This window comes from Micropterus salmoides, unplaced genomic scaffold (genome assembly GCF_014851395.1).
Source record: "Micropterus salmoides isolate LMB-PRFRI ecotype aquatic unplaced genomic scaffold, ASM1485139v1 Ms_hic_scaffold_10, whole genome shotgun sequence".
NCBI classification, from domain to species: Eukaryota; Metazoa; Chordata; class Actinopteri; order Centrarchiformes; family Centrarchidae; genus Micropterus; species Micropterus salmoides.
In genome coordinates this window covers 8080153-8150699 of record NW_024040041.1, presented here as the reverse complement: position 1 = coordinate 8150699, position 70547 = coordinate 8080153, and the positions used below count along the sequence as shown (strand labels likewise).

The 70547-nt window shown below is 42.2% G+C and overlaps 4 protein-coding genes across 7 annotated transcripts; 2 read left to right on the top strand and 2 right to left on the bottom strand.

Moving 5' to 3' along the window:
- The first annotated feature begins 33889 nt into the window (after positions 1-33889).
- hook2 (hook microtubule-tethering protein 2) lies at positions 33890-48788 on the top strand. 2 transcript variants are annotated; one of them, XM_038693915.1, is made up of 23 exons: positions 33891-34083; positions 34993-35075; positions 35664-35736; positions 35889-35939; positions 36042-36174; positions 36522-36589; positions 36916-36981; positions 37148-37228; positions 38960-39126; positions 39216-39356; positions 40657-40858; positions 41021-41131; positions 43184-43271; positions 43526-43592; positions 43963-44100; positions 44800-44887; positions 45406-45411; positions 45584-45618; positions 45711-45793; positions 45890-45993; positions 46355-46462; positions 46553-46624; positions 46880-48788. In XM_038693915.1, exons 1-23 carry the CDS (start codon positions 34039-34041, stop codon positions 47006-47008), a joined length of 2139 nt encoding a protein of 712 aa, XP_038549843.1. In that variant the 5' UTR covers positions 33891-34038; the 3' UTR covers positions 47009-48788. The 2 variants fall into 2 exon arrangements, with proteins under 2 accessions (XP_038549850.1, XP_038549843.1); XM_038693922.1 differs by lacking the exon at positions 45406-45411 and having other exon boundaries at positions 33890-34083.
- Positions 48789-49655: 867 nt separating this feature from the next.
- trir (telomerase RNA component interacting RNase) lies at positions 49656-51546 on the top strand. 2 transcript variants are annotated; one of them, XM_038693958.1, is made up of 3 exons: positions 49656-50539; positions 50903-50974; positions 51062-51546. In XM_038693958.1, the coding sequence occupies exons 1-3, from the start codon at positions 50222-50224 to the stop codon at positions 51167-51169; spliced, it is 498 nt and encodes a 165-aa protein (XP_038549886.1). In that variant the 5' UTR covers positions 49656-50221; the 3' UTR covers positions 51170-51546. The 2 variants fall into 2 exon arrangements, with proteins under 2 accessions (XP_038549886.1, XP_038549895.1); XM_038693967.1 differs by having other exon boundaries at positions 49658-50521.
- Positions 51547-51677: 131 nt separating this feature from the next.
- On the bottom strand, positions 51678-62223 carry ubn2b (ubinuclein 2b). Of its 2 annotated transcripts, XM_038693896.1 has the most exons (17): positions 61550-62223; positions 60411-60539; positions 60175-60276; positions 59450-59581; positions 59239-59345; positions 58427-58922; positions 57894-57964; positions 57676-57805; positions 57144-57250; positions 56922-57032; positions 56637-56780; positions 56425-56475; positions 56299-56341; positions 54777-56048; positions 53231-53435; positions 52586-52654; positions 51678-52333 (listed from the first exon to the last, which is right to left on the bottom strand). In XM_038693896.1, exons 1-17 carry the CDS (start codon positions 61871-61873, stop codon positions 52287-52289), a joined length of 3540 nt encoding a protein of 1179 aa, XP_038549824.1. In that variant the 5' UTR covers positions 61874-62223; the 3' UTR covers positions 51678-52286. The 2 variants fall into 2 exon arrangements, with proteins under 2 accessions (XP_038549824.1, XP_038549833.1); XM_038693905.1 differs by lacking the exon at positions 52586-52654 and having other exon boundaries at positions 51681-52333.
- Positions 62224-66809: 4586 nt separating this feature from the next.
- Positions 66810-69436, bottom strand: rpsa (ribosomal protein SA). The gene is made up of 8 exons (XM_038693937.1): positions 69286-69436; positions 68586-68757; positions 68379-68497; positions 67835-68080; positions 67427-67555; positions 67174-67333; positions 67053-67091; positions 66810-66948 (listed from the first exon to the last, which is right to left on the bottom strand). The coding sequence occupies exons 2-8, from the start codon at positions 68716-68718 to the stop codon at positions 66854-66856; spliced, it is 921 nt and encodes a 306-aa protein (XP_038549865.1). The 5' UTR covers positions 68719-68757; positions 69286-69436; the 3' UTR covers positions 66810-66853.
- Positions 69437-70547: the final 1111 nt, after the last annotated feature.

Below are 70547 nucleotides of genomic sequence, written 5' to 3'. Positions count from 1 at the left end.
GAGGCCCCTCTAAAAGGCAGAGCAGGTGGAAGTGTAGGTGGTCTCCCCCCAGCGCTCTCCTCACACTGCATTTGCACACACAGCTGCCCCACAACTTGCACAACACATACACACACACACACACACATGCAGGCACACTGTTGGTGTATGTGCTGCTGTAGATGCTTTTCCCTTCACTCCCTCAATCTTTAACACTCACTCATGCATAAACAATTTCGCATGTTCATTTGATACCCTCACAAGTTTTAGCTACTACCCCTACACACACTAAGTGGCTAAAATTACAGTTGCACAGGGGGGAAAAATCTTCATACTTTATTCTATTTCTGCGTCTCTCGATGGCGTTGAGAGTATATTAGAATACCAATAATCCCATCTTGAGAGGCTGAAGTTCCTCTGATTTTATTTCACACTTCACTTCACACAAGCGTGCAGTATTCTTGCATCTCAGTCTGAAGATTCCACCGTAAAACAGAGCAGCTGTAGGGAGCCGTCAACTTTCTCTTGTGCTCTGAGTAATAACGAGAGTTGTACTCTCATCCCATTGACATTCTGAGAGGACGATGCGGTGCAAGTGACTGTTTGAGAGTATGTCCGTTCATGTATTTGAAACGCTGCAACGCCCCATGACACAGAAGAGGAAATGAGTTTCGGTGACAGATGTAAAACAGACTTTAAGTGCAGACTTAGCTGGCATCTGCGCAATCAGTTGGCTTCTATACTTTATCCTACCGCAAGCACTCGAAAACTGACTTCTCAGCTCATCTTTTGCAGTTACTCACATAGAGGTCTGTTCCAACTGTGTGTGTCTAAATTTCATTTGATGTTATCTGGCTGTAACCTCTGCCAAGACCATGAACAGTCAAAATATGTGACTCACAAACACTCCTGACATCTGATCCTGAATATATGGGCATGTATTCCGATTCAGCATTCAAACGGTAAAGTCATTTTGGCGTTTAAGTGTGGTGTTGGATATGTAGACGGGGTTTCTATGCTTACTGACAGATAAGAGCTGATGATGTGAGATGATTACATGCAGGTGGAGCCGCACACAGATGTTTCTCGCTGCTGAGTGGCTCAAAAACCACACATGCACGCACAGTGGTTGAAAACCCCCCTCTGCTTCTCCCCCCTTCACATACACACCTCTACACTCACATATGCCATGTGCTATAGAAATATTAAGCTTTGGAATTGCTTTGAAAGAAATGCTCATAAGACAAAAGACAGCATCTCAGTGCAGTTCGGAAAAGTACTAACAATGCGTTAAGTTAGATGGCCTGCGCAAAGAGCATTTGCGCACATGCCTCTTTGATTAGGTTGCGGGTTGCCAAGTTGCTGTGACATCCAAGTTGAAATTGAATTTAGTGTGTGGACTATGTGTAAATTGCATTTTATAGACAATCTGGCAACTTTGGTGACATCAGAAAAACATCCAAAACTGATATCCGTACGTGATGATTATTCATAATAAAGTTTCACGGCTCGAGGGCCGATAAGACGGGAGTGTTGGCAGGTTTGCTGTCAAGGTTAATATTTTACCCTACAGTCACACCTGACTGGCACTTTAGTTAACCAGACGGACTCTTGTATCCCTAAAACAATTGTTTGACATTTTGGGAAAAAGGCTTGTACCCCTTCTTGCCAAGAGTTACATGAGAAGATTGACTCTCATCTGTACAATAAATATAGCAGTCGAGGTAATATAGCAGTAGCGGTTAGCTTAGCTCAGCGTAAAGACTGGAAACAGGGGCAAACACTGTTAATATTGTATTTTTATAATAACAAAGGACCACATGGCCACTTGTATGTGAAAGTGGTTGTTTGTAGTGAACCCACAGAGAATTATTACCTCTTATGTGTTACCTCTGATGTTGCTTTGTGTCTGCTGGATGTATAAACAGGCAGTTCGCTAACAGGTTTAACAACTTAAAAGGTGATAAATAAAGGTGATAATACGCTGCCTTAAATATTACATAAACAGATATAAACACTATGTCTTTCACTAACTGTAACCACACCGTAGTTGACTTACACAGATTTTGTAGAAAATGCTAATTTTCAAAACATTAGCATTGGCGTCTAGCTACGCACCTCTCCTGTTGTTTGATGTACTTGTTTTTTCCCCTTCCCCTGCTTCTCCGTGTGTCTCCTTCTTTCTCTCTTTTCTATCCCCATTTCACCGTTAACTATCCTTCTTTACAACATGCACCTGTGCTTCAACTCCCTCAAAATAAAAAAAAACGAGCACGCCATCTCTCGTCCGCCCCCCGGATAACACAAACCATCTTGCCAATAGCCTTGATCAGAGGCACCATGTGCTTGCAATCACATTTGCTCACAGCAGGGGCAGCGCTTCAGACTGATCCGTGCGTGAGTGCAGCCACTTAAACTGAGCCATTCAAAGCCATGTGGACCCAGCAGGTGCCTCTTCTACCCTATTTTAAAAACCCCTCTTTTCACTCTACTTCTTCATCTTCCTCCCTCTCCCTTTGCTAGCTAGCCTTAGACATCCCTCCGTGTATCAATTAAGAAGGATCAGAGAGCAGAACAATGTCCTGAGGCAAATCATCTGCAGCACCAAACCTAATCACATTAGTACTGACTCCTTCACACAGGTTGGTACACTCTATCAGCTGCCTGAGTGTCTCATGTGGTAATGAATAGATGTTATCTAATGCTTTTCAACCTCCAGCTTGCGTATGGCAGCGAGGAGGAAGTTGTATTGAACTTTAACTCTATTAGTATTGATTGCAATGTTTGCGTAATTTTTTTATTCAGCTCACAGTCGCGTACTCATGTCACGTCCCAACTAACCCCAGTGTCCTTCCTTACAGACGCGACTTCCTGTGCTGCTGCGGTAGTAAGGTTTTCACACAGGATGTTGAGGGGGCAGAGAGGATGTTCGAATTCTGATCGCATCCTGTGGTCGTTTGTGTTTGTGTGTATTCCTGTCTGCGTCTGTTATTTAATTCAGTGGAAGACGCAAATGATAAATGACAAATGTAAACTTTAATGCGTGAACTGATATTGCCTTTGATAGGCTTCCAGCCTTCGCTACTGCCATCAAAGGACACATCACTGTACAGATTATTAACGTCTCATTTTCCACAGGTCAGCCTTTCCAACTCCTACCAGTTTATCACAACGGAGTTGTTTTGTGGGTGTTTTGATGTGATATATTTCTGATCCTATGATTTAGCAAGCATTTGCCAAATGAGAATGTTATCTACGGCTGGGACATAACATTTTCTCAGAAAATAAGCAGAATAGCTTCAGAAGGCTTGTTTTGCAGCTGTGTGACTGTGTGGTGTATGTAAATTTCCTAAAGCTTGGGGATGAACCTGAAGACTAGCTGAAACCTACAAAGATTGGACAAACCACACATAAAGATTGTTTCCACAGCCTGGCACAGATTGTTTAGTCTCTGAGAGTCAGGAAGGAGCATAAACCTCACAACTGAGTGAATACCCTAGACAGACTGAACCACTGGAGCACTGGAGTTAGACGGCGCTGTGGCGAATATCTTTATAGGAACGACTGGCAGCGACTGGATCTGAAGATGTCAGATTAGACACACGGTATGATTTCATCAACCTACTGTCAACGCAAGCTGACCTAGACTGGAACAGACATGGCCCAACATGGTCCGATCAGTCGTCACGCCCTAATCATATTCATAATTACCTCGTGATGTGGTGTCACCGCCTTAGATTGTAAGGGCAAGACAAAAAGGGCTCACCTGTTCTGAGCTCAGAATTAGAGTTAGGATTATGTGACTGTACTGATACTGATTTATCCTGATAGTAGTATACTGTCTATCAAAAGTAACAGCCATTACCTCAGCTGGGATTACTCAAGCATGCTTTTAAAATGAAGTTGTTATTGTTAATATGTCATATGTGTGTCAAGACCACAGCTTCTATACACCGTTATGCTTCCTGCAGTAAAGAGCCCCTCACCTGCCCAACTCCAAATTCATGGCATCATTTTAAACTTTAAGGTTCAGAGCAGACAACATGTCTTCATAAAATTTAAGTTAAAAAGAGTGAGTTATGTAATAGAATTACGTATTAGTTTATGTTGTTTTGTTTTGTAAAGAAAATATATAATCTGACCTGATGCAGTAGCACCAGCCGTGACATTGCTGGTTAATTTTCTGCCATGAAATTTTCAAAGGTTAAATGTAAATTGTGAGGGCACACACATATGTACACACTGTGTGCAGTTTGATTAGTTGACCAGTTTTTAAACTGGTGTTTTCTGAGTCAGATACTTAGGTTTATATTTAAGTTTCCCAACATGTTATAAGAAAGTGCTTCATTTCGAAAACATTACGATTTAAGGATGACAATGTTGGTCGTTTGGTCCACCACTTTGGTCCAGACTGAAATATCTTAACAACCATAAGAGACATTCACTGTTCCCAGAGGATAAATCCCAACGACTTTGTCGATACTTGTCAACTCTTCCTCTAGCGGCACCATGAGGTGGACGTTTTTGTTTTTTAGTTAAATGCCTCGACAACTATTGGAAGTATTACCATGAAATTTGTTAGAGACATTCGTATCCCCATCTGGATGAAGTGTTATCTATGTACAGCCTCACAGAGCCACTAGCATGGCTGTAGTTAGTCTTGTTAAAAATCTAAATACACCTTTAGCCCTATTCACACATACCAAGTGAGCCCACAGCTGTGGAATCACATAGACAGGATAAAATAGGCAGAGACACCACCATTCAGTCATCATTGACAGAGAGCAGGAAGAAACAAACACAAAGCAAGACAGACAGAAATAGGCAAAGACAGGGAGGCAGAGACCCAGCAAGAGCAGGCAGACAGGAAGAATTCCGGCCTACAATGGCTCGCCTGCTAGAGTGCCAGAATAACGGAGAAATAGGAAGAACGCCATGAAAAGAAAGGAAGAACAGAAGCCACGGGGTCAGACAGTACACAAACCTCAGACTGGAATACTTTGCACACAGTTTCCATTTAAGTAACCTTTATTTTTCCACTGCCATTGTTACTGAGTGAGCCTTGAAACGGCAGGTCTGAAAATCCACAGCCAGGAGAAAGGTCACGTTTCTGACAAAATGGCCATTGAGTCGGAGGTGATTGTGTAGCGTTGCCTGCAGATGATACCACAGGGTTTTACAGGAATGTCGAGAATGTCTGTTTTAATGCATCGCTGTTTGTTTGTGCATTTCTGTGTGTGTGTTCGTGCTTGTGTGTGTCATGGGGGAAAACGTGTGTGGGTGTACTCTAAGCCCTAGGAATAGCATTTGCGTCGTAAATGCTCTGTTTAAAACAATCAATATCCACTCTGGTTTATACACAATAAAAGAGCATGAAGTGTGTGGTTTGATGTGTGTATGTGTGTGTGTGTGTGTGTGTGTGTGTGTGTGGCTGTGCACTTACATGATGGGAGCCCTGATGCGGCAGGGTGAGCATGCGTGAGCGTGTGTGTGGGCTGCGGGGCCACCCTCTGATCGTCTCCTTGGCAGCCGCTGTGCTGGAGTGCTCTCTGGGTGCTGAAGAGGCCTCCCAGAACGAGAAGAAACGCACACACACTCCAACTCTTGATCAGAGCTGACAGCCTCTTTTTCTTCTCTACACTTGGGTTGGAGCGGCATAGCCTAGATGTATCTCTGCAACTTTGTGCCATGTTGTGATGCACGCACACACACACACACACTCACGCATCCATGTACATGCGCACACATGAAGCCAACCCAGCTCCCTCCCTCCCTCCCCCATTCGCCTCCCCTTGTGTTTGATGTGGTCTTTGGAGAACCATGTTTAAAGAAATTCTTTTCCAGCTTTGAAGTCGCTCTGTTTCCCACTCTCGTTCTGCTATGTTTCCTCTTTTATCTTCTGACAGTTTGCGAGTTGGGAGGGAAACAGGCCGGTATGGAACAAGATACTCACCCCACATACGCTGTTTACCATGTGAACTTGAGAAGTTTCTTGAGTAGAAGCTATTGTTACCTTGTAAGATATGGGTATACCCCCTACCCCTTGCCAAAACACTGTGGTCGCTTTCTTTGCGGCGCTCGTCTTTAAACAAATGCCTCGGGAGTGAAGTTTTGATGTCATTCCAGGCATTCATCAAACAACATTTGTGAGGGAAGCGGTACTCAGCTATGTCTGGTATGCTTCGACAAATATGCCAGGTGTCATTATGGCTTCTGGCTCTACAAAGACACAATTACTTCAAAGCATTCATCAGCCGCTAAAGACTCTTAGCTCCACTCACTCGCACATAGAAAAGTCATTCACAGTGTGGAAAACTCCCATACAAACATGTAAGAACAAACTATTCACTAATGCTGACGCAGCCTTTTTCAGGGATGAAAATTACTAATTAAGTGCTTTGGTAGGTTAATGAAGAAACCAAATACATCATGTGATGCAGATGTTGCAACACTATGATCACTGCTTCCATTGAATTAGGTTGTTGTGCAAAGCCCCAGCTGGCTAAAGACAACACAGCTGAAGCAACTGTATAAACTGTTCAACTCGCCGGCTGACTTCAGGTTGAGAAACCTGCCTTCAATTATTCTTTCTCAGTGAATCGTAAACGTTTGCTTAAAAAACAAATACTCATGGAGGAGATTAAGCAATATGCAGTTCTCATAGATCATGCTTCATTGTGCAAGTCTGTATCATTTAATCCTGTACTTGGGTCTAAAACACAGTCGTGTAGTAATTACAGAAATGGCCTGTGCCCTTACAGGGACAAATTTGCTCCAGATGACTTGCACTGACCATCCTCACCACAATGAGCCAGTTCATCTCACAGGTCAACGGTGCCCACATCATCGAGCACAGATGCGGAAAATTATTAATTATGCTTGTGATGTCCATAGGCTACATGAAACAGGACAATGTTTGTACAACTCATTACTTGTGGAATAATAGGCTATATACGGCACACGCAGTGGGCTGGAAAACAGGCTGCTTTATCAAAACTGCCCTGCAGAGTTTCTGTTTTTAATGAAAGGGGAAATCTCAAACCACCTTCCTGTAATTAGTCATCAGTTTACAGAACAGCATTTTACAACCTTGGATTTAGGTGGGGTCCTTTAATTTTTTAATCTGGTGAATATATATATATTTAAAAAACATAACAAGGGATAACAACAGCATCCTTTTAGTGGACTGTAGGAACAGGCCCCTGGTTTGTGAAAACAGAATGTAGTATGTCATACTTAAATTTACATGACAATTGACCAATCGCTAAACCTCACAGCAGGATTTTTCAACATGTTGAAGGTGTGCATGGGACTTTAGTAAGAGAGTAAAGTGAAAGAGTTTTATTTGATTTTATTTATTTGATGGACTGTATGAATTGAATTCATACAGTTTAATTCATACAGTCCAATAAACACATTTATACATGTTTATTTTTTTGCTTGTGTTTTTGTTTTGTTTTTTGTTTACATGGCAGTTAAAGGGTTTGACAGCTGGTGCATTCATTTAATCACCTTTCCAAAACCAAAAAAGCTAAGTGTAAGCAGTGTGTTTGTCCACTCTAACAATAGATTGATAAAAGAAGTGGACGTAGTCACCGAGACGTTACCCATTGGTTTGTTGGCAGTCATACCACCCCCATGTTGATTTTTTGCAACCAGCAGCACCGGAAGACTTCAAATTAGGGATTGAGACCATAAACTCATTAGGAAAGTGTTTACTGAGGTACTAATTCAGGTGAGAAGTAGGGTCATTTTACCATTATTTCTAATGGAATTAGACTTCTTTTTGCAACCAGAGGACTTGCACCTGCTGGCCGTTAGAAAGAATGCAGGTTTAAGTTACTTCCACATTGGCTTCAGTCATGAGAGATGGAGGTTGCCACTTGGCTCTAACGCAACCTGCAAATATTAGCATGCCAGATGGGGTGCTGCCACCAGCCCCACCATTATTTATGGTTTATTTTAGTAGGGACCAATGCACCCTGCATAGACAAAGACAGCAATCCAATGTGTGTATCATAGTGTTTTTAGCAATTGCTAATTCACAACACCCATCCCTAGAAGGGCTTTTAAAGAAATAAAATTAAAACAGTGAGGAAAAAAGAAAATAATACAGCACAAGATAAAAGGGTAGTATAATTTAGATATCAACATACAATAAAACATATTGAACAGGAACTACAGAAGACTAGTGTGTTGTTGAACCAACCAGGACATGACATCTCTCTTAAAGGGGGTGAAGTTTGTAGCAATTTTCAAGTGTTTAAGTAGCAAGTTCAAAGACTTTGCTCCTTTCACAGAAAAGGCCTTCTGAACAAAAGAAGTATTACAAAATGGATCTTTACAGTTTCCACTTGAAGCTGCTCTGGTGGATCTGCTGCTGTTCTGTAGTCTCTTGATGTATTTACATGAAGGTTGAGGAGCACCAGAGGCACTCTGTAGATTTAATTACAGACTGGCTTGCCTGAGACCAGGTAGTTAAACCATAGGACAGATGAGAAAATATCATCAAATTTAAGAACATCAAGACACAATGAAATGTCATCACCCCTACCCTTCTTCCATGGCAACACAGGCAGACAAACAGGAAGCTGCTGTTGCCAGGGAAACAGCCAGAAGGTCGGCGGTGCTACAGTGAGGCAGCGAGTGTGAGCGAGGTAAGAAGCGAGAGAAAAATGTGGAAGGGAAAGGATTGCTGTGGTGCTGGAATCTAATTAGACTGTGACTGAGGATAAAAAGGGATATTTCCAGCATCCAGCTTGCGTTGATGGAGTGAGAAAATGTGTAGATTGTGTGTGTGTGTGTGTGTGTGTGTGTGTGTATATATACCCTCATTTGCGCAAATACTGTACCTGCGTCTGAGCCTGGGAATAGGCCGACTGACGCACAGAATGACAGACAAGCTTTGGAGTCCTGGCAACCCTGCTATTTCTCTCTCCCATCACCCTCCTCTCCCTCTCTATCTTCCTCCTTCTCCTTGCACACCCCCACACCTCCTTCTCATCTCTAATCCCTCTGTCTCCTCTCTGCCATCTCTCCTCCACGTTTGTCTTTTCCCTTGGCATAAAGTGATTGCATATGGATCGTCACATAATCCGATTCTGTCTCTGAGAATAGCTTTGTCTCTTTGGATCACTTATCCATTTAAATTAACAGATTGGACCCAGAATCATTACCTTAGTATCACCGTGCTACTGCAAAAGGCTCACTGCGGGGAATTAGTTTTATGCAGGCTGACACGGTTCTCACCTGTGAAATGGCGTTACAAAGTTGATAGTCTGGTTTTTGGATCAACATGAAAGAACTGGCTCGCTCCTCATAGTCTTTACTCAGCGGTGACATACAAACCCCTACAAGCTAATTTTAAGGCCACCTGACTTTGATCTTGTGCCGAGAAAACAAACAGGAATCACGAGCTACCCCCTTTAAAGCTTTTTGTGGTCGAGCATGCACACACACACACACGTGCACACACTTTCAAGGAGAGCAAACAATAGATGTGTGCAATCAGATGGCACAGAATGGAATGTCAAACACAATGTTTTTCATCTGATCTTCATATCACCATGTCATATATCAACTTCAGTCATTTAACTGTATAAAGTATTGTTTCACAAAAGACAAATAGTTGTACTTATACCCCAGAGAGGTCAACGCAATACAGTGTTTCCAACGAAACAGGGACGGAGCTCCTGGATTTCCCCCTTGTTTTGGCAGATACGCTTTTCCTTTCTCTGTATTTTTCCATCTTTCCCTCAAACAGCAGCAGTCCATACTCTTTTCACTTTCACTTTCCTTGTCCTGGTCAGCGTTCCAAGGCTTTCACAAAGGATTTATAAGAAAGGCCCTGAAAGCAGCAGCACTTGCGGGAGGGTGTCGATTCCAGCACACTTTCACTGCACCTTCAGTGAAGTTAGTTGCAGTACAGTCAGAGACACAAGCAGTTGATTTAAATGATGTGTGGGGTTTGGCCAAAATATAAATACAAATAAAACACCTGACATAGTAATGCAATACCAGCACAAGATATGGCAACAAAACAAAAGGTGCCGCTATACACGAGTGCTTATCAGACAGTCAAACAGCTTCAGAAATCCCCCCACCCACACCTTTTTAATGTTGCATTGGGGAGGCTGTGTCCGACAATTTCTGTAACTTTCCAAAGAAGACTGTGATATTGACACCCACTTCACGGCCTGACTGTCCAGCTATGCAGAGGAGAGGAAGTAAGATGGGTTGGAACTAGTTTTCTTTTTTTTATTTGGTACACAACTATTTCTGTCACCATTCATATGAACAACCAAGTGCCACACTATGAATGCCTTCCAGGGGAGACTGTCTGAAAATGTGTGCCGTTATCTCCATATTTGCGATGAGTGGCTTTGTACTCTGCCTTCAAGTGTGACCCTAAACATTTACCATCCCTTGTTATTGGACAACACGTCATAAGAACTACTTTTTTGTACCAGGCTGTAAACATGTTTATGTCTGCTGTAAAGTTGCGCATTTTAACTGGGGGTCCATGGGGACTGACTCACTTTTGGAGCCAGCCTCAAGTGGCTATTGACCTGCAGTTTTTGACACTTCTGCCATGGCTTTATTTTTCAGTCCCAGAGTTTCCCGCTTGGGTTATACTTGGGAAACGCGGTGCTTTGAGCAATGCTAGCATGACAACATGCTCACAATAACAATGCTAACATGCTGATGTTTAGCAGATATAATATTTACTACTTAGCTTAGCATTTTACCATGCTAACATTAGCTAATTAGCACCAATCAGTAGAACAGCTGGGGCTGATGGGGATGTCATTAGTTTTACATTTATTTTATTTATTCAAATAAAAAATTCAAATGTCAACCTGCTGGTGGCGGTAGGGCAAAACTCAGGGGATCACCAGAGCCATGAGGATTCATCCTCTGGGCAGCATGAATGTCTACACAAGATTTCATTGCAATCTATCCAATAGTTACAGCGATATTTCAGTCTGAGCCAAAGTGTCTCTGCGACTGTCTCAACACAAAGTTTACAAAAACAAAGGCAGTAGTTATTGCAGATCATTATACTGCGAGCAAATTCATAATATTTTGTCCACCTCCCATTAATTTAGTTTCCTGTGTATTTAGCACTATGTGGTGTTCAGCTGAAGATTACCTCAAGTAACTTTCCCCTCAGGCATCTGCGGAGTTGACACGTATGCCAGGAGTTTTCAGAAGTCGACTCATCAGATTTGAATTATGTACGTCAATGAACGATGTTGCTCAATCATCTCACAAAACCACAAATCAAAGGAAGCTGTGACCTCACCAGCACTCAACTTAGTGCAAATTGGTATGGGAGACATGTATAACAGACAGGGTACAAATAGAAGTACCCTGTCTGTACAAGAGAAGAATAACAGTAAGAATGGCCTCTTTATGTGAGTCATGCCACTAGTGTCTTTGGAATAACGGATCAGACATTTACATAAATTATTGCAGTTTATTTACTATTAATACAGAATGTGGACGTGCACGCATATTTCCTGTGTGGTTATTCATTTTTAATCAAGCTGGATGAAGAAAAAACACAGTGACAACATAAGATGATGATAAACCTCTCTATTATCTTAGCATCACCTCTTTTCAACACATACTGCCCATCACTCCTCCGCAACAGAGGAAGATCATGGGTGGATCTGACCATAACAAAGTTATTTCAGGCAAAATTCCATGACTGAGTTGGCTAAAAATAATGCAGAAAGGAAGTGATATCTTGCTGTTTTAAGTTCCACTTAAGTCAATACCAAGACAAGTTCAACTGTTACACAAGACAGATGTCACGCACTGCCCCACCAACTTCATTTTAAGAATCATTATTCATCACACGGTTAGCCTGAATCTTCCTGAAGTAAAGAAACAATGATTTGGTAACAAATCTTTTCAATCTTCTTCGTGTTCCTGCCTGACAGAAGTGGAACTTCTGAACATCAGTTCTAAGCATTTATTTACATACCAAGATTTTACTATACCAACTTTAAGTTTGAACAATACAAATGGCATCCAAACGTCAAACTTCCCCACACTAACTGATAGTTTTGAGTTTGTTTTCATTCGACATTCAGCGGAATTTATTTTCAAGGTTTTATCGTCAGGTCTGTTGTTCAGTGCAGGATAAAGCTTGGCTGATGTTGCACAAGTGTTATTTTTACCTCATAACCTGATCCTGAAGTGTGACTTGACAGTAGACGAGCTGAATTTAGGGGCCGTGTTGAAAGTGCATGCAAAAATGCCAAAGGAGCTAATCAGATTTTTGTCAATTGCTTTCTCATTTTTATATAATTGACACTTTAGACCAACTTTATTTTCTTCTGCTTCATAAACAACCATAAGAACCATAGACAGTCTCATGAATGTGTGCGCACCCAGTGAACAGTAGAAGTGGCTAGGAGTTTTGTGGTTAGCAAGTTTCTGTCAGCATCGTTGTTGTTGATTGTTGATCAGTTTTTAATCGTTTTTTTTTAATCAGTTTTGTATCGTCACCAGATTTAGAGGGCTTTGGGGGAACTGCTGTGTAACAAACTTTCTTTTTAGGACAAATAAAGTGATTGACTGATCGATTCACGTCTCAAACTGGAAATTTTTTTATGTTGCCTACACATGTCAATTTCCTACTTTTGAGAGAGATTTTTACACTGTACTGTGGCATGAGTTGAAATCAAGAAGTATTTGTATCTATACTACCATTATGACTCTTTTAATTATCTTTTGTTTTGAATCTGTCTCTTACAACCAGGACTATTCTTCTTAGCCATCAAAGTGACTCATACCAGGTGAAAACCCCTCTCTCTTTCTCTTTCTGTGTGTGTGTTCTCTGACCCGGATAATGTCTGCGTTCTCCATGTTGACCTGGAGGACCACACGGGTGTCAGACCACCGCGGTGCTGATGTCAGACCACCAGAGATGTTAAAGGAAGGAGGAGGATAACAGCAGAAAAAAGAGGTGAGGAGAAGGGCAGAGAGGTGAGGAGAGAAGCTCTTTCTGAGACAGGTGAGTATAACTGGAAATCGGCCAAGCAGGAAGTGTTAAATTTTGGAGTGAGCATATGGGGACAGACCCAACTTTTCATGTTGTACATTAATGAACAATGCTGCTCACCAGCCTCCTTAACCACAACGTAGAGAAGACTAATTCAGGTTCTTTATTCCCCCATGACAGCAGAAAATGAATTATAAAGAGTGTCCATTATTTATATTCACTTCACATACAGTGCTTATGGTTCACCATAAAGTTGAAGTGGTTAACCAAGCTGACATAACACAGTACCTAAATATAAGTTATAAACGTTCGCTGTGTTTGAATGTGGGTTTTGTGTATCTGGCTTGTGTGTTTGGGAATGTGTGGATTTATTTGGGAAATTTCCCAAAGAAGCCTTATAGGGGAAGTTATATTTTTCGTTCACATGGGTGTCAATCACTGGACGTCACTGCCCTGGACTAAAAACACCGGCATCACTACAAGCAAAACGGTGACTATTTACATCTATATTTTGTGTCTGTTTCTGTTGCTCTGTTTGCATACCTATGATATGCATCAGTACAGTACACACATTATTTGCATAAGTCTGTGTGTTTGAGTCGTGTGGTGCGTGTCCTTGTGATTCGCATGGATGAGTCACGGGTGAAAACCCAGAGTCCCACTGTGGTCCTCGTCTCATATGAGGGGCCTCTCCATGGACTTTTTGAACAGGATATGGGAGAGTTGGAATCACGGGTGGAATCTTTCTATTTATGGCAAACCTTTCTCACTTCCTCTGCCTGACCCTAACCTGAAACTTGACTCACACCAGTAGATAGAGCTGCTACTGTACCCACAGACCTATATGTAGAATACAGGTGATTATAACCAGAAGTTGTCATTGAGAGTGTTGCTAGCATATCTAGCTAGTTTGCATGGTTTGCTAAAACTCCATGATTTGGATTTTGTTTCCCGCCAATTCATTTTTAAATGAAATCAGTAAAAGTGTCTAAAATATGAACTTGAAAGCTACATACTTAAAGTTACAAATTATGATTGGACAATCTCTGTTTGAGGAAAAGGTTTAGCTGAAGGTCAGTTTTACCTATATTATGGCCTGGTTGAATTTCTCAATTTCTTCCTTTAAGACTATTCTATTCAGGGTACGGAGATGGTGGTTGACTTGACTGAGAGAGAACGCGCACACGCGCGTGTGTGTGTGTGTGTGTGTGTGTGTGTGTGTGTGTGTGGTATCTGTATACTTACCAAGAGTGGAAGGAAGCATGAAAGAAATAGATAACAGATTAGAAAGGATAGATAAGCAGCCAGATAAGACTTTATTACTCTCTAGGGGAAATGCAGGCAGAGCAGTAGGAGTTGTAAAGAGGAGTGACTTATAGAAAATCATTTTTTCCATTCTTCATCTTCCCTGCTGTTAAATCACAAGGCTCTGCATTAATGACCTACACAGGCACAGATATTAAATTCATTATGGCAATCATGTGCTGTATCCTCCCTCTCTCTTTCTTCCTCTCTCTTCTTCTCTGAATCAGCCACTCCATGCCACAGCTGCCAGCTTCTAATGGCTTCCAGATCTCCATCTCTTCCTCCCTCTATTCCCCTTCCCCGTCTTGCTGTTTTTCAGCAGCATTTCAGATGAACGGGCCAAAGTGGAAGTGGAAATCCGCTGTACTTCAGCCAGTGACTCAGCTAGCAAAGCACCCGTTTGAAGGAAAAACCACAAGCAGGGGTTTGGAGAAGTAATGGATTTTGTTTTTCATAAATCACGGTAGAGGTTGTTGGGGTTTTTTTTTTATAATTCAAACGGAAGGTCTTTGATGAGTGCATTAGTTAAATATGTGTGTTTATGCACAAGGGAACACTTTCAGAGAAATGCTGTTGAAGTTATTTACCTTTACTGGAAACTGAAAGAAGCTTGTGTATAATTGCCGTGGGGCAGGATTCGTGCTTTTAACTTAATACAGGCTTATTAATGTGTACATGCAAGTGTGTGTGTGTGTGTGTTATTTTGAGCATTCCACTGAAATAAAGTTCATTTTTCACTTTCATGATGAGAGAAGTGATGTGTTTTAGATAAGATTTGTGTGTTAAGGGGATTTTTATGGCTGTTTGTTGTAAAATCAGTGAAGCACATACACATGGAAGGAGAAGGGGGAGGTAAAGCAGGGGCACTATTCAAGCTGTTGTTATGAATACAATGTGTGTTTGTGACTGATGATGGACAAACGCCTCCCGACAACAACTGGCACGTCTACAAATGGAGCCTGACAGGTGACACAAAGCCAATAAGGCCTACATGTCACATCCAAACTAACCAACATAGCCATCACACATATACACACACACACACACACACACACATATTTCAAGCCACATATTTCGACTGTGTGCATGTATTGCTTTTAACTAACTGTACACAGACACAACACAAACAGGCTGACCGTCTACCACAGCTGAAAAAGGCAAGGGATGCATGTCCACAAGAGCAAACTCTGCCTTATATCAAGTGCTCAATGACATTTTAATGGTAACAACCATCTTTGTGAAGCGGGCCGGTTTCTGCAACTGTTTTGATTACTCACTCTTAGTCATCAGCAGCAGGAGCAGGAGCAGCAGCATTGAGGTCTCATTTGCTACATACCACAACGGCAGCACTGGTACAAAGGGCCCAGTAAGACTGAGGCCTATCAATCAAGTGAGGTCACTGTGGCCGAACTGAGAGGAGAGTGGGATGGCCGCCCTTTTGTTGTACGTTGTTGTGTTGCGGCCGGTGACATCATCCTTTGTGGAGTCTGTCATTAAAGAGTGATAAATATCCTGTGTGTGTGTGTGCAGCAGTGGACAGTGGAGAGGCTCTGCCCCCTGGAGCTAAATGCCCCCTAATAGAAGGTTTGAGGGTGTTATTGTGTGGTGTGCAGGGGACCCACTGTGGAGAGTCCCTGACCACAAAATGATGTTGATGATCAGTTAGTGGAACTGGGGTGCTTTAAGGGCACACAAAAGAGCTGACATAAAAATAGGACAAGAAAGTAGAGCAATAAAATCTGTGGTTTTCGTTATGAGAATTTAAGCACTTTCCATTATGGGGTGCTTCAAAAACTGCTGTAAAAGCTCCTATTTTTGAGCTCTGTCATCATTTTACAAGCATTCGTCAGCTCGTTATTGTCACACAAGATGAAGTTAGCAAGTAATAAATTCTCAACATGGTAGCAGATATCCACTGACTCATCTCACCCACTGTATTTGACCTGATCACAGAAACTGTTTAACACACTCACAAGAACAAACCTGAGTGACAAACCGAGTGTTTGAGCCGGCAGCGGTTCAAGTCATTGCATGCTTCTTATTTTTTCATTTATGCTGTAAGTCTTAACTTGTTATCTCCTTGGGTTTCAAAGTGTGCGCCAACAAAGAGAGCTTATGATGGTGACAGCCGTGCAGACAGCTGTGACTCTGGCAGTAACGTTCAATGTGAGCTGCTTGTCAAGATGCAAGAGGGCCTATTGAAAGCATGACGGGGCAATCTGCCGTGGAGGTATTCAAGCTCCGCTTTGCCAAAGGGGGTAGCGCCGGTAGAAAAGAAAAAGTGATGACTCACCAAACTTCCCAAAATCCCCCTCCCTCCCCTTTCGGGTTTACGGGAAAAGGAATGTTGTTTTTTTTCTCTCCAGTCTCAGACGTTCATCTTCTTGACAAGTTGCAGGGTCAGGACCTGGGTTAATGTTTGTCTGTGGGATTGTTTCATCCCTCTTCTGGGGGCCAATCCGGCGAATGGGTTTAATTATGTGAGGCGGACATTTGAAAGTTTGTTAGCAGTGCGGGGGAAGACATGAATAGATGGAGTACTCGCTTGTGAAACAGATAAGCCTTTGTTCTGCATCATTACCAGGCCTTTATACCAGTGATTTACAGTGGTGAGGGTGGGATTAACCAACTACCAAATTAATTCACTGTTAATCTAAAAGGGATTAGAGGGTCAATTTAAATGAGCTGCTTAGTTTTATGTTTCCTAAAGAGATTTTAATAGCCCACATTGTTTGAAGCCACAATTTCATAAGCTGCTTTGTTTGTGGGTGTGCTATTTAAAGACATTCCCGTAGCCCTTGGGGCTCAAACAAGCCATTTACAAAGTAGTTTAATGGTGATTTCATGGCATTTAACCTACATCCAACCAGTATGTATGTTGTGTGCATGAGTGGGACACAATAAAAGAAACACCTCAGCAAAAAAAGGCCTGTGTACAACTTGTAATGTTCATACCTATGTGAGAAAACTATTTCAGGTGTCATGATGTAGCCTAAATGTGGAACGTCTTGACCTAACTCTGGCCATCCACTGGCTCCTGATGACCTTTTACCCCTTACTGTTTCACTGATGTTTTGTTTCCCACAGCTGTTTTATATGTCATGACATCATAATGATGCCATCCAGTCTGCCTCTCAGGGCACGTCCTGTCTTTAGGGTGATACCAGCAGAGATTAAGGTGTTCAGTGGTTTGTGGTATGTCTGTTTTTATTTACAGCATTTTCTCCAGGACACTTTTATTTCATGTCACTTTTCATCACAGTGCCCCCCACCTTTCAATCCAGTCACATGTCCTCCTCCTCCTTTCTCAAGAAAGCAAGTTCAACAACTGCTACAAGATTTAACCGCTTAGCTCCTGTTAGCTAGAGCAACAACAAAGTCAAAGCAAATCTGAATCAACTAACTGCTGCTGTAAATAAACACTGCAAATACACATACAATAGCCTCTTCTTTCATTTACATGGCTTAACAAGGCCGTGTATGCTAATGTTACCTAGCTGGCTGACTACACTGTAAAAACAATCTTTTTATTTCACAGATTTTTTCCTGTATTTTTGAAATACATGAAAATATAAAAAAATTGCAAAAATAAACTGTGAATTTACATGTCTAATGTAAAATAACATGAAAAACCTGTAGCTGTGAATAACCATAACATTTCTGTTATTTTAAAGAAAATATTGTTTGTTTTTTTACATAGCAAAACTGTTCCAATACATTCAGGAATTTATCATATTAACACTGTTAAATTTAAATTTAATACTTTAATATAAAATATTTCTTAAACTTGGTACAATTGGTAACAGTTAACGGTAACAAAAAACATGTGTTCTGTAATTTGACATAGATTTGCTTGTTAATTGACACATATCTCTTTAATTATGCATATTTGGAAAATAAAAACATTGAATAAATGTTATTTTAATCAGTTTATAATGTCTACAAGCATTGTTGAACTGTCAAAACACAATTTTGATCATTGAAAACAGCCATAATTACTGTAATTTCACAGATGTTGACTTTTATCATAATGCTTAGAAGTAAGATTAAAATATTAATAATTGCCCAAAAGTGGTCAAATTACAGAAAGGTAATATTTAATTTATTGTTAAATGACAGGTGTCCACACCTTTTAATGGGCTTAAAAAAGAAACGTAAACTTCCTGTAAAATTATGGGTTCGTGATTAAAAATGAATTTTAATGCCATTTTACAGATACTTCGATTGAAGATTCTTAGCTATTAGGTATTATCAAAACCTCAAACCAACATATTTAAATCAGTTTTTTTCACATTTTACATTAGAGTAATATATATCCATTTATCTTAGACTAGAAACCCCTTTTGAGTTTGTACTTGTGACAGTTTCAGATTTCCTTAAATTAAATAAGGAAACTCAGACCTTTTAAAGTAACACCACAATACAAATACCCATTTACCCATTTACCACCATTTATTCAGTTCCATTTTTACAACAAATAAGCCACACAAGTCAAACATTTCAGTGTAAAGAATTGTTCTCCTGAAACTAAAGTAGTTTAGTTTTTATAACATAAAGAACATAAACAACATTTTGGACACTGTCAGACACAGAGAGTGAACTTCACGCACAATCCAAAGACTTCATCATTTTCTGGATTCAATATGACATTTTACAACTTTCTAAAGCCAGTTTTTGTATCAGGTAAATGTTGTTATGGCTGTATGTGTTTCCCTGTGAAGTGCATACACGTTCTTTTTCTGTCCTCTAGTTCTACCCCAGGAGTGCTACAGCTGATTGCTGAATTAGGTCCACCTGGCCTTGGAAGGCAGTGCACAACTGTGTGCACCTGAGTTAGGGTCCACAATTTCTAAATTAAGTTGGTATACAAAATAGATGAAAATATTTGGAAGTAGAAAGACAAGTGGGAATGTGATACAAACACAAATCAAGTAGAGAATTTACCTAAAATTCAATGTGAATTCAAACTCATCTTCTTAAAATGGTTTAATTAATACCTACTGTAACAAAAAACACCGGGTGGCCATAGCTCACTCACTGTAGAATGTATGCAAGTGTTTCTTGGCAGTCCTAATGAATCCACTTGTTTGCAAGTTTTTGGTATACAAGCCAAAAGATTTCCAAAATTTTCAGATTTGGCTGACAACACCTCAGGATGACCTTAAGAAACCATTTTGCTTCTCAAGGTAGCTAAATTGGAAAACATATACAACGGTAAACATAATAAACAGCATATCTATCCAAGGTCTGCAAGACATTAAGTAAGTAAGTTTCCCTTAATAATGGTATGGTGACCAAATTATGGAGATGTGTTAGTCCATATCCCTCTCCACAGGATTGGGGACAAATTCAAGTCAGGTGGCTACCTGGCTGCTAAAATGACAGAGCAGATAATCACTCCACCAGCTCTTCCATCAAGTGTGAGCAATAAGCAAAAGGCAGATGATCTTCACTTGCTTGCTGTTCCTTACTTCCAAAAAGCTTGAGAGTGTTTGATTTACAATATAACTACCATTAATAAAAAGGGCTGTGTGATATAACAATATACACTGCAAGTATTGGGACACCCCTCTGAATCACTGAATTCAGGTGTTCCAATCACTTCCCTGACCACAGCTGGATAAAATCGAGCACCTAGCCATGCAGACTGCTTCTACAAACAATTGCGGCTTCTGCGCAAAGTGCACAGAAGTAGCCAACTTTCTGCAGAGTCAATAGCTACAGTCCTCCAAACATCATGTGGCCTTCGGATTAGCTCAAGAACAGTGCGTAGAGAGCTTCATGGAATGGGTTTCCATGGCCGAGCAGCTGCATCCAAGCCTTACATCACCATCAGATTGCCAAAACATCTGGCAATCTGATGGACGACTCTGGGTTTGGCCGTTGCCAGGAGAACGGTACTTGCCTGACTGCATTGTACCAAGAGTAAAGAATGGTGGAGGGGGTATAATGGCGTGGGGTTGTTTTTCAGGGGTTTGTTCCAGTGAAAGGAACTGTTAGACATTTTGGACAGTTTCCTGCTCCCAACTTTGTGGAAACAGTTTGGGGATGGCCCCTTCCTGTTGCAACATGACTGCGCACTAGTGCTCAAAGCAAGGTCCATAAAGACATGGATGAACGAGTTTGGTTGAACACTTTTGGCGCGGAGACTGCAAGACAGGGATTCTCGTACAGCATCTGTGCCTCAGCTCACAAATGCGCTTCTACAAGAATGGTCAAAAATTCCAATGGACACAATCCTAAAAGCTGATTACCAGTTTAAGAACATTATTTTGATGTTTTTTAAATGGAAAATCTAGTGTTTGCGGGTGTTGTATCATTTTTTTAAATTAAAAATTGATTACATTTACATTTTTAAGTCTGATTATTTGTATTATAGCAGTGTTCATCTATATTTCTAGGTATTGTTTTTATAGGTGTGTATGTTCTTCAATAAACATTAAAAGCCCCAAAATTACACAATATTTTTTGGAAAAACAAAGTTACAAACTGTATTGTCATCATGGAATATTACCATACTTTTACAAGTTAGTTATTTACTGTTATTTAACGGTATCTTTCTGGCGCCCCAGCCACTGGAATATTTCCGATTTTCACTTTTTTTTTAACAGTGTAGCTAAGCATGGCAGTGAGCTTCAATTATTACTGTTACATTATTACAGGGAAGAGACAGTGTTACCAGCAGAAGCTAACTAGTCGTTAATTCAGAGTTTCTGCAGCAGCGTTTTGAACCTAAATATGTTCCTCAGAAAAAAGAACAAAACGACAGATGGTCTTTCTCTATGGACACTCTTGCCAACGGGAGCAACCTAACGCTAGACCTTCACTTTGATGCTGACGAATAATCTAACCATGTTAGATCCAGAAAATGAGTCCCAGACTAGGAAAATTCTAGGGCTGTCCCCGACTCAGGATTTACATAGTCAAGTCCTGCCTATAGTCGACTGATAATCAAATCATGTGTGTTTTTGTGCGCAGCAATTGCAGGGAGCGGGGATGGGGTAAACACACGGTAGCTCCGCTTTAATCTTGAGAAGCTGGAGAGCTGCAGTATCTATTCATTCAACTTACACTGTAAATTTCCAGCTAAACTGAGGCTTTTTGAAGACCCTTTTCTCTCTCTCTGCCGACAACTGCATGCATGTCGCAGTTCCTCGCAGCTCTATTTCAAGTTTGCCATATAATATTCTTTGTGTGGTTCATCAACGGTGATAAATTATCCGAAAGTCCCGTGAGGTGCGGACAACTCTGCACAACACCAGTGAAGCTGGGGCTCGGTCTCTTCAGCAAGTGTTCCTCTTCTGCCACTACATACTTTTTTATATACAGTCAATGACTGTGTCCAAAATCACCCACTACTCACTATATAGTGGACAATAGTGAGCTCGCCATTTTGTAGTGCTGTCCGAATGTATAGTGATAATTATTGTAATTATCAGCGCCAAAATAATGATCAGAGTAGTGTCCAAAAGTGTTGCTTTAATAATGCGAGTGAGCTCACTATATAGTGCTCTACATTCAACTCCCTACATAGGGGGTAGGGAGAAGTGAATGAGTGAGGATTTCAGACACAGCCTATGCTACATACACGCTACGCACTGACGACCCAGGGTTAGGGTTACAATTTTGGATTTATTGAAAGATTTATTCTTTTCACATGTTTATTTACAGCATTAAATGTTGAAATGTTTATTGTAATAGGCTGTATATAAAACTAGTAGTTCTATGTAAAATCAGAGGTTGAGCACCCCTATATCAACAAAATGGTATGATCCTTGTTTTGCTGCAAAGCTTCAACTGAAAGATTGACAGTCAAATCAGGCTCCGCCCATCAAAGCATCAAATCTTTGACTATTCGGGGTCAGCCCTAGAAAATTCACTTGAATGACAACAACTCTGAAAGTCTGCAAAACCTTTGGTGCACAACTTGCTGAGTTCATGGCAGACGATAGAAATGCTTTTTTATTAATTCACATATTGCATATCCATTTTTTGCTCACGGGTAATTTTTTGTAATATTAGGTGATAAGTGTTAGTTGGATTAGTAATTATTAGCATTAGCATTACGCTGCTAACAAGTCAGGTAAAGCAATATATATTCATTTTAGGCAATGTAGCTTCCTGGTGCAGCAAGCAACCAATCTGGGACAAAATCACTAAGCTTCAAATTGTTTAAGCCTACTTGGTTAGCAACATCACATACATAGCACCTAGACCTTATACAAAACCATCCATTTTGTTTCCACATTACAACTTGAAGCTCATGAACACACCGAAGTTGGAAAAAACACTTCCCAACTTGGGAAATGGGACCATCCCAAGAGCACATAATGCAGCATAAAAACACAACCCTGCCTTGTTAGTTAGTTAGCTGGCTAGACAGTTAGCATGTGTAACCTTGTTTTTAATAAAATGTGTCATTATGAAAAGTGAAAAGGGAGAAAAAATTTAAATTTACTTATGTCTACAACTAAATAAAAATTCAAATAGCCTAAAATTCTGTTATTACAATAAGGAGTGATGAAATAAGCTTTAACGATAATTGAGTTTTAAGAATTTCTTGAATTATTTAATATTATTAACACTTTGTGGCTCCATGTGAAACAAAATTTATAACCAGAACTGACTTTACACTTTAATGATAATTAACATTTGAAAAATGCAATAACAGTAAAACATGCTAAACTGTCACTACTATGTGTGGTAACATTATATTTATTTCCTATTAAATTGCATTCCTATTAATTGCACTGGAATATTATGGTTTCTGAATATATTCGTATTTTAGTCTTTTCAATGTTCTCATGCTTTTATCTTGTATTGTTTTTGTATTATTGTCTCTTTATTTTCTTTACACTTGTTAAAGCACTTTGTAACTTTTTGAAAAGTGCTCTACAAATAAAGATTATTATTATTATTATCATTACAAACTGAAAAAAAATCTTTGAACTTTTGAACTCATGTTTGTAACACCTTTCTTCAGAATTTCTTCAGTGAAGACTATCAAGTTAATCTACAGATAACACTAACAGTGGCGTAACTGTGAGCAGGGAGTAGGATCATCTGGCTCTTTGTGGTTAGAGAGATCAGTGCCGCTGTGCCGGGAGGAATTCAGGCTGACCCTACAACAAGAGTTGAAAATTGAAAAAACGAGGCTCTAATCCTACGTGACAACTCGCTTTTCAAACACCTTTCAAACTGAAACTTTATTCACTCTCCTGTAATTATCTCCCAAACCACAGGTGCTATCACTTCTTCTTTGTGTCTATATCACTTTGTAGCATCAGTGTGTGACAACTATACCTTTTACTGTGTATTGACCTTGTGATAGCTATCGCAACTTCAAAGAGGCTCTGAATTTGCGTTCAAAAGTCAGACTCAGCTTCTCAATCACCAACTGGGTTTTGCTAAACGGAGATCAGAGACATGACGGGCTCAACTGCAGTTTACGCTAGATGATGGATTCTTAAGAAATGTGGGTTCAGCAGTTTTCACTCGCTCAGGTCATCCGTCGGCTGTGTCTCATGGCGTGTCATTCAGCTGAGCTTCTCTTCCATCACTTGTGTGTGTGTGAGCTGGGGGGACAGTTAGTTCACCTGCGTCCAGATCAGTCACTAGAGCTGGTTGTCTGAATGGATCAGTCTCAGTTGGACAGTCCGCACTAACTTTGTGCTGATAGTGCTAAAGACAGATGAGTGAGCAACAAGTGGGCAACCAGCAGAGCATGCAGACATACATGAACATATAGACAGTACAAAACCAAATCAGCAAGAAAGCAGGTTTTCTAAATATAAGAAATGAAACATATATGGTAGATTACAGCTCATGCATGGATAATTGATTCAAGTTATTGTCCTAAATCATGTGAACACATTAAGAAAATGTGAGCACTCCATTTTCTTATGCGTTGCTACACAGTAAAATATGTGCAGGCCTAAATACATCTTTCATTTTCATTTTAAATGTGTCTGTAATTGGAATATTGAATTTTAATTTGATTTGCTGTGCATCGTGTGCAAATCGTGTGAGAGTGAAATGAAATGCAATTCAGTTTGACATTTAATTTTTCAGCAGGGTAATTTATGCAGATGCTTCTACTGTGTGTGCCTGTGTGTTTGCCTGAATAAGTGTTTGCAATACGCATGTGAGCCTAATTTGTTGGCCTCTGATGTGGATAAGGACGGACAAAAGGGGGCGGGGGGGAGCGGCCTCCCGTCTCTTGGCAATGATGAGGTTAATAGTGGAACTGCAGTCAGGCCAGATGTGTGTTGATTGCGGTGGACAGGTCCAGTAAACAGCGCCTGTGTGCTGCTGAGTCAGGTGGAGTGTCACTCTGGGTGAAGGGCCGCGGCTTCACTCAGGGCACACTTGTTGACAACCCACTCGCTGCCCTCAAAGCCCGACTGTGTAATTTAGGCTGTTGGGGAAGGGCGTCAGTTAAGCAAGGCTGGCTGCAGAAGACTGAGGGAGCGACTGAAGGGAGAGGATTGTTTGGGTGTGTTTGCTGAGAGTGTGCAGGTCAAAAGAATAGGGAAGTTGTGCAAGGCTGAAGGTGTGGTTGACTTTTTTTTGGCATGTGCTGACAACTCATTAGAATCTCGTCTCACACCCAGCAAACGGTCAAGAATGGCAGCGTCATATGTATCCAACACTCACATGCCCATGATATACACACTGAGAGTTATTATAATCATTCCCAATGTCTCTACTGCCTGTAAACAGATCATTTCCTGATGTGATTCCAAAACTAAAAAAAATACTTTGGAAGGTCCCCTCTTGATTTGTCACAGCTTTAGAAACAGATTTGTCAGGGACAATGTGGAGGGATGGAACAATTGCAATGTACGTTTGTTTTTGTATTAATAAGACGGGTCAGAAAAATATGTGAACCTATTTTTTATACTGACACAACACTAGAGCTGCAATGATTAATGCAAGATTAATGCAATTATTAAATTAATCGCCTACTATCTAATCAGTTTGAGTAATTTTTATCTGACTACAGCTTCTTAAATATGAACATTTTGTGGTTTCTTTACTCCTCTATAACAGTATACTGAATATCTTTTGTACAAATAAGACATTTTAGGACGTCATCTTGGGTTTTGGGAAACACTGATCGACAATTTTATAGACCAAATAAACTAATCGATTAATCAATAAAATAACTGACATTGAAAATAATCATTAGCTGCAGACCAGCACACGGGCAGAGAAACCTGACAGTTACACTACCTTAGCAATAATAACACTCATTCTCTGCCATATTGTCATTGGTGGCTCGCTTTACTGGGATAACAGGCCTTCTAGCAGGCCCTGTCTTGTTAACCACACAGCCACCAGCATGACCACGCCATCAAGTCCTGCTACATGTGCAGCACCCCTGTAGGACACAGTATTCTCACAAAGGGTGTGTGGGGTGTATCTGAAAAAGCAAACAGGGTGGAGGAAAGATAAACCTGGTGTTGGCGAGGTACTGTACACTCCGCTATTGTTGCAGTTGATCGTGGGTGTATGAGGTGTGTTTGCTGGTTTGTGAACATGTTCTGGGAGGAGCAGGCTTAAGTACTGTGCCACTAACCTGTTATTAGTTCTGCACAGTAATTATTGCATTTATGACCACTAAATAACACTGTGTTCACACTCCTTTAATCCACACTTCAAGAGGCGATATTTGCAGATATTATTAGTTCTTGAACCTGATGACAGCGATGAACTGTTGCCGTTGTATAGCAATAAAATAAACAAACACAAATTAGCCTGCTTCAAAATGCAGTAAATACAACTGGTGTCAAGTCAAGTCATTTTTATTTATGTATATGTATTGTTAAAAGCTACAATCTTATCCGAGTCGAGAGTCTAGCTTTTAACAATTCACAGCAATTTGTACATTTGATAGATCATTCCAAATTATTCTCTGTAACGCTTCTGTGTTAACAGAAATTATTATTATTATTTACCTTTATTTAACCAGAGAGAAAAACTCATTTAGATTAAAAATCTCTTTTCCAAGAGTGTCCTGGCCAAGACAGGCAGCAGCACAATTAACAAGGTTGAAATTAAAGCATATAACATGTAACATAAACGTAAAACATATAACAATTTATGATGGGAATAAATAGTGAGTTATAAGGTCATAAAATATCAAAATATAATATACATTTACCACAAGTGATAAACAACGAGGATCGTCCGAGTAATCAATCCTAACAGCTACAGCCAGTGTGTATAGCCTCCATGTCATTTAAAAGTACTTTAAAAGCAACCTGTGAAACCGGCTCCTGGAGATTCAGGACATTTTGCAGCTGATTCCAAGCGCAGGGGGCTACTTAAACGCCCCTTTTCCCAATTCAGTCCGGACTTGAGGGACAGACAGTAGTAATAAGTCCTCAGAACGCAGACAATATCTTCCTGTGCCTTTCTTTTTGATGTAGGTTTGTAGATATGGAGGAAGCAGACCAAGAATAGCCTTGTAAATAAGAATGTGCGAGTGATTAAGTCTACGGGTGGACAATGCAGACCAACCAACCCGCTCATACAAGAAGCAATGATGAGTAAGGGCTCTAAAGATTGCGATGAACCTCAGAGCTCCATGGTAAACAGTATCCAAAAGTTTCAAGCTTTGAATGGATCCAGGCATGTATACAACATCGCCATAGTCCAGCACTGACATGAAAGTGGCAGCAACAAGTCTCCTTTCGGCCTCAAAGGAAAAACATGACTTGTTTCTAAAATAAAAACCCAGTTTCAACTTCAGTTTTTTCACCAAATGCTGAATGTGAGGTTTAAAAGAGAGAGAATCATCAATTAGGATACCGAGATACTTGTATTGAGATACAGACAGAATCTCGGAGCCCTGAGAAGTAGTTATGGGTGGAAGGTTCAGTGACTTTGATTTTGCATTGGAAAACCACATAAGTTTTGTTTCGTCGTCATTCAAAACAAGTTTTAAAGCCCCCCTCCAGCCAGTTTTAACTGCCGTTTTTGGTTAACGTTCTTTCTCAAACAGAGAATGGGGGTGTGATTATTGGCAGGACGTAATACATTACCATGTACAACCAAAAACAACCAAAAACTGCCCGGCTGGAGTGTTCACTAATGATATGCTGTGTTAACATTACTACACTGTAAAGTTTAGTACATTGTACTGTCTAGCAGGAGTAGCTATTACTTACCCATAATAGAAACTAATGTGCGCGTATCAGCTGTTGTCAATCATACAGTCGATGGTCCTGTATCCTGCACACAAAATGCATGTTGCAGACTGTATATAAGACGGTGGCAGGTGAAAGTGCGACGCGTTTTCTGTCATTTGTCCTCCAACCCCGCACGCACAAATGCCATGATGAAAATGAACAGCACACTAAACCAAGAGGAGGAAACTAAAAAATAAAATGATGACCCTCTGTTAGCTAACTTTCTGCAATAACTATGCTAGCTAACTACACCTGGCTAACTACAACTAAGTTAAGTTAGTTAACTAAACAAGAAAGACAAACCAACAATCAGACACAGAGAGACATACCTACAGTACTGTAGGTTCTAAGTAAATTACATGATAAATTGGTTAGCTAGCTCACAACGATGTTTATCGGTTTGATGCTCTGACTTAACGAGGCGTGACGGCGTAACAGTCTTTTATCAAGGCATGACAGTGCGCCTGCGCAAGCTTGGAGAACGACGTATGATTTATGGAATTACTATAGTCATACATCACAACCTCGTTTTAACAACTAAGTAATTTTTGCAACTTTGAGCACAAAATTAAGCCATTTGTCAAAAAATATTTGGCGAACTATGTGGGTAATCAACATTGTAAGGAAATGACTCCGAAAAATATGACATAGAAATGTCAAAATACACTGTAGGGGGGCTTTAAATCAAATAGGGTGTGTTGTACAGTATCACAAGCAAGTTGTAGCTGACAAAGAGCATGGTTTGGTGTAGATGCAGAGCAGTATATCACAGTATCCTCAGCATAGAAATGAAAATTTGCATTGGGGACATTTTGATCAAGAATGTTGATATATAATATAAATAGGAGTGGTCCCAGCACTGACCCCTGGGGCACACCCTTGGATACACTAAGAGGTATTATTATGATTCATTACAGTATGTGACAGTAAGTTACATGGTCACATCATTTATTTTTAGCCATGCAAGCTCCCTGTATTGCAGTGTTGATCTGTCGATCCACCACTTTGGTCCAAACTAAAATTTCTCAACAGTTATAGGATTGATTGCATTGGCATTTTGTTCATGTTCATGGTCCCCAGAGGATGAATTCTACTGACTGTTTTGTGACCATTGACTTTATTTCTGGTGCCAACAGTAGGTTGTCTTGTTTGGTTATTATATGGATTGGCACACAATTTGGAACAGACATTCATGGTTCCCAGAGGAAGAATTCTACTTTAGTAATCACCTGACTTTTACCTCTATGTCACCGTGGGGTACACATTTGTGGCTTTGAGTGAAATGTCTTAACAACTATTGAATGGATTGCCATTAAATTTTATTCAGATAATTCATGTTCCCCACAGGATGAACTTGAAAATTGTCCAGTACTTTATACACTAAGGACATTCCCATCAGCCTCATCTGTACTTTGTCTTTAGTGCTAATTAACAATTTTTAGCATGCTAACACACTAAACTAAGAAGTTAATAAGCTACACATTACACATGCTTAGCATTATCATGTTAGCATTGTCATTGTGAGCTTGTTAGCATGCTGAAGTTAACATTAGCTCCAAGCACTGCTGTGCCTAAGTACAACCTCACAGAGTCTTGTTGTAAAATAGCTATGACCATGGTCAACATACTGTGTTTTATGCATTAAATGTGTCCCAGGATTGTTAGTAATCTGTGTAGGAATCTACTCTGACAGTATTGAAAAAGTGACCATATAATCTTTTTTATAGCCAGTCCATCTCATCATACTAGTATCATATTGTGTGTAACAGGCACAGTGCTTGTTGCTTCTGGGCAGGTCAAAATGCATACTGTGTGCGAGCCCAATGTCAGCGAGATATCCAAGTAACTGCATCCTCCAGAGTCCCAAAAGTCTCATTGAATACACCTCAGTATTTCTATATTTAGATGCACAAGCTTCATGCCAAACTGTGTCAACAAAAAGCAATGAAACTACTGTTGCTGTGTGTCGGTTTTCACAAAGTTTAATAATTTGTATCATGTTTCAGGTGCACTTTTGCATGACCTAAGTAGATATTCTGCCAACTTAGAACCAATAGCACAGACGAGTCTCACGTTGCCCAGAGGAGCAGTGCACCTGATATACTCAAGGGGATTGGCCCTAATCACAAGGATGCATGGAGGGACTCTCCCTGAGAAAAGGTGCTTGTTACCAGCCCACTGTGACTCACTCACGCTGGCCATGTGCTGCCTGTTTGTATGTGTGTGGGAGAGGGAAAAGGGAAAGCAAGAGACAGGGACTTATCGAAAACACGCACAAGAAGTAAACCAAGCAGAGCACACCTGTTTTTCAGAGACATGACAATGATGGATTGTGTTGGTGCCTGCTACCACATTGCAGCTGATCCCTCCTCCTACTCCTCCTCCTCCTCCTTCTCCTTGGCCTCTGGGTTGATGTTACAGTGGGGTCAAGCCTGAAAAGAACAGAATGGGGTTTGAATGCTGCAGTTTCTGCTGTTTCCATGAGTCATGTTAAGATTCAGATCAATAAATATGAGGGTCTGTTACACAATGTGAGTAAAACTTTGCTGTTTCTAAGTGGCACAGACACAACAAGCACTGAGTCACCAGAGAGGAGCTGAACTAACTGGCTGTGTATTCTCTCATGTCGGAGAAATGTGTTCAACATGTGCTGTACACTGTAATTCAACTGAGATTTCAGAACTGGTTTTTAAAGGCAGACACCCTTTCTGTGGATCAACGACCTGTCTGCATGTATTCAGAATGGACACTCCTTTTCAGGTTCCAGAAGTGAGTTTATTATTGACAACATGCCCCTGCAAAAGACATAAATCTGTGGTCAGAGAGTGAGGGAGGGATATGGCAGTGAGGGCCAGAAATATTTTTCCCGCTTCTGTTACATGTCTTGACAGCACGTACCTATATAGGTGACCTCATGTCTGGAAAGGGGCTTTCTTATCAGACTCATGGGTGTTTTTCTCTTACAGCCCCACGCCCTCTTTTTTTTTATTTGTGGCCTGTCCATCTCTGTTCCGTGGTTTTGTTGTTTTCCTTTCCCTGTAACACCTGGGAAAGCTGCAGGGGAAATAAACTGCTGCCAGCATTCCAACACCATCCAGCTCCAAATGCCTGGGCACCGCCACACATCATTGTCATTCTTTCATTTAAAGGTGCAGCATTTCTTTGTCTCTCCATACCACATCATTCAATTCAAAATGTAGGCATGTGGGGACCTTTGTAGGCATGAGGTTTTCACAATTTGTTGCTGACTTGCATGGCTGAGTTATAACCTGGAAATGAGAACATGCGGGACAAAAGTAAGGTCCATGTGCAGATATCCATCCAGACATGTTTTAGGACATATATAAAAACTCTGGATTGAATAAATAATAATAATAATACTTTGTGTCTGGTATGGTTTTTCAACAAAAGATCAAATTACAAATTCTGAAAGGACCTGAAAAGTTATTATAAGTGACGGTATGATAAGTGATAAGTGATCCTATATGAACACACTTTTTTCTGACAAAGATAGAACAGTTTTAGTTGTTTCAAATGAAAGATGTTCAGTTTTTCTCTGCACGCTATTCATGGTTTGAAGTGGGTGGGGCTCTGTTGGAAAAGGTGTTGTCAGATTTGAAGATTTGAATTAGAAGTGATGACAGTTGGTGGGTTGTTGGTTGTGGTTATTGTCAATCAAATCTAATTGAACCACACCCACACTGTCCTAGTAGAACAAATAAATTCAGTTTTTTTAGTTAAAATCTTGCCTACAATGTAATTTTGATGTTGCTAATTTAGCCATGAATATTTAATGAGAAATACTCTGATTTGAAGCCCAATTTTTAGGGGCTTTGAAATAATATCTACTCCTCCCTCACTGAGAAAACCTATGAATATGCAAATGTTTTTCACATCAGTAGTTGAACATCTAGACACAAGATATTTCACAGAAAAATCCATTCTCAGCGTATGCGCACTGGAGGCTTTCGAGTTTCCACATCACACTTGTTGCATTCTGGACCCTGACATGGTCATGGTCATATAATCATACACACACATGTTAAACTGAGATGAACACAGAGAAATGTTTCCCCTTCAGCTGAATAATGTGAAAACAGCCTTCTAGTGTCAAACTCTGCGCATATATCACTCTGCACTGTCAAGGTCAAATATCCAAGTGATGGAAGAATGAGAAAAACACATTTTTGAGTGGAGAGGGACTAAAAGCAAAGATGTGAAACATGCAGTTTTTGTCTACTATTTAGAAGAATTTTTCAAAACCATGTATCCTTGTGGGATGTAGACTGCCATAGATAGTTTGCTCTTTGCACTTAAAGTATGAAAAAGGGAACTATTCCCTTTTTTTTTACAAACAAGAAAACCACAAGCTTTAAAAAAAAGAATAATTACTCAATCTTAGCTGCCGGCCCTCCCACCTCCACCCTTCTAGTTCCCCCTAGAGGGATACAAGTGCGTCAGTGTGGTGTTGGAAAAGAGGAGAAGTAAAGCCTTTTGACTTTCAGGAAGGAAACACATCTGGGGAATAAGGAAAGAGAGAACGGGTGAAAAGAGGAATTAGCGTAGAGGAAGAGGAGCTGGCCAAAAATAGTCAGCCTCCGCTCGAGCTTTGCCTCGCCAGAGCCCTACCACTCCTCCTTCCACTCAAGGATTAGTCAGCCCTGACCTATCCCGCTTAGCCCCCTACCCCCCTCCTCGAGTCATGAACCTTACTTCCTCCCAGCCGTCTTAATCCAGGTTACTCAATTTGAGACCCCCCCATCCACCTTTTTATCTCCTGAAGCAAACATATACACAACTGCCCTCATAGGACTGGAGATATTGATTTTACCTCACTTAAAAAGTGTTTCCACTATGTGGGCCTTAACAGAACATTATTGACATATACAGACAGATAATTACTTAATGTTATGTTATGTTATGTTATGTAAAATACATAATTAAAGTTCAATAGGCTGTAGTCATCTAAGAGATAACAGTTGTCGGAGTGTGATTGAGATATGAGTTATAATAACAGCCAGTGGACGGGAATGGGTAAACATGAGCATTCCTTTGGCTAGGAAACCATCTTGAAAAACAGGAACTCTGGCCACACAAATATGGTGAAGCCAGATGTAAAGTGGTGCTGTGATTGGATGGGAAGGGCCAGAAGAAAAGTAGATATTTCATCGTATGCAGGTGTTCAACAAGCACAGTGGACTTGGGACACAGTCACTGGGTTTTCCAGAGCAAACAGGAAGCAGTGGGCAGTGTTTAACTCTGATTGGCCGCAGTAATAGACAGGGAGATATGCAGATTTATAAGGAAAGGGAGTACGTGTGTGACAGCATGTTGATAATATGAGAGAGAGGCTTCTGGCAGAAACCTGCCAAAAATTTTCTAAGCTGTACATCACAAACCAGTGTGAACTGGTCAGTACGTTCCCCCACTGGAGGCCTTTTGATAATGCTCAAGACCGTCTGGTAGACCATATATTACAAGAAAACAGACATTGCATCACAGGAGGTGTCACTTAATGAATTAATACAATTCCAATGAAGTAAAGAATTCATTTATTTTATTCCTGAGGTTTTAAAGCTCACATTTTGGCTATACTCAGAGTACACGTCTTACTAGAAAGATTATACAAACCACCTGTCATGGGCAGTGTAAACTTTTATGCTGTTTTCTACAGCTGTTTGTTAACTAGAGCCATCCAGTGGTGCTTTAAGGAACTTTGAATAGGCCTATAACAAAGCAAAAAGAAAACAATGGGTCCTTCACTGTTGGGATTTTCTTCCTTAAATAAGAAAAAGCGTTTTTTTTAAGACATAACACGTTTTTGATCGAAACACAAAACACATTCCTAGTAGGATTTTCAAGTGTTTCCCACTAGTTTTGATATATAGTCACTTTGTCTTGTCTTAAATAGAAACAAGGTGCTCTATCTGCTGGTTGCCAATGTTTTGTGGGTTGTTTTGATGTATTAGTGGGATTAAAAATATGTTTTGGATTGATCTTGGCTATTTTTATGTTTTTTGATAGCTCTTGGGTTGTTTAAGGTGCCATTTAGTTTGTTTTTAGGATAAAATCTTGTACATGTTGTATTAGAAATATTACTCCTGATTTCAGATTTGCATTTCTCTTTAATTCTGATTGTGTGGGATTTTTTGTGTTATCTATTTTGTTTGTCTATAACTGTTAACTCATTATTATTGCTGCCCATCTTAGCCAGAGATGTCTCATCTATCAATAAGGTTTTCCTGGTTAAATAACATGTAAATAAATGTATTAAAGGTATGAATTATTTTTTAAGAGAGCTTGAAAAGCCAGTGGTCTATAATTATCAACATTATTATCATTCACCATGGAGATGCTCTTAATACGGAAGCTCGCTTGGATAACAGGCGCTGAAACGCGAAGTGGGTAGGAGCGAGCAGCAGGAGGCCATGGCAGGACAATGACTGACGTGGAAAGTGTCGGGAGTGAGTAACAAACTTCGGAGGAAAACAAGTCTTGAGAGCAACATACACCGCTCCTCTGTGTTACACGGGCCACAGCAACATGAGTCTGGACAAAGCAGAGCTGTGTGATTCACTTTTAACCTGGGTAAGTTTCAAATGAGTGAGATTTACTAGCCAGGCTAACCGCCGGCTAACAGGTGACAGCAGGTGTTTGCAAAGTAAGAGACAAAAATAACGTTACTTGTTAAAGTAAAGGCCTCGCAAAATTGATAAATTGCTACTTTCATGAAGTAGGTGGACGTGTGAGCAGTTGGCAGGTATGAAATATGGCTGTTTGGAAGCTAACGGTCGCTAGCTAGCCGAGCTAACTAGCTGGTAAACACATTGGAAGTTTGCTCTGGTTCGTCTGCTTTACCTTGTTATCTGCACCCATCTTACTGCCTGCGGTGTCAGCAGACTACCAGAAAAACAAACCCAAACAGCTTAACATAAGCTGAGAGACTTATGCAGTAATGTTAGGCTATCTAACATAGTATCTTCTCAAACCAAGGAAAATCCACCTGTTTGGCACTTTTCCACACAGAGGCAAGTGTAGGACTAAACTAAGACACCAACTTAAATGAACAGCTTGACAAGTAGGACTTGAATCCCCAATAACAGCTGTCATTTCAGTGGTGTTTACGAAGATTGAATGGGTTTAGACAAAGATTTTTACCTGCATTATTTTGCCAGGTATCGGCCTAGTAATTCGCATCAGCCAGAGCAAATGAAACAAGAGCTTGCAGATTCGTCTGGTGTTATTTACTACGCATTTTAGCTGCTTTTTTTCCAAAGTGTGTTCTTTGCCAAGAAAGTATTATTATTTTACTTAAGGAGAGCTTTTACACACATGTAAAAAAAAATTAAAATAAACATGAGTAACATTCATAAACTTGCATTGTATCAATCTGGGTCACTTTAAAAGTAAAATACGTCTGTGTGCATGAAATGTTTAAGCTTTTTTTTAAAGGTTACTTTTCTACAAATGACTAATTATTAATGTCTTCATTCTCAGTTACAGACATTTCAGGTGCCATCATGCAACAGCAAGTACGACCTGACAAGTGGAGTGGCCATTGCACATGTGCTGCACAGAATGTAAGGGCACACTGTTTATTATGTGTTTTAATTATGTAGTAAGTGCACAACATGAACAGGAAGCAGCTAACTAAAAATCATTCAGAGCCACCTCAGAGATTTGCTTATCAGAGTGATTTGCACGTTATTGCCTTTTGAATTGTAGGTTGCTAAAAAGTCCATTATCTATTCAAAATATAAACCAAAAGAAAAGGCTGGATTTGTGAGGTCATCTTTTTTTTTTTTTTTATTATTATTATTTTTTTTTTTTCTCAGTGAGTTTGCTCAGCTGTTTTGATTAAATCAATCTGTCCAGGCCTAGTGACCTTTGTAGCTTAAGGAGCGGTATTTGTGTTTTCCGTGTACCCACACCCCCACTGATAAATGGACAACACAACTATCTTTTATTTTAAGGTCATTTGAACAACTTCTTAAGCGTTACTCCCACGTGTGACACGTGACTTTAATGAACCGTTCTTCTCAAATGTCATTGGGCTCAGCAGAACAGAAGCACGGGGCCTCATTGCCCTGTGGCCCTACTGTGAATCTTGATGTCCAGAGATGTGTCATCCTTGTCGTCTCTGAGTTCTCTTGTACTCTCATTAACAGAGACCCCTCCTGGTTTAATGAGACATGGCTAGGCAGGATCAAGGAGGAGAGCGGGGAGAACTGGCGCCTCAAGGTAATTTGAGAAACAGTAGGATATGACAGCATACCCTATGGTGCCCTAGAATAACCAAGATATCTAGAGGTTTTTTTCCCCCTTCTTTTTTCCGTGATTAAAATGAGGATCTAGACTTTAACTCTGATTTGTTATGTGTGTTTGTTTTTCAGGTCAGCAACTTGAAAAAGATTCTTAAGAGCATGCTGGAGTATTATCACGATGTAAGAATATTTTATTATTTTTACTAACTTTGCCACTTCTAGTGCACTACAAAATTTGCTCAAGGCTCAATCCTAATGTCTCACCTTACTTTCCATGAACAGGTGCTCGGTCACCAGGTGTCAGATGAGCACTTGCCAGACGTGAACCTTATAGGAGAGATGGGAGATGTCACTGAACTGGGCAAGCTGGTACAGCTCGTATTGGGCTGTGCTATCAGTTGTGAGAAGAAACAAGGTACACTCACTGTGTGCTGTAAAAAGGAGAGAAGAATAGAATGAAAATCAAGTAGATGCAGCCATCTGTGAAAATAACACACAGGATTAACTCAGTCAAATCACATGGTTCTTGATTAGTCACGGTCTGATCATCACATGTTGATAACTGACCACACTAAAGACCATTATACAAATAATACAGTTCAGAAGAAACACTGATTTGTTATTTAAATATTCGCTTTATGAGGACGGGGGTTCTGAATATACTGATTTATGCAGTGCTGGCTTGATTTTTACGAGAGTATTTCTGTTAATCTGCATTTGGCTGCACCTTCACTGCTCTCTGTTTTCTTCTCATAAACGCAGAGCAAATCCAGCAGATAATGACACTTGAGGAATCTGTCCAGCACGTCGTGATGACAGCCATTCAGGAGGTGAGTGAGCCTCTCGCTTATCCTACCGGTACTCTCTACTTTGCGTTAATCCCAGCGCTTAGTCATGGTTAATTCACAATCAAAGAAATCCGAATAAGGATAAGACTGAACAGAGTGCCAGAAACTCTGCTCTGAAATATTTTAAGAATATGTTTTAGTGTTTCATTGGCACACATAGGAGTGGAAAAGCATTTAACGTGAGGATGAAAACCTCTTCCAGAAAATTTATTTGGAAAAGCTAATAAACCTGATTTTGGGGACAAATTCTTGTATTTTTAATTCATAATTTGAGTTTTTCATTGACTGTTTTGTCTTTTTTCTTTCAGCTCTTGTCAAAGGAGCCTTCTTCTGAACCAGGAACCCCTGAGACCTATGGGGACTTTGACTACCAGGTGAAACCTGCAACACTTTCATTCTCCCCTCTGTGTACTTCACTCAGCAGATCTGTTACATCCTTCTTTTGTGTTTTCCCTCACCCTTTTATTAATGTTTACTTCCTCCTACTGTGACTAGTATGACATCCCTTGCCTCTGTGTTCTGTTGGTTTTATGCTTGCAGTCCAGGAAGTATTATTTTCTAAGTGAGGAGGCAGATGAGAAGGAGGACCTGAGCCAGCGCTGTCGAGACCTGGAACATCAGGTTGGTAATCCAAATGGGGTCTACGCCTTCCTTGGCAAACATTTCTTGAACCCTTAAAGTTACAAAAATTTACCAAAATTACTCTTCTTGTTTTGTAGATGTAACAAACACTGTCAGTGCTAAACTCTGTGTCAGCTACTGTGATTGCTTCACAATAAAAGCCACCCTGTTGGAACTATTTTAATGTGAAGCAACAGCAGTAAGAAATGTTGGTTAGCATTAGCAATAACTAAATATAGCTCTGATATGGTGTTCGTATAGCGAACAGTCAACAGCGAGACTGATATCAATGATGAATTGAAAATGTTAACAGTAACACTGGCTTACATGCTGCATTATTTCCTGTGAATCCCTTGAGTGTAGGTAGGCAGTTTGACTAAGAATGAAAACGAGACTGGAAGTAAATACATTGGATGGCTGTTGCTGAAACCATGCTGACCATAACTGGTGTCAAATACTCCTTTTGATTCAATGAAAATCTTAAGAATCATAACTTTAAGATGGCACACTGGACTTTGTTTTTTATCTTCAGTTTGCCGTCGGCATTACCTCAAAAAGCAAACCAATTTGTTGTTTTGAAGTAATATTAGACCATTCTGCCTTTCCAGTACCTGACATTCAGATTCTTTGAGGCCTAGTTTTGCTGCAGCATGTTGTTGAATATGTGTGCCTGCTGCTTTTGTGCTCTGGCCCTTATTGATTAGTTCGCCTGAGACTGTGTTTGTGTTCCCGTGGCTTGTTTTTGCACCACCGACTGAGAGGGCACTAATTTAGTATTTTTTTTAAAGATACATTTTAGTCAATAGTTGCGTAACATCAAGATAAAACTGACACATTGCCTTGGGATGGAGCAGTAGCCAACAATAATTTGTACTGCTCTCAGCCCACATGTTTGTTTACTTATTTAGCCCACGCGTTAGGGATTAGTCATTTGTGTTGTTTTGAAAGCTATTTACTGTCCCTGGTCCTGTGCTAAAGCATGCAATCTGTCCTTAAAGTTCAGTGTAGCTGTATTCAAACTGGAAAGATGTCCAGCAGGTAAGTTTATACCCCCCACCCCCCTTTTTTGGAATGCCAGCTTGTCTAACTATAACATCAGCTCAGCCTGACTCGTTCTGTGAGCATATTGTTGCAAATCTAAACTGCAGTCTCGCTTTCACTTCATCGGCCCGCAGCTTCAACATTTCTCCTCCATGAACTATAACCGTATAACCATTATTATAAATGGTCCTCAATGAACGTTCTATATATTTATCTATGTATATTGTGGTAATCTGGCTGTGACCCTGAGGGTAATGCTAACAACTTCAATGTTGAGAAAGTCCCATCTGCTCGAGCCCATTGCACATCAGCTGATCTAATTTTTGACGACTGAGCATGTGAAACAAGAACAAAGCATGTTTTCAAGGTCCTCTAAGCATGAAAAGCGGTGAGTTTGTTGCTGTGTATCTGCGTTTCTCTCCTGTGAATCTGTCGTGTGCCAGTACTCTGACTGCCTCAAGTTTATTTTCTGTGTTCTTGATGTGTTATTCTTTAAATCAGCTTTGAGGACTTTTCTGATGCATCTTCTGTTCTGTCTTTTCTCTTTTTCCCTCCTTTTGCACAGCTGTTTTGTCACTTGGTGCATCTTCATCACTTCTCTCTCTCTCAGCACTCCATTATTTAATCTCCCAGCCTTGACACCTCTTTTTTTACATTGTTTGTGCTCTGTTCCTCTCTCTTCCCCCACAGTTGTCAGTGGCTATGGAGGAGAAGTTGTCCCTACAGGCAGAGACAAGGTCCCTGAAGGAGAGGCTGAGCCACTGCGACTCTCTGGACGCTTCCACCACTGTCATCACTGGAAAAAAGCTGCTGCTGCTGCAGAGTCAGATGGAGCAGCTGCAGGAGGAGAACTACAGGTACAAGCAGTACACACAATTCAGCATTCATCTCACAATTCAGTCTACTCAGTTACACAAACACTGCTCTTGTGTCATGTAAATCTCAGACTGGAGAACAGCAGAGATGACATGCGCGTGCGGGGGGAGATACTGGAGCGTGAGATGGCCGATCTGCATCAACGTAACGAAGAGCTGACCAGCCTGGCGCAGGAGGCCCAGGCGCTCAAGGATGAGATGGATATTCTCAGGTGAGATCAGCATTAGTGTTCTTACAAACCCCTGCCCACTCGTGATGAATTTGTCATGGAAGCCAAAACAGCGCAGCTAACTTAAGTTTGTACTCAGCAGAAACTGCAGAAAGTCACGCTTGGTGGGCGTTTAATCACATGGACACTGAGGGTTTTGTGTTCTCGGCTTTCCAATGGAGCATTTAAGATTGTGCTATGTCAAATTAGGGAAGAATAACTATAGTGAGGGCTTTTGAAATATAATTAATTCAGAAATGAATTGTACAAATATTTTCTTAATGTGAAACATATTGTAAATATTGACTGAAAATTATTGTTGAGCCAATAGTTGGTCAACTTGTTGAATTGTTGTGAAGAAGACCAAAATGCCTATTATATATCTTCAATCAACCAGTAGAGCACCATTTAAAAGTCTTGTGTTGCTGTGTATTCCCATCAACAAATCCCACAAAAAGACCAAAATCAACAATACACTGATCCCTCTCACAAATATTGTCTTTGTCCATCCATCCATCATCAACCGCTTATCCTGCATACCAGGTCGCGTGAAGTATCGTCTTGGTACTATAGCTTATTCCTCTGTGCCTTAGAGCTCCATTGTTGTAAAAAAAAAAAAAAACTATTAAAAACACACCAGTGAGCCACACTGTTGCACTGGGCCAGATGTTCCTTTATTACCATGAACATAGGCACTGTAGTTCATTTTGAGTTAGTCCTGCATGTGTAGCGTTTGTGTCGTAAATGCTCACTGGCGCATATCTTTGCGCTGAAAGTCCCTAATAAATGAATTTCCTCCAGTTGGATTAACGTTTGCTAAAATCTACAGTCCCAGCTGTTTAAGGAAATTACTGAACCTTTTTAAAATCAAACTAGATATCAGTAACCCATTTTTACATTACAGTTTTACATCTTCAGTAGAAATGGATGGGCTTGGAGCGGAGAGACACAGAGAGGGAACGTTGAATGTATTCAAAGACAAACTAACACATTGTTGGTTTTGATCTTTTCAAGGGATTTATTGACATCACAAATGTAGAGTATCAGCAGCCTTTTCCTTTAAACAGTAGTTCATCTATTATCAATTTACACTCACAGAAACAACTCCCACACTGCCCACACACAGACGTCCATTCAGCTCCTCTCTCTGACATCTGTGAAAATATGAATTTCATGCATTGACACTGGCTTGCGTCAGAGTTTTCAGTAGTTAAGTACATATCCACACGGATGCATTGTGTTTTAACTAAAAGTCATATTTCTGTGCTCAACGCCTCCCACACTGTCCTCTCCTCCCCCACAGGCACTCCTCTGACCGGGTGAACCAGCTTGAAGTACTAGTGGAGACGTACAAGAGGAAGCTGGAGGATCTGGGAGACCTGCGCAGGCAGGTGCGCCTCCTGGAGGAGCGCAATACTGTGTACATGCAGCGTACCTGCGAGCTGGAGGAGGAGCTCCGGAGGGCCAACGCCGTCCGCAATCAGCTGGACACTTACAAAAGACAGGCAAGCAGTGGGTTGAAAGGAGGAGGGAGAGTGATACTTGTTCCTGTGTTGACGTCTAAGTGATGTTAAACACAGTCTGGCTTGTGCACGTGTTTGAAACCTTGCAGTTTTTATACAGAGCTCTGGCCAACACAGACTGTTGCTATGCTCTCTGACTTGCAGGCTCACGAGCTTCACACCAAGCACTCGGCAGAGGCCATGAAAGCTGAGAAATGGCAGTTTGAGTACAAGAACCTTCACGACAAGCATGACGCACTGCTGAAGGAGAAAGAAGTGAGTCGGGGAACATTGTCAGGAAATAAAAGTTCAGTTGTGGCGGGGAAAGAATGAGCACATGCCACTTTAAAAAAGTACATTTTCTGTGCTGTTTTATTGGTGTGTAGCATCTGTTTGTGGTGTCTCTTTCTGATATCATGGTCACACACTAAAGCCCTGTCATAATTCTAGACAAGATTTCAGTGATGGCAGTCCTGTGTGCATCAACATTTGCTGTGATTATTACAGGACGCACATCGCTGCAGTAAGAATTGTTGCCAGGCAAATATTGTACTTTTCTTCAGTGGACTCCCACATCCTGTGTCAATTCTAGCTCCTTCTGCAATCTGACAGGAGTGACTACTGTCCTTGGTTACTTGGTGGGAGTTATTAAGAAATACACTGCTCAAAAAAATAAAGGGAACACTAAAATAACACATCCTAGATCTGAATGAATGAAATAATCTCATTAAATACTCCTTTCTTACATAGTTGAATGTGCTGACAACACAATCGCATAAAAATTATCAATGGAAATGAAATTTATCAACCCATGGAGGTCTGGATTTGGAGTCACACTCAAAATTCAAGTGGAAAACCTCAGTATTGTGTGTGACCTCCACGTGCCTGTATGACCTCCCTACAACGCCTGGGCAACCGCACCAGCATATGGTCTCACAAGGGGTCTGAGGATCTCATCTCGGTACCTAATGGCAGTCAGGCTACCTCTGGCGAGCACAAGGAGGGCTGTGCGGCCCCCCAAAGAAATGCCACCCCACACCATTACTGACCCACCGCCAAACCAGTCATGCTGGAGGATGTTGCAGGCAGCAGAACGTTCTCCACGGCGTCTCCAGACTCTGTCACATCTGTCACATGTGCTCAGTGTGAACCTGCTTTCATCTGTGAAGAGCACAGGGCGCCAGTGGCGAATTTGCCAACCTTGGTGTTCTCTGGTAAATGCCAAACGTCCTGCACGGTGTTGGGCTGTAAGCACAACCCCCACCTGTGGACGTCGGGCCCTCATACCACCATCATGGAGTCTGTTTCTTCCTCCTGGTAGCGCCTCCATGCTCTGGACACCACGCTGACAGACACAGCAAACCTTCTTGCCACAGCTCGCATTGATGTGCCATCCTGGATGAGCTGCACTACCTGAGCCACTTGTGTGGGTTGTAGACTCCGTCTCATGCTACCACTAGAGTGAAAGCACCGCCAGCATTCAAAAGTGACCAAAACATCAGCCAGGAAGCATAGGAACTGAGAAGTGGTCTGTGGTCACCACCTGCAGAACCACTCCTTTATTGGGGGTGTCTTGCTAATTGCCTATAATTTCCACCTGTTGTCTTTTCCATTTGCACAACAGCATGTGAAATTGATTGTCAGTCAGTGTTGCTTCCTAAGTGGACAGTTTGATTTTTTTTTTTTTTTTTTGAGCAGTGTACATACTGTACTGACATGAAATGTGCATTTACTTCTATTTTCTAAATTAGTGTGTGTGAAAACTTTTCACTCCCTGGGGTTTGAGGGTCAGCAGGTTAAATCCCCAATCACTTCCCTTGGCCCAAATGTAAAATCACATTTAGTCCATTTCCATGTGCATTCCACAGCTGGTCTAACAAAACTTAATGGAGCATGACTTTGTTTATTTTATTCAATGTATGTCCAATAAGGTACTCGTTTGTCATACAGTGAAAAGATTCCTACAGAGATAGACTTTTTTTTTTCACCTTGGTGGACGTACTTTGACAGGGAGCAATTGCCTGCAAGGATTACATTGCAGCCCTGTCTAGCTGTTGCTGACTGCAGCACGCTCACTCAGTACTGGGCAAATTTTAAAAATGTTGTCTCAATTAGTCACAGACACAAAAACATGGGAAAATAAGCTCCAGGTTGCAAAATACCAAGTTACCCTTTTCACTATTAAGCATTCGGTCATCCAGTTGCCGAGCTTGCTTTGTTTTATTTAGAATTTTCTTTTCCACAATGGTCAAAAATGCCCCCCCCCCCCCAAAAAAAGCAGTCTGAATTTAACTTGAAGTCTGTGTTACACTTTTGTTTTGTTTTTAGCGTCTGATCTCGGAAAGAGACACACTCCGGGAGACAAATGATGAGCTTAGGTGTGCACAAGTCCAACAGAGGTGTCTTAGTGGAGGTGGTAAGTTGTAACTGCACTCGATTTAGAAACAAATAACTAAACAGCAAGATGGTAAAAAAATCAAAAAGAATTCCACTACTTCTGCTTACCAGCATTTTAAAGGACCATTATCCAAATTTTTGAGGTAGTATGTATTTAATAAACATTGTACAGAGATAGATATTTTTATTTTTTATTTTTGTCCAATTAAAACAAAAATAAGCTAATCGGGCTACCAGCTGACACTTAATCCCTCTCTTTCTCTCTCTCTGCAGGAGACTTGTGTGACAATGGTGTCACAGTAGGAAACCTCGCTGCAGAGATCATGCCTACTGAGATCAAGTATGTCTATTATGGTGTGTGTGTGTAAAAGTGTGGTGTGGGGGTTAAAATGTATGTAGCAACCAAATTTAAGCATAACTGATGAGATTTTCTTTCTAAACCTGTAACAGACATGCAGTGGTGTAGCCCACTTGTGCCCTATATTAATCTTCTATAGTCAGAGGCGCTTGGTGCCCGAAATAGCGACACATGTCAGTGCTGCACTTTTGGCCAGGGCGTTGTCAGATAGAAGGCTTGGCCAACTCGCCAGACCTTTTTGTTTGACTCTGCCACTCTCTGACCCAGTTCATCTGTCCTCCACTTCTTTCTTTTCCCTCTTTCCTTCTCTTCCGATCCCCCTCCTCCACTCCTCGTTCTTTTCCTTCGTCAGGGAGACAGTGGTGCGTCTACAGAGTGAAAACAAAATGTTGTGTGTCCAGGAGGAGACTTACAGGCAGAAACTGGTGGAGGTGCAGGCCGAGCTGGAGGAGGCGCAGCGCAGCAAGAACACCCTGGAAACTCAGAACAGGTAGAGGTGTGTGGATGTGGGTGTGTGTGTGTGTGGGGGTGTGTGTGTGTGTGTGTGTGCGCACTTAACACTACTGAACAAGAAGTTGGACTTGTTAAGTAATCATTTGACTTCTAGGCCACCATATTGTGTGTTCCTGGCCGTTAGGCTGGTTGCTTGGCTGATGGTAGGAGTGATATCTGCCTAAATGTCAACTCACCCTCTGGACTGTGTGCACAACTGAGCTGTGTGGGCAGGGCTGGAGGACAGACAGCAAAAAGCCAGATTGTCCCTTGACTGTGTGTGTATGTGTTCGTTTACATGCCTGTGGGCATGTGGGCATGTGGGTGGACTGTGTGTGTGTGTGTGTGTGTGTGTGTGTGTGTGTCCATGCAACACCAGGCCCAGGGTGTAGGAAGCATCCTCAGCAACAGTAACAGGAGGAGAGGAGTGGTTTGAGCACACTCGATAGAGCAAAGCATTGAATGGCCAGGCAGCACACTTGGTGGAATGGATGAACACTCGCTGCAGCAGATGCACAGAGATGATACAAGCATCTTCCACCCACAGTAGCAACTTAATAACCTTGTGTTTCATCTTCACCATGTGCCTCCCTGGTGTTTGTCACTCGCTCAACCTTTTCATTGTCTCCACCGTCTCTTGTTTTGTTTTTTTTCCCCTCTTTCTGTTCTTAACCTTTTCTTTTCATCCCTTCCCAAGATTAAACCAGCAGCAGATCTCAGAGCTGCGTTCTCAGGTGGAAGAGCTCCAGAAGGCGCTGCAGGAGCAGGACAGCAAGACTGAGGATGTGAGTGGAGAGACCTCTTCCTTCTACTCTGCCCACTTTTATTAAAACTCATCACAGACCATAGTCTTCTGCAATCCAGTCAACGGAGTATTATTGACACTGTGTGTGTGTGTGTGTGTCTTGATCAGATGAATATCATTATATTATATTATATTATATGAAGTAGAAAACAGAGCAGATTTATATCTACAGTACTGTGAAACCGGAACGGCCAAGATTGGAATTTCACGTCATTCCCAGAGGTCCAAATAATGTTTGTATAATTGAAGCCATAATGTTTGAGGTAGCACTTCCCCTTGTATGACCGCAAAATGCTGCATAGTACACGGAGTATGTTTGAAAGGTTACTGTTGAAAGCACTTGTCTATCGAGGACTGCAGTGTTTGTTCTCCTACTTTGATACACGCTGTGTGGGAATTTAACCCATGTTTGCTGTGGTGATTCACCGTTAACGCCTGCCCCTCTCTCTGTCTGTCTCTCCCTGCCTGCCCCCAACGATCAACTCTGCCAAAAATCAGGCCATCGTAAGTACGGCCCACCCTCTGTCCAACTGGCCCATGATTGATGTCTTCTTACAGCTTGACTTTTGCAACTTATACTACGTTTGTGTGTGTGTGCGTGTTGCATGTGCCATTTAGGAAAGCTGTGTGTGTGAAGTTTTGAGTTTAATGCGTTTTTCTGCTTTCTTCCTTGAAGTCCTCCTTATTGAAGAAAAAGCTTGAGGAGCATTTGTAAGTACCCCGCTGCTTCTTACAGATTATTCATCCATGTGGGTTTCCAAACAAAAGTGAATTCACGCACTCTTGATATGCAATTATTGCAGGGAGAAGCTCCATGAAGCACACTCAGATCTCCAAAAGAAGAGAGAGGTCATTGATGAGCTAGAGCCCAAAGTGGACAGCAACAGTAAGTCAAGTCATCCTCGCTAGCTCCTTCAGTTTCTGCCTCTTTGAGCACCTGCCAGTGTCTCTTCTCAACACTTTTCTTTTTCTCCCCCTCCAGTGGCAAAGAAGATAGATGAACTCCAGGAGAGCCTGCGGAAGAAGGACGAGGACATGAAGCAGATGGAGGAGCGATACAAGCGCTACGTTGAGAAGGCGAGAACGGTCAGTCTCCCTAAACATATCCTCAGCGTATGGCTCTAAAGTTAAGAAAAGTACAGTATTTTTTTTCACTTGTTAAAAGTTTGTTTACCGGTCTTGAGGAGTATTATTGCGTAGGTGGGGGAGGGGGGAGTTGTATAAAGCCTTTTGTGGCTCTAAAGGGAGCTGTATGAAGTCAGAGAAACTGGCTTTTAACAAAGGGGAAGAATGTGTGGTATAAAAAAAGATGGTATCTCTGGTTGTGCAGCATTGATTTTAATCCCTTTTGTTTTTTTTACTGTCCATTGTGAGTCTGATTTTGACACAGGAGTGCAGTGCTAAGTCAGCGGAGTGCTCTCTTAAGAAATGTCTTTTGTGTGGGCAGGTGATCAAAACCCTGGATCCAATGCAACAGCCGGTGACTGCGACTCCTGACATCCAGGCGCTGAAAAACCAGCTGACAGAGAAGGAGAGGAAAATCCAGCACCTGGAGGTACAAACCTTTTGACATAAAGGGACAAATTAGGTCACTCGAGCTCTTTTAAATCTCACTAATGCATGGTGATCTGTTCCTTCGGCGCAGCATGACTATGAGAAGAGCAGGGCCAGACATGACCAGGAGGAGAAACTCATCATCACGGCATGGTACAACATGGTAAGTGAGCGTGCAAATGCATGAAAACATGAAGCAGACCTGAGGGGACGTCACGGTTTTCATGTGGAAAACATTCATCTAAGTGATTTGCATGATCCTCTGTAGTTGAAAAAATGTCTACCTCATTTTGTTTTATGAGAGGGGGGGGGGGGGGGGTTGAGGCCAAACAAGGATTTTTACTGGACGGAGATGATTTTCTAAGGACACAAGTCCTTTATTCTCTTTCACCCCCACACCTGTCTCTCTCTTTCTCAGGGGATGACGTTGCATCAGAAAGTGTCTGGCGAGCGGCTCGGTCCCTCTAACCAGGCCATGTCCTTCCTCGCCCAGCAGAGGCAGTCCACCAACGCCAGGAGAGGCCTGACACGACACCATCCAAGATAAGACCTCCAGGCAGGAGAACAAACGCGCTGAAAGGAAGTATAGAGAATATAATGTGATCTACACTGGACTTCATCTGGACACCCTATACCTTTTTATGCCTTTTACTGGATCGCTGCACCTCAGAGAGTATTTTTCATGCTGCTACTGCCCCCTGCTGGCTCTTAATGGTACGAGAAAGTTTATTTTCTCTGTGGGGCACCGGAGGAGAGAGGGATACAACTGTGTTTGACTGTGAGTTAACCCCTAGAAACAGAAGTAGGAGTAGGAGAAGTAGGGCCTGAAAAGAGGCTGTCTCACCTTTTAAGGTGACTTTTTTTATTTCCTCTTCAGCCTCTTGTACTCTGCCCTGTTTATGTAAGGTGTGTTTTAAATCTTTTTTTTTTTTTTTTGTCTTTGTATGTTATACAACAGGATGGAATGTGAACTAGTTTTGTTAAGGTTACTGTTCAGATGTGATAGACGAGAGATGAGTTATTAGGGGTATTACAATTACTGCTGTAAGTGCTAAAGGTGGACATAAAGCTACACTGCTTATAGACTGAGAACAGTCAGTCGGTAGTACATCTCTTTGGTTTTCTTCTTTTGTTTTGAACTTTCTCAGCTTTTGTTTTTTGTCTTCTTGATAATGTGTTTTGAAGTGAGTTGAGGATGTTTGTTTTTTAATTTGAAGGACCTCGAAAAAATGTAAAGACGATAAGGGTGTGTTAACGGCTTTAGTCCCAATCCACCCCCCCACCTTGAAGTCACTTGAATAATTTTCTTTAAAAAGTTTCCCAAGATAAAACCAAAGCACTTTCCCAGAAGGGTGTGTTTGTTCAGTGCCTCGCAAAACTAAAAATACGCGCCTCTATGGATGAGATATTCGCAGTGGTAAACCCCTTCTCCCTGTCTCATTGGCACGGATAGATTTTACTAAAAGAAAACGTCACACTCAAACGGCTCATTTTCATATGGTTGGTGATAATTTGACGTGTGGATTATTTTTCTTAATGTTCTCATTTGTTGCCTATGAATTGGATTTGTTTTTTTTGTTTTTTTATTCCCCTCCCTCTTCCCAAAGGTTGAAACAGGGTGTTTGGTTATGGGCTGGACCTCATTGCACTCACCACTTTAGACTCCAAACTGATGTAAATAAAGGCAACTAAAGGCCTCTTAGTTTATCACAGAGAATGGAAAACTAATACACAACGTGATTATATCCATAATGATAAAAACACTAAAAACAATGACTCAGCTAATGGCTGCTTACCGCTGCTAGACCTCAATTACAGTTTAACTGAACTGGAAGGATATGTACTTACCAATATGCTGGAATTCTTTTTTCTTGACCGGAAGTCAGGAGGAGGATCTAAAGGTTGAGCCTGTAATAGATGGTACATTCATCAACACTACGTCTGCCTGTATTCACTCCAGGTTAATTTTTCTTTTCAACAGATGTAGTCATTTTTGTCAGTCTCAAACCAGAGCTACTTTTTTTTATGACTTGTACTTCGTCCCTGTGAGTGTTTGTGCTATGGTCTACGCAGGCCAGAATCCTTCTGTTGTGTGCACATTCTTTTTTTTTCTATTTGAGTTGATATTTATGGTGTTAAATCACTCTTTGCTACACATTTGCATGGCTTGATGGGGTTAACTTTTAGGTTGTCAGTGTTTGTTTATCATATAATGGTCTAGTAGATTATAGCAGAGTGAACTTCACACAGGGATCTGAAGCAAGCTAAAGATTTGTAGTTCTGTCTGTTCTACTTTTGCACTACAAATAAATGAGATCTTAAGATAAGAGGTGGTGTGGTGTTCTCTTTTGCAAAACATTGAAAGTAAACTGAACAACCACTCGACGGTCCACACTGAATAAACCATTTATAAAACACACACACACACACACACACACACACACACAAAAGGATGTGAGAAAGAACACTAACCCGGGTTTTATCACTATGGCCCTTCTTCTGGTTACCCTTTTATTCTGTCATGCTCTAAAGGCCGAACAGATTAGTCAGACTTCTCACATCCTTCATGCAGTGGAGTGAAAGGGTGAAAGCATTGTTTATCTGTCACACCACTTTCAACAAGCATTTCTCAAACACTTGATAACTGGCCTACCTAAATCTAACTGCCAAAAATGAATCGCTAAACAAAATCATGTAAAACAACATGGTAGAGACAAATACTGTGCTTAAAGCCAGGGTAGGCAAAGTATTTCTGATTCTGATGATCCTAGAAATAGATTAGATGAAAGTTTAACTCTCGATTACCTAAAATCCATTGCGATTAATATAATACACCCCTGTATACAAGCCTGCTTTACTACCTTTGTCCAGAACTTGTATTTACAAAGTACCCAGAGAAAAATAAGGGAAAGCGTGTATAGGGAAATAATATATTGATTCCCAAGTAAACATGTGAAATGGGGGTTTTGTTTAGTGATTCATTTTTGGCAGTTAGATTTACTAATAACAGCTAAAGAGGAGCGCTGACTTATAATCTACACTGTATATAAAGTATATGTTTAACATGTTTGGATGTTTCAATCCAAGCACTGCAGGACAGCAACAGTAATTGATATTAGCATGATTTTGGAAGGGGGTATTTTTAAATATCAGTTTCACTTCCGGCACAGCAGGGGGCGCCATAGCCGCCCTGTGACGTCATCAAGAGACATTAAACATGGCCGACAGCGACTGAACTGATCGAAAAGTGTTGGTCAAATCTACGAAGTTCATAGTCTGTGCTGCAGGTATTCGGACTTTATTGTGCAGTTTGACTGTGTTATTATATTTGGACACATCCCACACATGAGTTGGAGGGTGAAGTTGAGTTTGTTCGTCCGTAAAGGCCGCACTAAACCGGGCATTAGCCCGCAGCATTAGCCACGTTAGCAGCCGGACCAGCGCCTGCTTTTGTTTTTGTCGGGGGGTGAAAGCGAAAGGGCTGACATTGTGAAGCGTTTTTAGATTTTTTAGTTCGCCCTTTTCTTTTAAAAAAGAAGTACACGTTTTACTGAACTGGACTGTGTAACGTTAGCTATTCAGTCAGACTGCGGAGCTTTTTGTGTTGTATTGAGGGTGGGGTCCAGCCTGTCGTGCAGCGTGTTGCCCGTGCTATTCATTCAACGCCAACTTCGCAACAAAGCAATACTTTTTAGAAGACGGACACATTGTCACGTTGAGCGGCTGGACTGTACCGGTGTGAACATTACGCCCAGGAATCATGGATTCAAAGCGCTCACACGGCAAACCCCAAACAAGCGGCGGAGGCGGCGGCAGCAGCGGCGACTCCAGCTGCGGCAGCCCCGCGTCCCCCTCCAGCAGCCCCGCGCTAGCATCGAGCAAAACCCCGGTGCCCGGGGGAAACGCGTTCGCTAACGACGGCAGCTTCATGGAGATGTTCAAGAAGAAGATGGAGGAGGAGAAGAGGAAAAAGGAGACGCAGCAAACAGTTGGAGAAGCGAGAGACACCGAGCAAGGACAGACTTCAGTGGAAAAGAAGCCCCCTCCCGTGACGAGCTTTGTAAGGGGTTTGGCAGTTGTAAGATGAGAGAGCAGTAGTTCAACACACATCCAAACTGAAGCACCACTCACTGAGTCTTTTCTTAACTGGCACTTCATTTATTACATCCTGAAATAATGGTCAACATGTCAGTATTATAATTGCCAGTAGCATCTCACACACGTCAGTGTTTTTGATATACATTATTTTGTGAACACGTTGTGGCAATATGTATTATTTGTAGAGAAGTCTAGGCTAGGGATGCTCCTCAGTGATGATGGTTTCACTGGTGGTGCCGCAAGAGTCTAAATGTAGACCTTCTGCTCTGGTGTAGTCTCCTTCATTGGCAGTCCATCTGCAAGGGCTCCTATAACGGTTTCAGTCTTCTATCCCCTAACCCAGGTGGGGAAGCGCAGAGGCGGAGTGTTCCTAAAGACCGGCATGGTTGCAAAGAAGCAGAAACACGACACAGAGGTATGTTGGGTTTTGATGGTGGGGTGTCGGTTTGAATTATGTACTTCTGACTCCACCGTTAACCACGTTGATCCTTCTCTCTTACAGGCTGAACCAGGCAAGAGAGATGCTTGGTCAAAGTACATGGCTGAGGTCAAAAAGTACAAAGCCCATGAGTGTGGTGACGACGATAAGACCAGACCTCTGGTCAAGTAGGCCCCGAAAGGCAAACGTGAAGCGACAATGTTTTGAGGGGAAAACCGTCTGGGAGAAGCTCCGGGAAGGCCGGCTAGTCCTGACCTTCTCACACTGCCAGTTCATGTTACCCTTTCACATCAAGTCTTTCACAAACTGCTGAGATTGACCAACCGGTTTCTCCTTTTGTATTGTTTTTTTTTTGTGTTGCTTGTTATTTGTTGGACTGGTAATTAGATCTGGTGTCAAAAGCTGTTTCAGAAACTTGGCGAACATTATTGATCAGTGTTAAATATTTTCAAATTTGTCATGTCTGGGTTGAGTTAGGGTTCACTGATAATTGAAGTTTGATTTAATAACCAAATGAAGTTGTCAATTAAATCTACACTGCCCATTAATGTGTGGTGCCTTAGTTTTGTTAATTCTGTAACAGATGCTCCCTTAAAACTTGGGTGTTGTATGGAGTCCAGGGGAAACTTGGTTTTAAGTATTTTGTTTTAGAGGGTTAGGGTTTCATTAAATTACTCCATTGTGAAGGGGAAAGATTTTAATTAAAAGTAGGTTTGAGTTCTATACAGAAACGAATTCAAGAACAATGAAAAAGTGTACGGCTCTTGTTGACAAAAAACCCAGTTCATTCAATTTGCAGTTTACATTTCTTACAGGTATCAGTGATAATTACATTATGATAAAAACAGCACCAAATAGATACACTGACCATGCATCAAAGAGGGAGGAGACCTACAAAGGCACACTTTCAATCCCACAAACCAAACGCATTCAAATCCTCATACACGCACATTCACACAGCTAAAAATCCCATTCATACCTTCTCCCTGTCCACAGTGATATAGGTCTATCTTGTAAACATTGACAAACTGTATTTGTCATTTAATTTAACAATTCTATGAAGAATAGTATTTCAAAAGTTATCAAATAATTTTAAAAAGTTATATTTAACTGATGTTCATGAAAAGTTGAGCAGATCAAGTAAGTATGTAACCCGGTCCTCATTTCAGACCCCTATCACATGTGGTCTGTCCATCGGTCTTCCAAAGTCACGTTCCATGATCCTGATTTGTCCAACATGTTGTCATTTCATAAGACTGCATCCGCTGAGTGTTTAAGTCCAGCTGTATCATAGAGTCTTCCTCTTAGCGTCTCCCCCCTGGCTCTGACTGACATCTGGACAGGAATAATACAGTTCTTAAAATGTCAGCGAAAAGCATCGACAGACAGAAGAACATTCTAGAGATTGGACGACAGCTAAAATGACTACATAGAAAAAGGGCATGCTGCCACCAACAAACGAGCAGAGAACAGGACCAGACAGAAAGGGACAACCCAAGACAAAGAACACCAGACACTTGAAAAGGAGAAAAGGAAGGCAGGGGAGGGAGTAAATGGAGCAGGCTTTGAGGGTGGGTCAGATTTTACCTGAGAAAGCGAGCTGCAAGTGAGGAGGCAGAGCAACCTGAGACCCTGACTGGAGACTCTTATACAGATCTGAGGAGACAGGACAGGGGAACAAGGAGGGACAGATACCAACGAAGGGAGGGGGGGAGGGGAGAAGAAAGGACAGAAGGAAAAGGAGCAATATGGCATAGAGGTGAAGGACAGGTAATGACCGCCAAACAGAGGAGGGCATAAAGACAGACGTTTGAGGTAAGTGAGCGACAGGTGTGGGGAAGTAACCAAGAAGGATTGGCACAGTTTTAAGAAGTGCAGAAAAAAAAAAAAAGGGAGAAATTTGGGGAAATGGAGCAAACAAAATGGAATAATGTCAAACCGGAGAAAAATCACAAACTTACATCTGACACACAATATGGTGATTAAACAAATGATGCTGTAACATACAACACAAAACGAGGCCTATACAGCAACAGACAGCAGCAGAGAAAGCTACACGCGTTCCTGCCTAATGTGTAAAAATATATGAATACACCAATTAAATCACATACGTACATGTAATATTTAAATTACATTTAGTATCTGCTACCAATTTTAAATGTGTGTGCGGCGTGTAATTGAAATTTCATCAGTATACAGTATCCATGTTTATGCCTCGCATGCGTCACTCACTCTGGGTCAGGGTAGAGAATGATGCATTGCTACTGGCTGCAGAGCCGGCTGCTGTACTGGAGCCTGCTGTACCCAGTGGAGGCAGGTTTAGCAGCGAGGGGAACTGGAAGGGCAGGGATACGGGCACCAGGCCCCCCAGCATCCCAAACCCCAGGGGAAGAGTCGAGGCTGAGCCGAGCAGACTGCCGCTACCTGCTGTGGAGACCTGAGCAGAAATGGGGTTAAAAATAATCTTGCAGGTTTAAAAGAAAGAGCAAACGTGTCAGAACAAGTACTTCCCTTAAGTATAAGTAGCAATACCCCAATTTAGTCCTCCATTAAAAACCTTACTTGAGTAGAAGTCTGAGTTATATCAACAAAAAGTATCAGAAGTACTAGCAGAACCGCCCCTCGTTGTGTTAGTGTTTACTATATTGTGTATTTATTACAGGAGACTCTTGTTTACCACTATATACACTGTATAGCCACTGTTGTGTATTTTGTGTGTTTCATCTATAATAATGTAGGCTGTAACTAGTGATTATTTTCATTATCAATGAATCCATTAAGCTATTTACCATTTTACATACAAAACATATGTTGAGAATCCCCATGGCAATTTCTTAATCCAAGAAGACATCCTCATGTTGCTTCTTTTGTCTGACTGACAGTCCAGAATCCAAATATATTCAGTTTATTGTGATGTAAAAGCGAACAAAAGCAGCAAATACTCCCAAAGGAAGATCGGGAACTAGTGAATGTTTGGCATTTTTGCTTGAAGAAATGTCTGAAACAATTCATTTTCTGTTGACTTGACTAATGTAAAATGTATTTTAATAAGGTTGTGTTTTAAATAAAATTAAATAGAGTAGAAGTATAAAATAGCATAAAATGTAAATACTGCCCTAAAGTAGTGCTGCAACACTGCACTCAAGCAGAGTATTGGAGTAAATGTACTCTGTTCCATTGCACTAACCCTTTGTGGTATGTAATCATGCAGGTCATTTTTGCTTTATTTGTGTCTGACGTCCACCCCAACACTGAAGGTGAATGGGATTTTAACTGAGGCACCTGAAGGGTTGAAAACAGACTTTTCACAAATTCAACAATAACACGTCTTTCTAGAAGCCATGTTCAAGTTAACTACTTGACTTGGTAGACTTACACACAGACTTTACTGTGGACCACAATAATTAGTTTCCTTCACGTTCCAAAGGAACACTGTTGAGGTCTGTGGACTCTCGTGGGTAGCAAATGAAACTACATGGTTACACACCGCTCAGGGTAAATGGAACACGTTTGTGATTTGGGTGAACTGACCCTTTAAATAAATGCAGTTTTATGTTTGGTGACATGACCGTGACACCCGTTGATCAGCACTTAGTGCAGGTAACATTCACTGCCATTTTTCTGTGCACTTTAACCTGACACAGTAACCACGTGTCCTTGTTCAATGATGTTTCAGTGCTAAAGTGGGGGATGATCACATGACTGCAGTGCATGTGCTGGATAATAATGCATTTGGACAATCAGAGGAAAACACTACAAGTACCTAAACAGAACAAACCTGTGGCAACTGTGAAGAGACAGATGACGATGGGACAGACGCGACTGGCTTGGCCCCCTGAGGTGTCCCGCCCCCGGGCCTCTGACGCTGGCCTGGGTTGGCAGAGGCCGTTGTGGGGGAGGCACTGGATCCTGAATGCTTGCTTATGGATATGGTGTTAATAAGGCTGGTGTTGGTGGTGCTGTTGTTGTTGGGGGTCTTCTGGCTGCCTGGGGGAGTGTAGCCGCCTTGCCCCGGCTTGATTGCGCCTCCTTGGGCACCTGAGAACTGCGGGCGGAACCCTGCTGGGGTTTTGGGCGAGTACTGGTGTATGGAGGGGGTTGCCTGAGACCTGGGGCTTTGAGAGATGGAGGGTGAGGCGATAGTGGTTACGGTAGGGTTAGGGGTGCGGGGAGTGAGTTTGACGATCGGCGGGATGCTGCTGTGGGTGGACTTGGTGAGAGTAGCGTGCATAGGGGTGATGAAGTTAGACTGAGGCCGGGGCTGGGGCTGAACTCCCGTGAGTGTTTGAGAGAGGGAGGACTTACTCTGTGGGGCCTGGGGCAGGCGAGGTGTCTGGAAGGTTTTGATGGTCATGTGTGAGGGAGATGGGAGGGGCCGAGACTGAGGCGATGTGAAGATGAGAGTGTCACTACTCGTGGCTTTATTATTATTGCTGCCTTTGATTAGGCCAGATGGGGGAGCAGAGACCCCCGTCTTTAATCCTGGGGCCATGAGCGGAGACGCAGTGGGCGGGGGACGCGGTTTAGGTGACGACGATGAGGTGGGCATGTTGGCTTTAGCCACACCCACACTCAAAGGTCTCTGAGTGGTCAACACTGAATGTCTGTGCGCCTGAACCGTGCCCTTAATCACCCCCATCCCATCCATCCTCACTGAGGTCAGAGGAGAGGACGTGATGGAAGGAGGCCGAGACAGAGAGGTGGAGGAAGACGAAGAGGTAGAGATGTAGTGAGGTGCATTGGAGCTGGGAGTGCTGACAGAGCTCTTTTTCTGCTGCTGGAGGAGAGGCGAGGAGTGGAGAGAAGAGGGGTTGGTGGCAGTCTTGGGTCCATCTGGGGACGGGGGGCTGTCCCCGTGGGCCAGGCCCTTGGCTGCGTTGCCGAGGATGGCCAGGGCCTGGGAGATAGAATCCAGGGAGGGAGCGGTCAGATCCTCGTCCAGGGAATCGAGACATATGGGCTCAGACGGTGACTGAGGTGGCCGCTTGGCAACCTGGGCTGCAGGCGAGGGAGTGGCTGAAGGTGTGGACCGCTGAACCCACACTGCCTCCTTGAAGAACAGATTACGCAAAAAAAAACTATATCATCTCCTAACATTATTACACAATTCCTAGTCACATTAAAAGGACAGGTAATAACATTCCTCTCATGCCCATTTGAACGTTTAAAGACTTTTTAGTTGCTCTAATCATTCTTTTCTTTACTGCATTCTAATGCTGCGTTCACACATATACATACAAAGTAGTAGGCAATCATGTCATAAGCATAATAATATATAGCCATATCTTTATATATCTTACCTTTGGCTTGGCCTTGGGGGTAGAGACCATCTTCTTTTTTGCTCTGGAGCAAACAAACATAAGAGAGTGAGAACAAGCTAAACAAGTCAGTTTTAAAATCGGTTGCTAATAAGTCACATGACTCACGTGTAGCCTGTGAGGTGACCATGAGCCATGATGCTCTCTTTGAACAGCATCCTGTAAAACAGAAATATACATGTCGGAAAATATTAACCCAAGAAATTCTCACGTAGAGGGAATTACTCAGCTAGCCGGTAAACATTCGGCGGGCTTCGGTCTTGTCTTGCTAGTTAAAGCTATTGTTGAAGATAGCAGGTAGTTATTAGAAATCCTCCGACCTGGCCTGCATCCAGCCTTTAGGCCAGAGAGGTTTGACTTCAGTCTCCATGAAGGCTTTAAGGTAGTCTTCGAGAGACAGCGTGTTCTTGCCCTCCAGCTCATAGCAGCCCAGTTTCACCCGCACCAGGTTACACAGCAGCAACCTGGCAAGCACACACAATACAAACAATACAGTAAGAACTCCCCGACTCTAAATCACTGCAGAGGGTAAAACAACTGCGATCACTGTGTGCATTCACAGCCACTTGCATGAGAAATTAACTCCTTTCCTAAGTGAAACTGACCTGAGTTTGTCATCCCAGATAAACTTCTTTCGAGGGCCCATCACCCTCTTCCCTGGTTTCTCCTCATCATCATCCTCTGACCCGTTCTTTTCTCCCTCCTCAGACTGCTGCCTGTGAACAGAAACAAACATCACGTAGCACCCTTAGAAATTATATGACGGGAAATATGTTAAGAAAACAGATACACTGAGTGTGATAATCTGTGGTCCTCTCTGTCCTTACTTTGCCACTTTAGCGATACAGTCCATGTTGTATCGAGCAATCTGCTCCGGCATCACACTGCACACTGCCAGTTTCAGCTTCAGCAGGGGCGTTCGGAGGCGGTCATCCTGGGCGACGGAGATAAGCACGGTCAGAAATCACACACACACGTGCGCGCACGCTGAACGGCAACACTCGCATGCTAAATATATAATTGGATAATGGCACATAGCCATCAGTAACAAAAAACAAGAGCTTTAACACAGTTACATTTAGAGGCATGTCCTTTACAGAAAAATGGGTAACGTAAGCTGGCCAGAAAAATGGGTAACGTAAGCTGGCCATCATTTTCTAATCGACTCGATAAAACAGAATGAAAAATTATTCATGTCACTGTGGGTCCCTGTGATGAATCTCCTGCATTACACAACATGTAGCCATTCAATTCTGCAGAGGCCGGTATTTAATAGGCGGACTGCAAGTCCTCCAGCGCTGCATCCTGGCAACATTTTTTGTCCTCGTCGTGTCTTTAAACAGTCTGACTCCGGCTCACCTGTATGTTGAGGCTGAGCTTCTTAAGGCGTTTGAGCAGGGCTTCTTTATTGCAGGGCACGAAGGCCTCCAGGTGAGAGTAGACGGCTGAACGCACCTCTGCAGGCTGCTCCTGAACCTGCAGCTCAATACTATTGCACACAGATACATATGGAGATTTCATTAGGTGTAGGGAGGTTGCTGTTTTAATATGTCTGCAAAAGTGTGAAAGGTACTCACTCCAGTAGGATGTTGTTCATGTCCAATGTGAAGAATTTCTTCCTGCCCTCTTCGTCAAACAGCCGGGACGCCTGTGCCAAGAGACAAGCATTAGATAACACATGATGATTTGTTAATCTCATTTATCCTAAGAGTGTGTCACATAAACACAGCTATCACAAAAGGCATGAGGACATCGTATGTTTGAGCCCTTTGTGCCATGTATCATTAGGATGGTTTTCTGCAGTCCCATTAGAACAAGAACATTATTTGTATCATGATTCATTCAATCAGATTTAATTTACACTCAAGTTTAGTCACTGAATTAATTAGTCGATCAAAAGAAAATTTATCTGCCGCTATTTATTTGGAGTATAGGTTAGATTGAACAATCTATGTCATTTTTTTTCAATAATAATGCACATTTTCACTCTTATAAGACATTTTGTGAAATGATGAATCAACTAATAAAAAAGAATCTGCTGATTGATCGATAATGAAAGTAATTGTTGGTTAAGAAAACATGTGATCCAGTGGAATACTGAAGTCCGTACCGCTCTCAGATCTTCGATGCGCTTTGCGAGGGGGCCTGGGAGTCCACTGGGCAGAGGAGGAGGGGTCATCACGTTACCTTGTGACAGTCTGCTAGCACCTGCTTTATGTCCCATCCCAAAGGAGCCGTTCTCTCCCTGCACTGGACTAGAGGGCTGAGGAGAGTCCAGCATCCCGAAGTCCAGGTCACCCATCATGTCCTGCAGAATGTCGTTATTGGCCGAGCCCAGCAGCGACATCACAGCGGGGTCGGCGGCCAGGTCAGACATGTTGCAGTCGTTGCTGCCAGCAGCCTTGGAATGGGTGTTGAGGAGTGCACTGTTGGTGTTGGGCACTTTGGTGGCGGGTCGTGGCAGGCCGGCTGCAGCCATGTTCTTCTTGCGCATCTCCTCCTTCTCCCTGGTGAAGCGCCGCAGCATGTTGGCCAGGTGGATCGAGTCCTTCATCAGCTTCTTCCTCTTTTTCTTTTCTGGCCGATGAATATTCAGGGATGAAACTCTGCCAGCACAGAAGACACAATAAGAAGAAAGACAATTAACTGACTGACACAGAGAACATGTTCAGGAATTAATCTGTAGTGATCACCTTCCTGGGTGGGCAAGGGTGCAGATGGGCAACCATGATATGACATCTGACTAACTTCAAATAAGAGAACTTATTGTTCCAAACTATACGATTTTACAACTTAAATTCATCCACACATGAGACAGCATTATCACACAGACTTGTGAAAATAGGAAATATTCTGTGCATGGAAAAAATATGAGAAACAACAAGCCTGAGAAGAAGCACTGAAGAAAAATGAAAACCTCACCCGGACTTTGGTACTTTGTTTTTTCTGGGTTTCTTGTCCTCCAGAATTCCACCATCTTGCTTTTTCCGACGTTTCTTTATCACCCGCTCCTCGCCATCTTTCATCTTCTACAAACAGGTCCAAAGGATTTGGTTTATTAATATTAACTTGGATCTGCCTGCACATATACTTCACTATGTGCTCATACGAGTGCAGAGAAGGGAGAGCGTACCTTGAAGTGATTATCCTCCGTGCCTGCATTTTCTCCCTCAGAGTCGGACGCTGCTCTGAACTGCAGAGTGCCTGTGTTGATGTAGAAGCCTCCGTGTTTTGTGGTGAGCGAGGCCGGCACCAGCTCGTCATACTGAGGCCAGGAGAGAAGTATAATTACTGTTAGTTTTCTTCTACTGCTGCGTGCGGCACCAACCTTTTACCACTAAGAAAAACAACAAAAATTACACTGTTGTCCCAAATCTATTCCACATAAGACCTTCACTTTAAACTACTCTTTGCGGCATACTGTTTTTACAGTTAGTATACAAGAAAGTTATGTGCTTGAGGATTTGTACAGATGCTATAATTAAACTATCTAAAATCTTTCTCAAGCCGTTTCACCACTGAGCCCAACTAATTTTTTTTTTTTTCCAGTAAGGATCTCATTCCCATTGCATGTTGCACTGTGGGACAATATCTTCCATTACCGCCACACTCAAACACAAGTGACTGTGGCGATAAAATCAATGTGTACCAAGCTTCACTTGATCCCAGTCGACAGTTTCAGCCAAAAAGAACGACTAAAACCTTCAAGCACTGTAGGTGCACACACTGGAAAATAGTTTGATGTACGGTGAAAGTCTGGGCTTCGTGCTGACTATTAAAAAAAGAATTTAACATATAAGTGACGACATATGAGTAATGCATAAAGTGATGCGTGTGCATTCGCAAAAGGGAACTCACAGCCTCTGAATTGTCTATGAAAGGGTCGGTCTCATCATAGCCGTAGCCGATGTCAATGAGATCCTGCATCCTGTCCTTTTTCTTCTTCTTTGGGACCCCACCCTGCGAACAGAGAATGAAAACACAGGGGCCAAAAACATTTAAACATATATATTAGACATCTTTCTGCACACACAACATTCACACAGTCACACTTGTAGCAATAAATTCATATATCTTGAGACTGTAACACTCACATATTTGCTCTCAAATTTCTTGGCCAGCTGTTCTACCTCCCGTCTCTCCCTCTCATCGTCAGCAAAGGGGTCATTGGGGTCCAAAGGAGGAGCAAGTCCTTTAGGTACTGTTGAGCCTGCAGGCTTTACCTGAGGAAAACAAGAAATCTGTCAACATAATGAAACGGGAGCAAAGGGGTTTTTAATGTTTTTCTACATAGAGTGCCTATTCTCTAATATGGATATGAACCTCATCAGTCAGGTCTTCGTTAAAGGGAAACTCAATGAATTTACACATGTAGACCTGTTTACTCACTATAAGGAGAACGAAGCCTGTGAAGACGGTTGTATGATGAGTTCTGGGGGCGCGATTTCAAATCAGAGATGGTTTGCATTGCAAAACAGGGGGGTGGGTGGAGTTTGAAGGATAAGGCCACATCCATGTCATATTAGAGTAAAAGTAATTATGAGATTATGGTTTGTAAATATACTTTATGTCAACATCCCAGCGGTTATTATAACTGGGACTTTTCTGAGAGCTCAGATTTAGCCAACTTGGCACCTCATAACACAGAAGTGCCTCAAAATCATAGAGACTCCTCACGTCAGCCAAAATAAATACTATGAAGTGTCTTGAGACTATAGAAAGCTGTAAACAAGGGATTTTTCTCTACCATCCATCTCCTATAAATTACATGAACGTGGCATTAACCAGGCAGGGAAGGGGTCTAACAGAGGAGGAGGATCCGGTGTTTCTGGAGTTTTACTCACACCAGGGACTAAAAGTAAATACATCTGCCTTACCAATTATCTCTCTCTCACAAGTCCCCCAGTTTTAAGGAAATACAATATGCAAATCTCTGAATAGCATGCAACATTCATTCTGAACACTGATGAATTCCCTGACTAAATCTACCTGCCCAGACTCTTGGTCAGGTTCCCAATAAGTAAATACTGAGCATAACGAGTTATTCACTGGGTCACTGCTGAGAGCCTAACTGACACACAACATGCAAGATTAAAAGTGTCTAAGTAAATAACAGCATCTCTGAGTGGTACACCTCGGCCTCACCAACAGGCACCACTCGTGAGGTGATGCCAGGTTAGGCCCCTCCTGCTCGCATCATGGTGCCCGCTGTGTAGCTCTGCTCTCTCCGTACCTGAGAAAGAGTTGAGTTGACCAGCTCGCCGTAGTTGAACTCCGCGGACGCTCGTTCATTCGGCTCGGTCAGCGGGAGGTTGAGGCGCACGGTGGGTTTCGCCTCGTCGGTCTCGCCCTCGCCTCCTTTCGGGGTAACGTTCCCAAACGGACCTCCTCCGCCTCCTTCTGACCCTGCCGCCGCGACACTTCCACCTCCATCTTTCCCAAAAGTGATGTCGACGGCCTCATCTTCGCGGCGGCGTTTCTTGCTGGACTCCGGGGTCGGCGGCGAGGCGTTGAAGGATGAGATGGTGACGAACGGCACTTTCCTCGGCTCTGCCATTTGACGCTCTCCGTCCGACGAGCGGGCACGCAAAACGGGGAGCGCCGCACTCCTCTGAGCCGCCGCGGGCTGAAAATCTAAACCTGGAGATGGTCGACAAGTACAGCTAGCTGGCTGCTCTGCTAGCTAGCTTCCTCGGAATGAGTGCAGCAGGCGACACAATGACTTTTATCTCCTCCCAGCCCGTGTTAATCCATATAGTACTGACCCTGGCACCGACCCCGTCACCTACGAGGGACTTAAACTGTGGGAAATCGCAGTTTTGAGTGCTTCCATGAAATTGGTGGTTAGCTACCGCAAGGAGGATTCCGTAGTAGCCATCTTGATCATTATTATCATTATTCAGTGGCTGGGCGTGCGCATGAAAAGAAAGCGGAAGCCAGGGAGGAAGGGGAAGTGTTTGTCCAATGGCAGAGCTGAAACACGCCCACCTGACAGACTAGCGCGAACGTGGAGGAGATGATTGTTCTGCACGGGCGGGATGTCCGGATTCCCTGAATGCGTTTCTACTGTTTACTACAAGGACGACACGTTAGCTGTGTGTTTTTTTCTGCCCCTGTGTGCTCGTAAAAATCCGGAAAATAAACATTTAATACCCCATAAAGCCAAAGAGGTGCACTCTGAAATGACGAGTGAAGTTCACGCTGCTAAATAAATAAAGATATGTCAGTGTTGCAAAACAGGTGCAGAGGCTACAGATCGTTCGTGCTTTTAGTTAGTCTTAACTTACGTGTCTTAATTATTACTAGCGATTTTGCATTTCTCATCTCGTTTTTCAATCGTTAATGCAAATAGTGCACTCACTTTTCAAACATCTCTGAGATATTTGAGTGGTTAAAGCCCTAAATGACTTTATATAATCACACAGTTGGATCTGGTTTGATGCTCTTGTTTGACTTTTTCCGTTATTCCCTTGTGTTGGTTTATTTGTTCACGTGCTCAGCATTCTTCTTTCTGATGAAGTTAAAGATTGTCACTGCCAGTTTGTGCTGTAAGTATGTGGTGCTTCAATAGCGGCCTTCAGCTCTTCTGCATTGTTCGGTCTCATGTCTTTCATCTTTCTCATGGCAATGCCCCATAGATTCTCTATACGGTTCAGGTCAGGCAAGTTTGCTGGCCAATCAAGCACAGTAATCCCATGGTCATTGAACCAGGTTTTGGTACTTTTGGCAGTGTGGGCAGGTGCCAAGTCCTGCTGGAAAATGAAGTCAGCATCTCCATAAAGCTCATCTGCTGAAGGAAGCATAAAGTGCTCTAAAATGTCCTGGTAGACGGCTGCGCTGACTCTGGACTTAATAAAGCACAGAGGACCAACACCAGCAGATGACATGGCTCCCCAAACCAACACAGACTGTGCAAACTTCACACTGGACTTCAAGCATCTTGGATTGTGTGCCTCTCCATTCTTCCTCCAGACTCTGGGACCTTGGTTTCCAAATGAGATGCAAAATGTGCTCTCATCAGAAATGAGGACTTTGGACCACTGAGAAACAGACCAGTTCTTTTTTTCCTTTAGCCCAGGCGAGACGCTTCTGACGTTGTTTTTTGTTCAGGAGCGGCTTGACAAGAGGAATACGACATTTGAAGCCCATATCCAGGACCCGTCTGTGTGTGGTGGCTCTTGATGCAGTAACTCCAGCCTCAGTCCACTTCTTGTGAAGCTCCCCCACACATTTGAATGGCCTTTTCCTGACAATCCTCTCCAGGCTACAGTCATCCCTGCTGCTTGTGCACCCAACGAAGGTTAAAGTCAAGGGCAACTGGACTTGGTTGAAGATACTGGAAGACGTTTCGTCCCTCATTCAAAGGACTTCTTCAGTTCTGACTAACTGGCAGGGAAACTCAGCTATTTAACCTCAGTGGGGTCGTTGTCCCGGGTCATCGATACCGCTGGTTCGTCAGTGTTCCTTGTTGCTGTGACGACAGTCGTTACAGTTGTTACGACTACTTGTGGCCAAGACTGAACGACCATCGTTGGTATCTTCACCTGAGGCCAATAGGTTACGTTTGTTGAGTTTCCTGGGAAGTGATGAAAGGACAGCATTGTAAGTGGGGGATAAGTGGTGGCGTAGACCCCCTCCCCTGTTCAATGACGGCTTCTCGACCCTGGTGTAGATGCTTCCTTGACACCTCTTTCAAAACATCCATCTTCTCTGTCTAAAATGTGCACCTGGTGGTCCTCAAACGAGTGTCCTCTGTCCTTCAGATGTAAGTAGACAGCAGAGTCTTGACCTGAGGAGTTGGCCCTTCTGTGTTGAGCCATGCGTTTGTGTAGTGGTTGTTTAGTCTCCCCAATATACAGGTCTGTGCATTCCTCACTGCATTGGACCGCATACACTAGATTGCTTTTCTTGTGTTTGGGTGTGCGGTCTTTGGGGTGTACCAGCATCTGTCTTAGTGTGTTCTTGGGTTTAAAAAACACAGGGATGTTATGTTTGTTAAAAATCCTCCTGAGTTTCTCTGATACTCCAGACACGTATGGAATCACAATGTTGTTGCGTTTGACCTTCTTTTCCTCCTCCCCTGTAGTTTTGTTCTTCTTGGATCTTGTGGCTGTCTTCACAAAGGTCCATTTAGGGTATCCACAGGCTGTAAGTGCCCCCTTCAGGTGGTTCTGTTCCTTCTCTCTGGCTTGGGCGCTTGTTGGTATGTTTTCCGCTCTGTGGTGCAGTGTTCTCATGACCCCTAGCTTGTGCTCCAGTGGGTGGTGGGAATCGAAGAGTAGGTATTGGTCTGTGTGTGGGTTTTCTGTAAACACCAATCTGCAGGCTCCTGTCCTCTTCAATGTGTACAGCGCAGTCCAGGAAGGCCAAACTGTTGTTGTGAACATCTTCTCGTGTGAACTTGATGTTACTGTCCACAGAGTTGATGTGTTCTGTGAAGGCTTGCACTTCCTGGCATTTCATTTTGACCCAGATGTCGTCCACATATCTGTACCAGTGGCTCGGTGCTGTTCCTCTGAAGGAGTTGAGGGCTTTATTCTCCACTTCTTCCATGTAGATGTTGGCCACAATCGGGGATACCGGAGAGACCATGGCACAGCCATGCTTCTGTCTGTAGAATCCACCGTTGTACTGGAAATAGGTGGTGTTTAGACAGAGGTCGAGTAATTTGCAGATTTGGTCAGGGCTGAGGCTAGTTCTGTTGTCCAGGGTGTTGTCCTGTGTTAGCCGTTTCCTAACGGTTTCTACTGCCTCTATGGTGGGAATGCAGGTGAACAAAGAAGTCACGTCATAGGATATCATGGTTTCATCTGGATCCAGTTTTAGTCCTCGAACTTTGTTTACAAAGTCAATAGAGTTTTGGACGTGGTGAGGCGTGTTTCCCACCAATGGAGCTAAGATGGTGGAAATGTGTTTGGCAATGTTGTAGGTGACCGAGGTAATGCTGCTAATAATCGGCCTGAGTGGGGCTGCTTCTTTGTGTATCTTGGGTAGTCCATAAATGCATGGAATGGCTTCTCCAGCATACAAACGGTAATATTGTTCACGGGTGATGGTGTTGTCCTTCTGTAACTGTTGTAGACATTCTATGGCCTTTTTCTTGTATCTGCTGGTTGGGTCTCGTCTCAGTGTCTCATACGTGTTTGTGTCCATTAGTAGTGTGTTGACTTTGTTCTGGTAGTCAGCTGTGTTAAGTACTACAGTCAGCCAGTCAGTCAGAACTGAAGAAGTCCTTTGGATGAGGGAGAAACGTCTTCCAGTATCTTCAACCAAGTCCAGTTTCCCTTGATTTTAACCTTCGTTGGATAACTATGACCTGGATGACAGAATCTTCATAGACTGCTTGTGCACCCTTTTCTTCCACACGTAACTTTCTATTAATGTGCCTTGATACAGCACTTTGAGAAACTTCTTTTGCATTTACATTTTGAGGCTTTCCCTCCTTGTGGAGGGTGTCAATGATGGTTTTCTGCACAACTGTCAGGTTAGCAGTCTTCCCCATGATCAGACTGAGAGACCAATTAAAGGCTCAGGAACCCTTGGCAGGTGTTTTGGATTAATTAGCTGATTAGAGTGAGACACTTTAGGCCTACAATACTGAACCTTTTCACAATATTCTAATTTTCTGAGAATTTGAATTTGGGGTTTTCATAAGCTGTAAGCCATAATCATTGAAATTATATCAAATAAAGGCTTATATCTCACTTTGCATGCATGTAATGAGTCTATATAACATTAGTTTCACCTTTTAAGTTGAATTACTAAAACAAATGAACTTTCATACAATGCAAATTTTTCAAGTTTCACCTGTAAATTTCTAGTGAAGTTATTGGCCTATCAGTAATCACTGAATTGACTGTTTAAGCATCTCAAACATGATGTATTGCTTTCTGGAAAAAGCATTTACCCATAAAAACTCATCATACTCACAACCACACTGCACCATATCAAGTCTACAATTAATTAAGTTATTGCTTCATTAATATTTTGATGTTCATATTAATGAAGCATCATCCACTGCAAATGTTTTGCCATGCAGATACACTTGTTATAATTGAACTCCATTTATCTTATTACCTTCCAATTTCAGCCCATTCCTTCATATGCAAACCTATACAATTGGCATCTGATGGTTACAGTACGCAGAGTATTTCAAGTCCTCCAGATCTATAATGTTACCTAATATGGAAACATTTTACACCTGCCATTAGTCAATACTCTCATGACATTCATGATTACCTTTGTGTAAATAATCTGAGCCCAGCAGATGTTTTCCATTTTGTCACTGGAGTAAATTTCCTTTATAGCCAGTGGAAGGATTTGGCTTTGGACTTTGCTTAACGCAGCAAATGTACATTCACAGTACCTGTATTCATTAGAAAGTGTCACAACTTCCACTGGCTTTATCACTTCATCTTCAAATGATTACGCTAGAGTAACCACTACTAAAAGTGACCTTCAGTAAATATCAAATAAACCAACAGAACAAAATCTCAAGTGTAAAAAACACTGTTTTATTGTTGCCATGGTCAATAATTTAAGACCAATCAGAAGTGGCACCACCCCATTCAGTTGCCTGGGCAGTGGGGGCTGTGGACCAGTCCTCTGTAGCAGGCTGAGTACTCCAGTCCTCTGCGGGGGAAAGAAAACCATTTATTCAGCATTTTTGGGGGGGGGGGGGGGGGGGGTAGACACCCACTACATGTTCATATATTTGAGATTCTATACAAACTTACCAGAAAAGACTTCGCCTGTCTTTGCAACAGCTGGAGCAGCTGGAATAAAGTCAAACAGTTGAGTGCCCAATAAAGTACAACACAACAAATTGCAGTTCTATCAAAACAAAGTAGTTCTTACGTGCAGGGAACTGCTGGATGGGAACAGATGGCACAGCTACACCCTCTGACCAGTCAGCCACCTCAGGTTGGGTAAACTCAGCCGCAGGGGCGCTCCATTCACCCTGGAACTCCTCCTTTCCAACAGCCTTCTCAGCTGCAGCCTGCTCCTCCTTCTCAATCTGCATTAAAAAGATGTGCATTAGGTGCAAATCAAATCACACACCACAATCTGAAGCCACTGTACATTTTGAGGTGAACCACATTTATCTTACCTCTTCAGGGTCCCTGTAGAAGTACAGATCAGGCATGACCTCCCATGGGTGCTCCCTGGAGATTGTTCCCCTCATCCTTAGAACCTCCCTGGCCAACATCCACCACATCAGACCGACAGAGTGGTGACCCTGAAATAGTCAGAAGAGGATATTTAACATTAAAATACACAATTACTAAATGTTTAATATCCAGAGGCCTCAAGATCCTCAAAACAGTTGACTTTGTGGCAAGACCTCTACGCCCACATCCCCATGTGGCTCAGAGATGGGGGGTTGAGGCCAAGCATTTTTATTTAGCACACATCCTACACCCTGCACCGCACAGTCAGGACAGCGCCGGGCTCTAACAGTGTGCAAGATGCAAGTTGTCAGGATTAGTAAATGTTTGATTCTTTCAAGTGGTCTCACCTTGTTGTTACAGGGGATGGCAATGTCCACATATCTCAGCGGGGAGTCAGTGTTGCACAGGGCAATGGTGGGGATGTTGACGTAGGAAGCCTCAGTTAGTGGCTGATGGTCAGCACGAGGGTCAGTCACAATCAGGAGACGGGGCTCCCTGAAAGCTGCCTGGATCTGATTGGTGAATGTACCAGGGGTGAAGCGACCGTGGAAGGTGGTGGCACCGGTGGCAGAGGCGAACTTTAGCACAGCTCTCTAAAGTGGCCAGAACGAACAAGTTATACTCAAGATCTCAGTGAAATTACTAATTTATCTGATAAATTGAACTGTGGCTCAGGTCACTATCAAACCCCAGTCATGGGACGACAGTCCTCATGGTGTTAGCGAAAACCCGGCCGGCTCACTCTTGCACACTTCCGACACCTGAACACCGACATCGGTGCCCGGCTTTAACAGAGTGCGTATCATAGCTCAAATAATACCATCAAATAATAACAGCAGTGACTCAGTGCAACAGAGCATCAGTTTACGCAGCCATCCGTTTTAACTTTACCTGTCCAGTGTTCCTGGAAGAGATGACGCAAACGTCAGCCGGGTTTTCAATGGCAACAATGGCCCTGGCAGCGAGCAACAGCTTCTCCCAGGTCTTCTTCAGGTTGATGATGTACACACCTGGTGTGCAAGAAGACAAATTCTTACTTCAATCACCATATAAAACCTTTAACAGCATCGCCACGGTGGGGGGAGCATTTCCACTCACCGTCACTTTTTCTCTTGTAGACATACTGATCCATCTGGAAGTCTAAGTTGGTGCCTCCCAGGTGGGTCCCTGCAGCCAGGAACTTCAGCACATCCTCCTCCTTCATTTGAAGGACATCCAGACCTCCGGACATCGTGACCACTTTCCCTGCGTTACGAGTTAGATGGGAGAGCTGGGAAAACAGGACGACAAGCATTGGTCAGGAAACCACCAGCTCGTGTCAAGTCGGCCCATATTCTGACATCATGATCATTATTGATAGATTTTTTTAATTTAAATTTATGAGTCTTGCAAAAAGGACACTCATGCAGCACAGGAGGCATTAACGACAGGCATCCGGGTAACAGAGGCCTTTAAGAGCGAATAACCACAATTCAAACCATGTGTGGACCCACTTGGTCTTTTACAGATTTAATAACATTTGTCACCATTTCCTCTGGGTAAGCTGCGACCATTAAGTCAAACCCGCTTTTTAGAGTCGGGCGCGAGGGGAACACCGCGAGATGAGCGCGTGTCAATGGCTAGCAAGTTAGCTAACATGTTAGCATTATCTGCTTTAGGATAAATTCACACGATATCGGCGCGACAAACAGGATTTATGTTGTCTCGCTGTGTACTTTACGGTTAGTCTATCATTACATCGTGCTCTTTGCGATGTTTAAAGATGTATTACAATTGAATAATGCATTTTTAAACTCACCACGAAACAACGCCGTATGGAAGTCTGACCACACGGTGAAAAGAGGACGCTGGGAGGAAATGACGTGTTATAAATACCACATTTCCAGGCGTGTGATTGGTTGGTTATTGTGAATGTAGTTCTGCAGGTTCGCCACTAGATGAGGTTCATCTACATGTCTACGAGGTTTACGCCATGTCCTGTAATGATGGTAGCAGAGGTAACCAGAGGTTGGACCGCGGGTCGGATGGGTATCCCATATTAAGACAATGGAGATGGAAAGACCATATTAAGACAATGCTGAGACGCTGAGTTCTGACCCGTGTTGCAACCAGCTATATTTGCTAGAGATAAAGAGTTCCAGGCAAAGGGAACATAATATGTACACAATGACACAGTCAGTTGAGAAATAATTTTAGTGAAACTGAAACGCGTCTTATGTCCATAAAGTTATTATACTATAATCCTAAAAGAACACTTTAGATTTTAATAACGTCAAAGGAAAGACTCCCAGGCAGATATGTAGGACATGGCAATGATGTGTTGATTCAAAACTCAGATTTGGGTTAATGTCAAGGACATTAGAGGCGATGGATGTTACAAATGAGGATTAAAAAAAGGGAGTTGTATAAAATGTTTTGGAGCTGTTTTCTGGGGGAAATCCAGGTTGTCAACACATTCAGTCTTTTTGGTCAGTGACCCTGAAGTACTTCAGAATTGATTTATTAGGATCCCTCAAGGCAAAGACATTGGCTGCACGTCATTTTGTATTCAAACTATGCCCCATACTTCTGACACAAATTCGCACACAGCTTGTTAAAATGATGAGGCGCCTATTGTCAAGAAGTTTAGAAGACAAAGATTATTCTTCCATAATCTCCTATTATTTACATAAGGTTTGTGTGTCTGATGAAGTGAAAATACAATATCTGGAGACTAAATCCAATCAAAAGTAAAAGGAATGAGTCTTTCTCAAGTATTGTAGTTGTATATGTATCTGATCTTTAACGAATACTTAACCAGGCTATTTTAGTAGATAGCTCCCCCTAAATATCTTAATGTCTTACTTTAGCCTGACAATCCTGCACATGTCCTATTTGATATTATGTCACCACACCCCCTGTACTGCTTATCTCTGTCTCACAGTGCTGTGATAAGTCTTTGGCCTTTATGTTCTGGCAGTCCACTGCGATATGCTGAGCAATATGTCTTTCTAATCTCTTTGACAGTTTTACAGAGTCAGCCATTGTTTTATATTCTGTCCATTAATAAGAGAAAAGTAT

Bases quoted from the DNA above. Each gene is read 5' to 3' on its own strand.
- hook2 (XM_038693915.1), top strand. From the start codon at position 34,039: ATGAGTCTGGACAAAGCAGAGCTGTGTGATTCACTTTTAACCTGG. The intron at 45,994-46,354 runs GTCAGTCTCCCT...TTGTGTGGGCAG, and splicing joins ACGTTGAGAAGGCGAGAACG to GTGATCAAAACCCTGGATCC. The intron at 46,625-46,879 runs GTAAGTGAGCGT...TCTCTTTCTCAG, and splicing joins TCACGGCATGGTACAACATG to GGGATGACGTTGCATCAGAA.
- trir (XM_038693958.1), top strand. From the start codon at position 50,222: ATGGATTCAAAGCGCTCACACGGCAAACCCCAAACAAGCGGCGGAGGC. The intron at 50,540-50,902 runs GTAAGATGAGAG...CCCCTAACCCAG, and splicing joins TTGTAAGGGGTTTGGCAGTT to GTGGGGAAGCGCAGAGGCGG. The intron at 50,975-51,061 runs GTATGTTGGGTT...TCTCTCTTACAG, and splicing joins AGCAGAAACACGACACAGAG to GCTGAACCAGGCAAGAGAGA.
- ubn2b (XM_038693896.1), bottom strand. From the start codon at position 61,873: ATGGCAGAGCCGAGGAAAGTGCCGTTCGTCACCATCTCATCCTTCAAC. The intron at 57,965-58,426 runs GTACGGACTTCA...CTCTTGGCACAG, and splicing joins GCATCGAAGATCTGAGAGCG to GCGTCCCGGCTGTTTGACGA. The intron at 56,476-56,636 runs GTCGGAGGATTT...TCTGTTTTACAG, and splicing joins AAAGGCTGGATGCAGGCCAG to GATGCTGTTCAAAGAGAGCA.
- rpsa (XM_038693937.1), bottom strand. From the start codon at position 68,718: ATGTCCGGAGGTCTGGATGTCCTTCAAATGAAGGAGGAGGATGTGCTG. The intron at 68,498-68,585 runs GTGAGTGGAAAT...CTTGCACACCAG, and splicing joins CTACAAGAGAAAAAGTGACG to GTGTGTACATCATCAACCTG. The intron at 67,092-67,173 runs GTAAGAACTACT...ACTTTATTCCAG, and splicing joins CATCCAGCAGTTCCCTGCAC to CTGCTCCAGCTGTTGCAAAG.